General features: G+C 45.1%; 3 protein-coding genes and 1 long non-coding RNA gene across 32 annotated transcripts; 2 read left to right on the top strand and 2 right to left on the bottom strand.

The window, feature by feature from the left end:
- The first annotated feature begins 18,341 nt into the window (after positions 1-18,341).
- On the top strand, positions 18,342-39,904 carry LOC123164222 (uncharacterized). Of its 29 annotated transcripts, none has more exons than XR_006482232.1 (11): positions 18,342-19,238; positions 19,436-32,665; positions 32,752-32,828; positions 32,914-32,988; positions 33,816-33,912; positions 34,338-35,504; positions 38,151-38,211; positions 39,054-39,107; positions 39,272-39,412; positions 39,509-39,580; positions 39,663-39,904. It is a non-coding gene; the product is annotated as an uncharacterized lncRNA (long non-coding RNA). The 29 variants fall into 29 exon arrangements; XR_006482231.1 differs by having other exon boundaries at positions 18,357-19,238; positions 19,436-19,486; positions 32,578-32,647; positions 32,914-33,912; XR_006482229.1 differs by having other exon boundaries at positions 18,357-19,238; positions 19,436-19,486; positions 32,578-32,665; positions 32,914-33,912.
- A 3,210-nt stretch (positions 39,905-43,114) lies between these two features.
- LOC123164221 (nifU-like protein 3, chloroplastic) lies at positions 43,115-46,878 on the bottom strand. The gene is made up of 7 exons (XM_044581634.1): positions 46,685-46,878; positions 46,480-46,613; positions 45,480-45,725; positions 44,094-44,396; positions 43,916-44,000; positions 43,520-43,809; positions 43,115-43,353 (listed from the first exon to the last, which is right to left on the bottom strand). Exons 4-7 carry the CDS (start codon positions 44,175-44,177, stop codon positions 43,162-43,164), a joined length of 651 nt encoding a protein of 216 aa, XP_044437569.1. The 5' UTR covers positions 44,178-44,396; positions 45,480-45,725; positions 46,480-46,613; positions 46,685-46,878; the 3' UTR covers positions 43,115-43,161.
- A 242-nt stretch (positions 46,879-47,120) lies between these two features.
- LOC123164220 (uncharacterized) lies at positions 47,121-49,045 on the top strand. The gene is made up of 3 exons (XM_044581632.1): positions 47,121-47,515; positions 47,752-48,002; positions 48,328-49,045. Exons 1-3 carry the CDS (start codon positions 47,497-47,499, stop codon positions 48,781-48,783), a joined length of 726 nt encoding a protein of 241 aa, XP_044437567.1. The 5' UTR covers positions 47,121-47,496; the 3' UTR covers positions 48,784-49,045.
- Positions 49,046-49,252: 207 nt separating this feature from the next.
- Positions 49,253-51,636, bottom strand: LOC123164219 (pentatricopeptide repeat-containing protein At5g44230-like). Its single transcript, XM_044581631.1, has one exon. The coding sequence runs from the start codon at positions 51,462-51,464 to the stop codon at positions 49,509-49,511; it is 1,956 nt and encodes a 651-aa protein (XP_044437566.1). The 5' UTR covers positions 51,465-51,636; the 3' UTR covers positions 49,253-49,508.
- Positions 51,637-71,571: the final 19,935 nt, after the last annotated feature.

The raw sequence follows: 71,571 nt of genomic DNA, 5'->3' as shown, positions 1-71,571 counted from the left end.
ATGCCAAATTTGTTGGTTCTCCTCATGAGTATATTGAATGGTCTATTTGGGTTCCTAAGACCCTTGTTACTAACATCAAAGGACCCATTACAAAATGGGTACCTAAAACCAAGCATTGATCTCGTGTAGGTGTTTGCTTCCGGTGGGGGATCATGGTTGCTCGATAGTGGAGCTACAAATCATATGACCGGAAGCAAGGACTTGGTGGTGGACGTGCACAAGATTCCATCTATGCCCACCAATGTCAAGTGGGGTGATGCCTCGTCTTCTAAGGTATTGGGACTCGGCAAAGTTTTCATTTCTCATGATCTCATGATCGAGAAGGTCATGCTAGTTGAGTCCCTTGCATACAATTTACTTTCCGTTCGTCAACTTGCAATCATGGGCTTTGCCACTTTCTTTGATATTGATACCGTGGCCCTCTTGTGGAGCAAGACTCTTAAAGTAGCCTTTGTTGGGCATGTCGAAAACGGTCTCTATGTGATTAACTTTTCGGAGCGACCCACTAAGACCGCGACATGCCTAATGGCTAAAGTTGACGTGGGATGGCTTTGGCATCGCTGGTTAGCCCGTGTCAATATGAGATCTTTGCAAAGTCTTCTCAAGGGGGACCATGTCCATGGACTAACGAATGTTAGTTTTGCTAAAGATCGTGCTTGCAGTGCTTGTATCGAAGGAAAGCTACATGAGACGGCTCACCCTCCCACAACTATCCTTTACTCGAAGAGGCCTTTGGAGCTCCTTCATTTGGATCTCTTTGGGCCTCCATCCTTTGATAGTCTTGGGCGTAGGAAGTATTGCTTGGTGATTGTGGATGACTATTCAAGATACACTTGATTGTATTTCTTCAAGAGGAAGAGCGAGACCCAACAAACCGTCATTGACTTTGCGAATGAAGCCCAACGTCAACACAATACAAAGATCTTGACAATAAGAAGTGACAACGACACCGAGTTCAAGAACTACACCTTGGATGAGTTTCTTAGTGATGAGGGGATCAAGCTGTTGGGAATCGTAGCATAGTTTAAAATTTTCCTATGCTCACCAAGATGCATCTATGGAGTATACTAGCAATGAGGGGAAGGGAGTGCATCTACATACCCTTGTAGATCGCGAGCGGAAGCGTTCCAATGAACGTGGATGACGGAGTCGTACTCGCCGTGATCCAAATCACCGATGACCGAGTGCCGAACGGACGGCACCTCCGCGTTCAACACACGTACGGTGCAGCGACGTCTCCTCCTTCTTGATCCAGCAAGGGGGAAGGAGAGGTTGATGGAGATCCAACAGCACGACGGCGTGGTGGTGGATGTAGCGGGTCTCCGGCAGGGCTTCGCCAAGCTTCTGCGAGAGAGAGAGAGGTGTTGCAGGGGAGGAGGGAGGCGCCCAAGGCTGTAGGTTGCTGCCCTCCCTCCCCCCCTTTATATAGGCCCCCTTGGGAGGGGGGGCGGCCAAAACCCATCTAGGGTTGGGGGGCGGTGGCCAAGGGGTGGAAAGGGGTGCCTTGCCCCCCAAGGCAAGGGGGAAGCTCCCCCCCTAGGGTTCCCAACCCTAGGCGCATGGGGAAGGCCCAAGGGGGGCGCCCCAGCCCACTAAGGGCTGGTTCCCTTCCACTTTCAGCCCACGGGGCCCTCCGGGACAGGTGGCCCCACCCGGTGGACCCCCGGGACCCTTCCGGTGGTCCCGGTACAATACCGGTAACCCCCGAAACTTTCCCGGTGGCCGAAACTTGACTTCCTATATATAATTCTTCACCTCCGGACCATTCCGGAACCTCTCGTGACGTCCGGGATCTCATCCGGGACTCCGAACAACTTTTGGGTTTCCGCATACATATATGTCTACAACCCTAGCGTCACCGGACCATAAGTGTGTAGACCCTACGGGTTCGGGAGACATGCAGACATGACCGAGACGCCTCTCCGGTCAATAACCAACAGCGGGATCTGGATACCCATGTTGGCTCCCACATGTTCCACGATGATCTCATCGGATGAACCACGGTGTCGAGGATTCAATCAATCCGTATGCAATTCCCTTTGTCAATCGGTATGTTACTTGCCCGAGATTCGATCGTCGGTATCCCAATACCTTGTTCAATCTCGTTACCGGCAAGTCTCTTTACTCGTACCGCAATGCATGATCCCGTGACTAACGCCTTAGTCACATTGAGCTCATTATGATGATGCATTACCGAGTGGGCCCAGAGATACCTCTCCGTCATACGGAGTGACAAATCCCAGTCTCGATCCGTGCCAACCCAACAGACACTTTCGGAGATACCCGTAGTGCACCTTTATAGTCACCCAGTTACGTTGTGACGTTTGGCACACCCAAAGCACTCCTACGGTATCCGGGAGTTGCACGATCTCATGAGGAAAAGATACTTGACATTGGAAAAGCTCTAGCAAACGAAACTACACGATCTTTTATGCTATGCTTAGGATTGGGTCTTGTCCATCACATCATTCTCCTAATGATGTGATCCCGTTATCAATGACATCCAATGTCCATAGTCAGGAAACCATGACTATCTGTTGATCAACGAGCTAGTCAACTAGAGGCTTACTAGGGACACTTTGTGGTCTATGTATTCACACATGTATTACGATTTCCGGACAATACAATTATAGCATGAATAATAGACAATTACCATGAACAAAGAAATATAATAATAACCATTTATTATTGCCTCTAGGGCATATTTCCAACACAAGCATCAATATTCCGCACCTTACACCCCTCAACAAAACGGTGTTGCGGAGAGGAAGAACCGGACGTTGATGGATGCGGCAAGGACTATGATGGCGGAGTTCAAGTCTCATACAACTTTTGGGCCGAAGCCATCAACACCGCGTGTCATGCATCCAATCGGCTCTACCTCCGCAAGGGCTTGAACAAGACTCCATATGAGATACTCACCGGTAACAAGCCCAACCTCAAGTACTTTCGGGTGTTCGGGTGTAAGTGTTTCATTCTCAAGAAAGGTGTTCGGTTGTCTAAATTTGAGGCTAGAGCTTATGAGGGCATATTTGTTGGTTATGCTACAAACTCTCATGATTACCGTGTCCTCAATAAATCTACGGGACTTATTGAGGAGACGTGTAACGTGAGGTTTGATGAGAATAACGGCTCCCAAGTGGAGCAAAGTGGCACTTGTGATGTAGGTGATGAAATTCCTCCTCAAGCCATAAGAAGAATGGGTGTTGGTTTTATACTACCCATTGAGGAACCCCTTGTGGCCGAAGGAGAAGGACAATGCTCCACCCAAGTGGAGCCATCACCAACCCAAGGCCCACACGCTTCCAAAGAACAAAATGAAGACCCTCAACCTCATGAACAAGACCAAGGTCAAGATCATGCTCAAGACGGTGGTGACACACCAAGTGATGCCCAAGGTCAAGTTCTCTCCTCCGAGCAAGTTCAAGATCAAGAACAAGCTCAAGACGGCGCTCAAGATGATCAAGTGACCGCTCCTCGACTCACCACCGAGGAGGCATTGGAGCGTCGTGCCGCCAAGATTGCATCCAAGCTCTCCACCAAGGGTCATCTCATGAATAATGTGCTTGGAAGCATTCAAAGGGGGGTAAGCACTCGTAGACAATTGGCAAACTATTGTGAACATCACGCGTTTGTCTCTTGTGTTGAACCCCATAAGGTATATGAAGCACTTAAAGATCCAGATTGGCTTAATGCCATGCATGAAGAACTCAACAACTTCGAGTACAACAAGGTGTGGAGATTAGTGTCGAGGCCAACGGGGAACCACAATGTCATTGGAACCAAGTGGATATTCAAGAACAAGCAAGATGCTCATGGGACCATCATTCGCAACAAGGCACGATTGGTGGCATAAGGCTACTCCCAAGTCGAGGGTATCGACTACGGTGAAACCTTTGCTCCCGTTGCTCGCCTTGAATCTATTCGTTTGTTGATTGCTTATGCTTCTCATCACAACTTTCAGTTGCAACAAATGGATGTGAAGAGTGCTTTTCTTAATGGTCCCATTAATGAGTTGGTTTATGTCAAGCAACCCCCCGGGTTCGAGGATCCCTACTTTCTCGATCATGTGTATCAACTCGATAAGGCACTCTATGGCCTTAAACAAGCCCCACGTGCATGGTATGACCACCTTACCGAGTTGTTACAAGATCGTGGGTTTGAAGTTGGGCTAATCGACCCCACTCTTTTTACTAAGAAGGTCAAAGGGGAGTTGTTTGTATGCCAACTATATGTTGATGACATTATCTTTGGTTCCCCTAACAAAGCTTTCAATGAGGAATTTGCCGCACTCATGACCTCAAAGTTCAAGATGTCTTCCATGGGAGAGTTGAAGTTCTTTCTCGGTTTAGAAGTAAAGCAAAGAAGAGAAGGAACCTTCATCAACCAAGCCAAATACACTCAAGACATGCTCAAGAGATTCAAACTAAGTGATGTCAAGCCGGCGTCCACTCCAATGCCCACCAAGTGCCAACTTGACATCGATCCCAATGGTAAAGCGGTGGATCAAAAGGTATATCGCTCCATGATTGGTTCCTTGCTTTATCTTTGTGCATCTCGACCGGATATCATGTTGAGTGTGGGAATTTGTGCACGGTTTCAAGCCACACCTAAGGAAAGCCACTTTGTGGCGGTCAAGCGAATCTTTCGATATTTGGCTCATACCCCAAACTTTGGCTTATGGTACCCAAGAGGAGCAAACTTCAAGCTTGTAGGATATTCGGACTCCGATTGGGCGGGAGACAAAGTGGATAGGAATTCCACTTCCGGAGGGTGCCAATTCCTTGGTTGCTCTTTGGTAAGTTGGTCTTCTAAAAAGCAAAGTTGTGTGTCTCTCTCGTCCACCGAAGCGGAGTATGTGGCGGTCGGGAGTTGTTGTGCACAACTCTTATGGATGAGGCAAACTTTAAAGGATTACGGTGTCATTTGTGACAAAGTGCCTCTTTGGTGTGATAATGAAAGTGCCATCAAGATTTCTCTCAACCCCGTGCAACACTTCAAGACGAAGCATATTGAGATTCGGTATCACTTCATCCGAGATCACATTAGGCGAGGGGAGATCGAGCTCAACTACGTCAACACCCATGATAACCTTGCAGATATTTTCACGAAGCCTTTGGATGAAACAAGATTTCGCGAGTTAAGGCATGAGCTAAATATCATTGATTCGAGCAATGTTGCTTGACCCCTTGCACACCCCACCACACTCAACTTGTTGTCTAATCTAGGTGTAGGCATGGACATAGGGGGAGTGTTGTTCTCTCAATGAACTCTCCCTCCCCCCATTATGCGCAACACAGAGGTAGCAGAGGGCTCCAATGCCCCCCAACGCAGAACCAAGACCGCTGCCACTAAAGAGAAGGAACCCGCCAAGGGCATGGATGAGATACCGCTTGCTGAGTTCATCACAAGCAGGGCTATCGGTGGACCGAGTCTGAGGAGGATTCCGTCCCAGCTGCAGAGTCCGACGAGGAGCGTGCCAGTGACTACTCCGCTTGAGCCACCACTATTGCTGTAGGTGTCCTCTCTGCCTTTTTGGCGTCTCGATGCCAAAGGGGGAGAGAGTGTAGGATTTGCTGCGAGTTATGTCGTGTTTGGGTCAGTTGAACTTCGTTTATTTCGTTTGCTTTGGTTTGCTTTGGTTTGTGCTCGTGAGACCTTCTATCATATGGTGTAAGACATATGCACTCTATCGTACCGTAGTGAGCTTATTCTATCTTGTGCTTATTACATTTTGCTCCGGTCTATCTTGCTTAGCTTTAGCCTAATTGCAAGATTTGCCTTGTCTATAAAATATAGGGGGAGTGTTGATCCTAGTATGTGTGCCGTGCAGTCCAAAGCACTCATCGAGATAGCACACATCTAGGGGAGCCCGTCTATATTTTAGAGACTTGGGGTTTGCCCTTGCTCTTTAGCCCACCGGGATTCCGAGACTGATCGGGTCTTTCCGGGAGAAGGTTTATCCTTCGTTGACCGTGAGAGCTTATGATGGGCTAAGTTGGGACACCCCTGCAGGGTATTATCTTTCGAAAGCCGTGCCCGCGGTTATGAGGCAGATGGGAATTTGTTAATGTCCGGTTGTAGAGAACTTGTCACTTGACCCAGTTAAAATACATCAACCGTGTGTGTAGCCGTGATGGTCTCTTCTCGGCAGAGTCCGGGAAGTGAACACGGTTTGAGTTATGAATGACGTAAGTAGGAGTTCAGGATCACTTCTTGGTCATTACTAGATGACGACCGTTCCGTTGCTTCTCTTCTCGCTCTCTTTTGCGTATGTTAGCCACCATATATGCTTATTGCCTGCTGCAGCTCCACCTCATTACACCATCCTTTCCTATAAGCTTAAATAGTCTTGATCTCGCGGGTGTGAGATTGCTGAGTCCTCGTGACTCACAGATTCTACCAAAACAGTTGCAGGTGCCGACGATGCCAGTGCAGATGATGGGATCGATCTCAAGTGGGAGTTCAATGAGGAACGTGGTCGTTACTATGTGTCTTTCCCTGATGATCAGTAGTGGAGCCCAGTTAGGATGATCGGGGATCTAGCATTTGGGGTTATCTTATTTTCATTTGGATCTTGACCGTAGTCGGTCTATGTGTGTATTTTGGATGATGTATGGATTATATTTATGTATTGTGTGAAGTGGCGATTGTAAGCCAACTCTTTATCCCATTCTTGTTCATTACATGGGATTGTGTGAAGATGACCCTTCTTGCGACAATACCACAATGCGGTTATGCCTCTAAGTCGTGCCTCGACACGTGGGAGATATAGCCGCATCATGGGCGTTACACGTGTTGTCATCAATCCACCAAAAAGGGGGAGATTGTAAGGGCATTTTTATCCCTTAGTTGGTTTTGGTGATTGATGACAATGCTTTTGCGGACTAATCATGTGCATCAAATATTTCAGATATATTGACTAGGCACAAGATGATTGGGTTCCCCTCAAAGGCTATAGAAGACGGCGTTTCTCTTCGGTTCTTTTCGGTGGTATTGAGTCGTAGGGAAGCCGTACTATTAAGAGGGGGTCCGCTTTGGAAAGGTTGGGTGGATTCATAGTGTACACATCGTCCCTTGCACCTCCTTTCCTCTTGCCTTTGGAGCATCCTAAGTTTTCCTTGTCTATGCAATTATAGCTCTTTTCTGCCGAACTAGGAAGTGCGGTAGTACCGCTCGTCAGAGCGGTAGTACCGCCCGCTGGTGCGGTAGTACCGCAAGGCCCCACGGTAGTACCGCTTCTGGTAAGCAGTAGTACCGTGGTCCCTGCTTAGTTCCGCAACTACGTGGCTGCAAGGGGCGGATGTAATTTTTTACATCCGCACCTCGCGCGGTAGTACCGTGGCTGGCTTACGGTACTACCGCGTCGGGTTTTTGCATCGACTCCTACTCTGCGGAAGTAGCCACGGATGTAATTTTTATATCCGTGCCTTCCCATCCCTGGACAGCCCCTGCCTTGCGGTAGTACCGCAAGGGGGAGCGGTAGTACCGCGCCAGCAGTACTACCGCCCTCTGCCTTAGTGCATGTGTGGCTGTTCTGGTCTCTGCTGCGTGGGCGGTAGTACCGCGGGGCTCTGCGGTAGTACCGCGTACCCCTGCGGTAGTACCGCGCCTCAGGTGCAGTAGTACCGCGCTGCGCAGGCTAAGTTGGTGGATAACGGTTGGATTTGTTCTTCCACTATATAAGGGGTGTCTTCCTCCTCTAGTTGACCACCTCTTCCACCTCCAAGCTCCATTGTTGCTCTAAGCTCCATTTTCGCCCGATCTCCTTCCCTAGCCAATCAAACTTGTTGATTCTCTAGGGATTGGTTGAGGAGGCCCCAATCTACACTTCCACCAAGAGATATTTGAATCCCCCCACTAATCCCTTGTGGATCTTGTTACTCTTGGGTGTTGAGCACCCTAGACGATTGAGGTCACCGCGGAGCCGTAGTCCATTGTGCTGAAGCTTCGTGGTGTCGTTGGGAGCCTCCAATTAAGTTGTGGAGATTGCCCCAACCTTGTTTGTAAAGGTTTGGTCGCCGCCTTCAAGGGCACCAATAGTGGAATCACGGCATTTCGCATTGTGTGAGGGCGTGAGGAGAATACGGTGGCCCTAGTGGCTTCTTGGGGAGCATTGTGCCTCCACACCGCTCCAACGGAGACGTACTTCCTCTCAAAGGGAAGGAACTTCGGTAACACATCCTCGTCTTCACCGGCTCCACTCTTGGTTATCTCGTGCCTTTACTTGTGCAAGTTTATTTGTGCCTTATCTCTTGCTTGCGTGTATGCTTATTGTTGTTGCATCATATAGGTTGCTCACCTAGTTGCGTATCTAGACAACCTACTTTGATGCAAAGTTTAAATTGGTAAAGAAAAGTTAAAAATTGTTAGTTGCCTATTCACCCCCCTCTAGTCAACTATATCGATCCTTTCAAGGGTGCATCGCAATAGGCAATGTCAGCACACGTCTTGTTCCAACAACCGTGCACGCTCGTTATTACCATCGCACGCGCTTCTTTTAATTAGAATGTGTGTGCCCGTCTAGCGCACACACGTTGATCTATCTAACTGTTTCAGTTTGTTGTGGCTAATCCCAAACAGTTCATCCATGTGAAGTGTATGCCATCAATCGCAGACACTTTGATCTGGCTGACCCGTTTTTGCTCTGTTGCCTAATCGCAAATAGTTAATCCTTCTGAAGCGTATGCCCTCAATCACACACCTTGATCTGGCTGACCTTTTTTGTGTTGCCTAATCACAAACAGTTCATCTGAGTGAACCGGATGCTCTATATCGCACACGCCTTCATCAGGCTGCCCGTTTCTTTTGTTCCTCCTCATCGCAAACAGTTCATTGGACTGAACCGTATGCCTGGATCGCACACGCAACTAAAATCTGAACCGTGTTTGATGGCTCCGCCATCGCAGACGTTTTGCACCTTTTTACGGTTCTTTTACACCACCGTTTGCGATTATTGCATCGCACACAGTTTCGTCGAAGGGTCTCTGATCGTAGTGTCGCGTTAGCAGCATCCTGCAGTAGTGGAAGAACAAAAACTTCCCACTCGATACACGGCTGAAGCCTGCTTGTTATATAGGCGACACCAATCTGGACAAACCGACTAAAGCACCCAAGATAGATATGGACTCTATCTCCTATTCAAACTAACCAAGGATTTTAACTAATTAATTATCCGACCGCCTTAATCACCTAGGAGACTAAGATAACCACGTAACTAGTACTAGACCAAAGACTTGACTCACGTATACTGCACCTATACCAAACCGAATCAAACTTGACTTGTATATTTCCTACCACAACGTGTGTACAACACATGGAGTTCTAAATGTTGGCTTAACTTCATCCGGTGCAACAAGCTCAATAGGGATTCTTCCAACACAAATAATCTGCTTCTTGTTTGCATGATCAGATGAGCATGTAGTTGTTTTGGAACTCTCAGCTATGACACGGATGCCCACATCATCCCATCCTCCTTGGAACGAAGCCATCCTCGGCTGCATGGTGGTTTTAGAGACCTTCTTCTTTACTGAAAGAATATCATCCTCCTTAATAGCATTAGCAAACATCGGTTGTAGCAAATATTGTCTTCCGGCATTCCGAAAAGAATAAGTGTTGGACCTTTCGTCATGTGTGGCGTGATGATCATATTACCAAGGTCTCCCCAGCAACAAGTGACATGCATCCATCGGCAAAACATCACAAATCACTGTGTCGGTATAGTCACCAACGGAAAAAATTGAGACACACCTTATGAGTAATTTTTAGTCTGCCGGACTGATATAACCAGTCGATGCAGTGTGGCTGTGGGTGCTTCTATGCAGGTAACCCCAAAGCTTCGACCAATCCCTTGCTGACCGCATTGGTGTAGCTTCCTCCATCTATGATCAAGTTACAATTGGTGTCGTTGATTTGGCATTGGTTTGAAAAATATTCCAACGTTGGCCCTTATCCTCAATGCGATCCTCTTGCACTCGCTGCGCCATCAAAGACGGATATGATTCGGTAGCTTCAAAACTAGCAGTCACCTTTTCAGCATCTTCAAATTTTTCACGAAGTGTCGGAAACTGCCTCTTCATCACTCGCAGATGCATAGCCATCTCTTGTGAGCGATACTCTTTTCTCATTAGGACATTCACGCCTCATATGGCCCCTTCCTCCACACTTGAAACACTCTATGCCACTAGTACGTGTGGTCGACTACACACTAGAATTAACCCTCGACAGTCCTGAGCTTGAAGCATCCTTTTGCACAGAACCATGAGAGCGATTTGATGTTGTCGTCCTGGAGCTAGGACCGACATCCTCACTGTTATGCTGCGAGTGTCGCCATGTGTTCAAAGTGGTACTGGGAACTGTGCTGACTTGGCGTCGCTTAATTTGTTGTTCCGCATGCACAGCTTGGTGCACAAGATCTTGTATGTTGTAGTAGACCACCATCTCAACACGATCCTGCACCTCAATATTTAGCCCATTAAAGAAACGTGCCATAGTCGCCTCCGGATCCTCCGTTGTCCCTGTACGTATCATAAGCAATTCCATCTCCTTGTAATATTCATCTACACTCATATTACCTTGAGAGAGCCACTGCAACTTGCTGTACATATATCTCTTCTATAGTGCTTAGGAAAAAAATGTCGCCTCATGAATTCTTTCATCCCTCGCCAAGTCATCGGACAATGTCGCGACCGGCAAATTTGATTCCATCAAATTAGCGCGTAACCGGTGGACTCAATTCCAGCAAGTTGAACTTTCTTCTCCTTGCTATAATGATGGGCGTCAAAAATCTGATCAACACGCATATCCCACTCCAAATAGCCTTCTGGTTTGCACTTGCCAGAGAACGAAGGTATTGAGCCCAATTCCATCATCCAAAGGCACACACACACCTTGACCAACTCGGTCATGCACTCCGCCACGAACGGAAGTTTCAGGACGAGGCTCATAGTGTCGTGGTCTTGGCGTGTACCCCACCTGGTCAACGTCGTCATCGAGACCATCATCTCCAGCATGAGGTTGTGCCGCCAAATGGCGATCATGCACGCTGGCATGTCCGTCGCGAGCCGGTGGTGCATAATGCAGTGGAGCAGCCGGAACAGCCTGTGGTAGTGCAGAATTCGTCGCCGGCATATTGATGATGTCTGCCAAACCATCAAACCGAGCGATCAGGACATCTATCATTTTGCCAAGCGCATCATGACATTGCTTGATGTAGTTGCATGTGTGGTCAAAATCATCCCGAATATTTTGGAATATTATTCGCATACACTGGATGTACAACTTCCTTAGAATCAGCAGCAGCATCGCCATGCATCCTTGTTGACCAAGGTTGACATCTTGATCAACGCAGTACCGTGAACAACTTTTGCTCTGAATACCACTTGATGTAACACGAACTAGCGAGACACTAAATTGCGCGTGTCGCGGGCCGGTCTTTCACAGTACTGTAGTCTTCACGAAGTAGCAGGACAATCTATGATAACTAGAAAAGTACCGTACTCAAAGTAAATGATCAGGTAAAAAGAGATTTCAGCCCTTGCTATTATCTAACAAGAACAAAAACCAATCTGCGGCAAGATCACCAGCCTCAACGCAGCAGCAGTCGATCCCTCAAAAGGTCGCAGAAACGCAGTACATGGTGTCCCCCGACTGGGAACTTTTCTGGTTTATTTCAATCTCAGAAGAACAAAAACTTCCCACTCGATACACGGCCGAAGCCTGCCTGTTATATAGGCGACACCAATCTGACCAAACCGACTAAAGCACCCAAGTTAGATATAGACTCTATCTCCTATTCAAACTAACCAAGGATTTTAACTAATTAATTATCCGGCCGCCTTAATCACCTAGGAGACTAAGATAACCACGTAACTAGTACTAGACCAAAGACTTAACTCACGTATACTGCACCTATACCAAACCGGATCAAACTTGACTCGTATATTTCCTACCACAACGTGTGTACACCACATGGAGTTCTGAATGTTGGCTTAACTTCATCCAGTGCAACAAGCTCGATAGGGATTCTTCCAACACAAATAATCTGCTTCTTGTTTGCATGATCAGATGAGCATGTAGTTGTTTTGGAACTCTCAGCTATGACACGGATGCCCACATCAATATGAATGTCTCTGGCAGTGTATCAGGAGGTGCGATGATCTAGCATAAAAAGGATATAAAAAACCCGGACAAGCCATGGAAATATCATGTTGGATGTCTTACGATCATGCAAAGCAATATGACAATGAATGCTCAATTCATCAAAACGAAAGTGGTGGAAGTTGCAGGGCAATATATCTCAGAATGGCTATGGAAATGTCATAATAGGTAGGTATGGTGGATGTTTTGAGGAAGATATAATAAGGCTTATGTGTGATAGAGCATGGCATATCACGGGGTTTGGATGCACCTACGAAGTTTGCACTGACTCTCAAGGTGAGAAAGGGCAATGCACGGTACCATAGAGGCTAGCAGATTGAGGAAAGATAAGAGTGCGTATAATCTATGGACTCACATTAGTCATAAAGAACTCACATACTTATTGCGAAAGTTAATTAGCCCTCGAAGCAAAGTACTACTACGCATGCCCCTAGGGGGATAGATTGGTAGGAAAAGACCATCGCTCGTCCCCAACCGCCACTCATAAGGAAGACAATCAATGCTCCAACTTCATAGCATAATGAGAGACTATATGTGCATGCTTCGGGAATCACAAACCTTAACACCAATATTCCTACTAACCACAACCATTTACTAGTACCTCCCACATATTATCATCTCTATATCACAAAACTATTGTAAGGAATCAAACATATCATACTCAGTGATCCACAAGTTTTATGTAGGATTTCATGACTAACCATGCAAACGACCAATTCCTGTTGACTCTCTAAATAGATATAAGTGAAGCATGAGAGTTTAATTCTTTCTACAAAAGACCATGCCGTAATAAATTTAAGTGAAGCAAAAGAGCATTCTACAAATAACGGTTTTCTATGTGAAGAGAAACAGGCAATCCAAACTTCAAATGATATAAGTGAAGCACATGAAGCATTCTATAAAGACATACTCAAAAGATATAAGTGAAGTGCAATGAGCATTCTAAAAATCAACCATGGACTATCTCATACTAGCATGGTGCATAAAACAAAATGAAAACTAAACACAAAAGACGCTCCAAGATTTACGCATATCATATGAACGAAACAAAAACTGAAACATACTGATACTTGTTGAAGAAAGATGGGATGCCTTCCGGGGCATCCCCAAGCTTAGAGACTTGAGTCTCCTTGGATATTTACTTGGGGTGCCTTGGGCATCCTCAAGCTTGAACTTTTGCCTCTCCTCCTTCTCCTCATATCGAGACCTCCTCGATCTTTGAACACTTCACCCATACAAAACTTAACAGAAAACTCGGTGAGATCCGTTAGTATAATAAGGCAAGTTGCTACTTTAAGTACTGTTGAAAACCCATTCATATTTTGTTTTTGCATTGTAGCTATTGTATTATAACTTCTCCATGGCTTATACCACCGATACAATCGATAGTTTCATCAAAACAAGTAAAACAATGCATCAAAAACAGAATCTGTCAAAAACAGGACAGTTTGTAGTAATCTGAACTTTGACAATACTTCTATAACTCCAAAAATTCTAAAAAATTAGGAAAAAATAAACATTTTGCATAGCAATACTGTGTCAAAAATTCAGAAACTTTTGACGTTCCAGGAAAAAAATGAAAATTCACGCACTACAGCCAAAGTTTCTGTTTTTGCACCGCACATACCAACAAGCAATCTAATCATCCTAAAGGCAAATCTTGGCACATTATTTTTATGATACAATGATTTGTACAAGGGGATAATTATTTTTTGAGAAACTTTCATGAATTTTTTTGCATTGTTTCCATGAGCATGAACACAAGTGTTCAAGGTCGACCCTCACTTCTCCAATGCATATAACCTTCCAATCGCTTCTCTTTCTGAAAAAAGTTTAGTTCCCTTTATTTTTTTGTTTTTGAACTTTATAAAAGCACACAACAAAAGTAAAATGACTCTCTAAAACTTCCGGGTTGTCTCCCTAGCAGCGCTTTCTTTAAAGCCATTAAGCTAGGCATAAAGTGCTCAAGTAATTGATCCACCCGGATCCCAAGGTATATCAAAGCCAATTTTAATTAGCAATGATTTTGCAATCTAATAGTGAGCAGAAAGCAACATATATCATGCAATGATGAAGTCTAACTCTCTTCCTGTGCATCGGCATGTCATAAAAGAACAATTCGTGCACATCAAGTAAATGCTAATGCATAGCTAAGCAGTTTCTTGCAATTTTATCGTGTTGGAAACATAGAGAGGTTGAGATGTAGTTCCTCTCTCACAATGATTGCAAGTAGGAGCAGCAAGCACATGCATATTATATTCATCAAAATCATCAGGTGTAGTAGCAAAACGCAACCCATCAATATAATCCTTAATAAGAGCAAACTTCTCCGGTATAGTGTAGTTTGGAGAATTCAAAAAGATAATAGGACTATCATGTATGGGTGCAATAGCAACAATGTCATTCTTAACATAAGGACCTATAGCAAGTTCATCTCCATAAGCATAATTCATATTGGCATCATGACCACAAGCATAGCAAGCATCAATTTCATCAAAAAGGGATATTTCAAATGAATTAACAGGATCATAGCAATTATCATAGCATTCATCCTTCGGTAAGCATGGAGGGAAATTAAAGAATGTATGAGTTGAAGAGTCACTCTCATTAGAAGGTGGGCAGGGGTGATCAATCTGCTCTTCCTCCTTTGGTTCTTCACTCTCCTCCTCATCTTTTTCATCGAATGAGCTCACAGTTTCAGCAATTTCTTCTTCCATAGACTCCTACAAAATGTTAGTCTCTTCTTGGACAGCGGAGGAGTCTTCAATATATGGTTTAACAAAGCATTAGAAGCATAGTTTTCATAGCAATATTTAAGTATAGCAAATTTTTCATATTTGTAAAGAGTAGCATCATACTTTTCAATCAAATAAGCGATTTCATAAGCATCCTTAAAAGCAACAAATTTTCAATTTGTTCCAGGGCCGTCCAAGGGCCTGTGCGACCGCACAGGGCCCCCAAATTCTAGGGGCCCCCTGTTTTGGGCCAATGTTTGTATATGTTTTGATTTGGGCCCTTTTTCTGCAGCTAATCGCGGGCTCCCTCGAACTGGGCCTGCTCCAACATCTCCCGAACCGAGCCCTAGTTCCATCTACACACCTACCGATCCATCGATCAATCTATCGATCTTTCCCGAGACGAACTAACAGATGTGTGTCGTCGCCGTAGGGAGACCTGGGCTAGTGGTGTTGTCTCGTTTTTTGTTGCTTTGTTTCCTTTGTTTTTTTGCGAAAGTGATTCTTCATTTCCTGCCCGAAGACACAGCTCAGTTCATAGCCCTTCTCATATCAAGAACTAATTCCATGATTCATCTTGCCGCCGGTCGCTCGGAAAGTCGTAGCAAATCAAAACACACAAGTTGAAGCAGCAGGTAGCCAAGTGCGCAAGACCAAGGCAAGGGCATCATCGATCTGTCTAACAGGTGCGCTCAAATTAAATCCTTATTTAATTTAGACTATTTTGCGCTGTTGAATAATTATATTAGTGAGTATATTGTGTGCATATGCATCAATTCATCAATCAACTTTTTTACGGAATATATAAAGTAGGTTAGTTAATCAAGTTGACACACACGGAGATTTCCAAGATAGTTGCTTGTTTAACATTCAGGTCGTCTATTTTTGTTGTATTATCTCGACTAGCCTGTAATTTATGCAGTGTTTGAATTTATTTAAATTTCTTTTCTTAAAATCCAAGTATTCTAGAAATTTTAGGGCAACAATTTGTATTTGGCACAGGGGCCTCATATTTCTGGAGACGGCCCTGATTTGTTCAACATCACAGTATTTATAAACACCCTTGACATAAGAAGATAAGATTCCATTATTACTAAACTCACATTGGTAGGGATGGTGTTTCTTAAGGTCTTCATAACAACAAGGAAAATCATATATTTCGTATAAATTCAAAGCATACCAATACAAATTATTAATATGATGCCACAAAAGTTTTCCTTTTTGAGATAAGCGGTGTCGCACAAAATGAGCATGCTCATCTAATGATTTGCCCTCAACTAAGCTAGTTGGGGTTTTAGCACGAGCACAAAGGGATCGAAGATGATCCAAGTAGAAAGCTTCAACAGTATGATAGATTTTAGGTGGTTCTTCAACCATTGGTTTAACCGGTACAACTATTTTTTTGGTATTTTGCATTTCCTACCCATAACTAAAGATAAAAAACAAGAGCAAAAAATAAAAAATACTTAGTGATAAAGCAAACAAGCACACACGAGAACATTCACCACACGCTATTGCTCCCCGTCAACGGCGCCAGAAAAAGGTCTTGATAACCCACAAGTATAGGGGATCGTTTGTAGCCCTTTTCGATAAATAATAGTGTCGAACCCAACGAGGAGCTAAAGGTAAAACAAATATTCCCTCAAGTTATATCGACCACCGATACAACTCTACGCACGCTCAACGTTTGCTTTACCTAGAACAAGAATAAAATTAGAAGTACTTTGTAGGTGTGGTAGGATAGGTTTGCAAGATAATAAAGAACGTGAAAATAAAAGTTAGGCGCTGTTTAGATAAAGAAACAATTAACTTAGTATAACGAGTGTGGATTAGTAGTGGTAGGATTTGCGGAATTATCCCTTAGCAATTGACTATGTTACTAGACTGATAGCAAGTTTTTATGTGAGAGAGGCCACAGCTGGCATGTCATCCCTTACCTGGAACTCTATGCACTTATGATTAAAACTATTAGCAAGCGTCCGCAGCTACTAACATTCATTAAGGTAAAACCCAACCATAGTATTAATATATATATATATATATATATATATATATATATATATATATATATATATATATATATATATTGGTCCCCCTTCAATCCCGTATGCATCAATTTCTATGGTAGGAAGAAGCTTCTGTCATCCTTGCCCTCCAATGCATAGTCCTATCAACATACAACTACCCGGTCCTATGGTGTGATCCACACACACGCTCATATGATGGGCACCAAAGGACATCAATATAACCACAAGCAAATTAAACCAATCATAGCAATTCACCAATTACCGGTAGGACAACAAAAATCTACTCAAGCATCATAGGATGGCAACATATCATTGGATAATAATATGAAGTATAAAGCACCATGTTCAAGTAGAGGGTACAACGGGTTGCAGGAGATGGACCGCTGAATATAGATGGGGGGAGGTGATGAAGATATTGGTGAAGATGACGGAGTTGTTGGAGTAGATCGCCGTCACACGATGATTGCCCCGGCAGCGTTTCGGCGCCATCGGGAGAGAGGAGGAGAGAGCCCCTCCTTCTTTTTCCTTGGCCTCCCCCTAGATGGGAGGAAAGTTCCCCCTCTGGTCCATGGTTGCCATGGCGGCGGAGGGGGCAGGAGCCCCTCCTAGATTGGGTCTATCCATCTGTTCTCTTCTGTTTCGCGTTCATATTTTCTGGCCCTTCACCATTTCTTAAATCCCCGGAGATCCGTAACTCCGATCGCGCTGAAATTTTTACACGATTTTCCCCATAAATTATGTTTCTTGCGCCCGAAGAAGGGCCCCAACCGACTTACGGGGAGGCCACGAGACACATGGGCGCGCCCTAATGGGTGGTGGAGGCCGTGGGCCTCTGTTTGCATTGATTCCACCTCCTAAAAATCACATATATTCCAAAATAATTCTTCGTAAAATTTTATCGCGTTTGGACTTTGTTTGATATGGACATTCTGCGTAAAAAACATGCAATAAACAGGAACTGGCACTGGGCACTGGATCAATATGTTAGTCCAATAAAATCATATAAGTTGTTGCCAAAAGTATGTGAAAATTGTATAATATTGACATGAAACGATAAAAAAATTATAGATACGACGAAGGCGTATCACGCTTCTGCTCGGGGTCCTAGCCTCCGTCGGCGTCACAGCCAGAGCTCCACATCGCGCGCCACATGGTGGCGAATCTGTCTACGATAGCGGAGTGAGGCAGCGGATTTGGGTTGCCAGCAACGAGAAATCAAACGGGAAACAAAGGATTATGATGACGGGAAATAGGGTTTTGCCCCGTATAGCGGCAGTGGACCCATAGATATACTGCCAGGAGTTCTGGGCCTATACAGGGTCTGGTCTGATAAAAAAAAGTCAAATCCATATACTCGCCGGAATTATACAGGCCGGGCGTTTTTACAGCCAGCGTAGGCTAGAAATGCTATTAGGAAGAAAAATGTGTGCCGACCGGTTGCTACTCACGCGGCCCCTCTAGAAATGTGCCCCCTTCTCTTTCCCCACGACCCTGATCTCCACTGCCGTTCCTCCTTACCCATCCTGATTTACTGTCGTTCTCAACGCCGGCCGCTTTGCCTGCTTCCGGAGCCTACCATCGAGATGGTGTGGACCGCACCGGAGAGCGCTGCCGCCCGGAACTCCTCGGTCATCGCTAATCTAGGCGGCTTCGTCAGCTGAGGAGCGACGACTTGGCCTCTGCCGCTGCACGCCGCCGGCCGGGGCCGCGTTGGCAGCATGGAGGACGAGGTTGGGCCGACTCTAAGGTTGGCGGGGAAGGAGAGGCAGCAACGCTAGCTGCAGAACTCGGGGCCCGGCCGAACCGAGGGTGTCGTCGAGATTCTCGATGGTAATCTCTGACGGAGGATCCAGTGATGGTGAAATCCTACAGAGATGGTCTTACGACAAGCTCCATCCACCAGCGGCTAGACGGCGAGACCAGACTGCGACGGCGTGTCCACCCCGGTGCTAGGCGGAGCAAGGTGGACGCCCTCCTCCCCCCCTCCCCAGGTTCCCCTTCCCTGTTTCATCTGCCGCCTCCCCGTCTCTACTCTCCTTGCACCCCCTCGACGCCTTCTCCTTCTTCTTTTTTCAGCTCTTGAATTGGCGACCATGGGGAAGGAAGGACGGACAACCGCAGCAGGGTGTGGTAGGATTGCATCCTCAATCTCCCCCCTCTCCCTGCGCGCTGCGCCGGTCGCTCTCAGTGGAGGAAGCATCCAATTAGGTGGTGGTGGCTCCGACGGTTTGGGTACAACACGTCTGGTTGCAGAGAGGCAGGTGATTAGAGTAGAAGCCGGCAAGCGGCGTCCGGAGATTGCGCAATGACCAACAAGGTATTTGGTCAATTGACCAAACCGAGTCAAGTCTTCAGTTATTCACCTTTGAGTTGCTATATAATCAAGTCTAGAAGGTTATATGAGCTGCATTGGTATTATATCAGTAGTAAACTAATACATATCTGTTAGCAAGGATAAAAGAAGTAATGTTTGAGATCCAATACTAACACTCATGGCACATTTAACATTTTCAGTGGCTGATGCTTGCACATGGAATGCTCTCTCTGAAGTTGTTCAAGACAAAGGTATGACGATTGCTTCAGAGAGGAATGTTGAGTCGTATGATTTCTCTAAGCTGCCAATTGTTCTCTTTTACACTTCTGTTGGGTCACACCTTTTAAGAATCAATTAGCATAACTTCTTTCCTGGTATGTGGATCGGACTACTTAGTCTTCAGGCTAGAAAAATACTTTTTTTATCACCCGACATGATCTCCTGGTATGTCTAGTGGCTTATCACCGGTTAGCAAGTTCATAACCGTCTCTACGAGATCAGATATTGCTTCCTGTTAAGTAGAATACAATTTTGTTGACCACACACTGTTACGTGTCATAGCCATATGCGACAATTATGTCACACTGTTGACCACACACAATGAGCCTACACTTTTATGTGCTAGCATTGGTGCCTTTTTTCCTCTGAACACGATTTCTGCAGTGCAGAATGACTATTTCAAGTCTTCTCCGAAACAATGGTTAGTGTAAGCTTAGGGCATGTTTGGTTGGGAACCGCATTTTTGCCACAACTAAGTATAAGCGTGTGCCACACTTGTGGCGTGACTAACCTGTGGTAGAAATAAGGATGTTTGGTTGGTTGCCACATCTTAGTTGAGTTGTGGCAAATTGAGTGAGGCACCCGTTTTAGATGATTGCCATGTATTCTGCCACATGTGTGGCAAAAAAGTGTGGATGGTGTTTGTTTGATAGCCAAAGCTGATAGAGTCACCCCCCTTGAATGAAGTGGTGAGCTTTCCCTCTTATGCTCATGCATGTCAGACATCATTGATTATTGCCATGAAAAAAATACCCAGGTACAAAATAGAGCAATCAATCTAGCTTATCATAATCCATTAAACATCACATGCAATAGTTCATTACAGTAACCACTTGCACTGGTTCACACCAACCAGTATAGCAACAAAATATCACATGATCGATGCTATTATACATAAGCAACTAACAGTTCTTGCACCTAGGAACTACTTGCAAATCTACATAGTTGGTCATATTAGCAGTACTACACAAGCATCGGGTCGCTCTGCATAGTTCAACAATCTTCAGTAGCAACAAAAGTCAGAACAACACCCAAAAGCATTTTCACCAAGTTCATGCATAACAGCCATTAGCAGCAAAAGGAGGCCAAATAACACCAGAAGCATGTACTACCAGGAATCAATAGTAACTGCATACGATCTTCATGCTTGCAAATGAATTGGTATACCCAGGTCTCCAAAGTTTTGTCACTTCTGTAAGATAGGAAACTGCGCATACCCTCATTGTTTGGGCCTGCAAGACAGAGATATTCACCAATAAGGATCGTATCTTCATTACTAATATTTATCTCATCAATTCTTGACCGCAATGCAGCACTGGGGTCAATAAGTTGTGGCAATTGGGGCGCAGGAGGAGGATTAGCAAGAGTCTGCTGGATTGCTTTCATTATGGTGGTGATATGTTCAATAGCATTGGTGAAACTACTCTTAGGCTGCTTCATCGTCTTAGTGGGTGATTTCACATCTCTAGGTCGCTTCTTACCAGCCTGGTGTTTCTTAGATGAGCCAATTCCACCACTTGCTACCACTTTACTACTTGGAGGGGCTGGTATTGTATCAGAATCATTACCTTCAAGGTCAATACTTTGTGGATAAATGAACATGTCATTCAGCTATTCCGAGTCAGAGTCAGATGGTCCGCTTCCATCATCCAAGCCTGTTTCCGGATCCATGGCAAGGGAACCATCAGCATTCATGCCCGAGAAAAGTTCTTGCATCTCATGAAAGAATTTGATGGGCTTAGAGAGCAAGCGCCTGGCCCTATCCTGCAAGCACGTGCATAATAAATTAGTACCACAAAAATCTATAGGAATGTATTTTTAATTTTTTATATATAAACAAAGAATTAATACTCACACTAAGTTGCTCCTTTCCCGACTCTGAAATTGTTACTTTGCATTTTATTTTGTCAAAACCATTGCCACTCTTATTCATAGCTGTCTCAACTATCGTCCAATTCTCTTTGTAATGTCCGTAGTGACAATCATCTTGGTCAAGTGTACCCCCCCCCCCCCCCAATAGCAAACTCTTTGTTTAAAACATCAGCACACTTCATATGGTGTTGCTTCTTGAATACGAAGCCTGCATGCTGTTCTTTTCGGTACTCGATGTACCAATTCACCATGAACTTAGTTTGTTCATCATCCCAGCTCATGGTTCTCTGCCGGGAACCTTCATCACCATACTTTCCCTTTCCCTTTGCCATGGCTAATTCAATGAGAAAAAAGAATGATTTCTTAGGAAGTGATGGGATGTGCTATATTAATCCACACGATAACAAGCAGAACTAACACAGAAATTAGCAGAATTTAAATAATAATAATGAGCTTATATAGGTCACACAAGTAGAAATGAGTGCATGTGGGTACTGGGTAGCAACAAAAACAATGTAATGGAGCCACAACAGCATAGGACATCAATGAGTACAGGTTACAACACATAATAAAGTACTACACACCATTCTCGACGTTGTTGCCCTTGATGTTTTGATTGGCATCCGGTTGACCTACTTATCTTGCCACATACGACGTGCTAGCTGGTCCCTTTTAAGTGCCCAGCTCCGACTCATGCCTTATGCCACGGTGCACTCTACTGCTCCTTGGGAGGGCTCTATACCAAGAATCTTCATCATTTCTTTTTTGAGAATCACAGGGGGAAGGAGGGGGGGGAGCTCCCCCACCTGAATATATTACTCAAAGGGCTGCCGGGGCAGCAAGTACAGAATTACATAGGCACGGTGCAACGTGCAGAGAGGTAGGAACGCCACGAGAAGACGTCCTCCTTGTCTCGTGTTTCCACAAGACGGTGTGACCAAAGGTCTAAGTCAAAAATAAGGTTCCTAAGGGTTATTACAGAACATTGATCAACACTCCTAAACAACATATCATTACGTGCTGTCCATATCTTCCATAGTAGTGCCATGAGGACCAAGGACCATGCTTTTTTGGGGAGGTGATGAGGCAGAGAGGCGTCCCAAAGCTCATTGATGTCGTCGGTTTGTGGCAGTATCCCGATTCGTTGCCATATCCTGTTGGCAAGTGGGCATGTGATGAAGAGGTGCATGGAGTCTTCGGGTAACCTAGCACATCGGGGGCATAAATCAGAGGAGATTATATGCTTATGGGCAAGGTTGACCCTGGTATTGAGGCGGTCCTTGAAGAGTAGCCAGGCGAAGATTTTTAGCTTGCGAGGAGCCTTGGTGCCCCAGATGAGAGGGGCAATGAGATCGTTGTCTGGCCGGGCCATGAGGGCGCCGTACGCGTGCTTGGTGGAGAAGCCATGGCCTCGGTTTAGGAACCTTTGATCTTCCTCCGCCGAGGGCATGAAGTCCTGCAAAATAGCCAAAAGCGAAACAAGCTCTTGTTCTGCCGTAAGAGAGAGACGATTATTGAGGTTAGCTTCGGGACCGAAACGCAAAATATTAGCCACTTTAACCAGCTCTAAGTTGGAGTGTGAGAAGAGGTGGGGAAAGGTGGTAGCTAGGGGTTTTGGGGTCAACCAGGTGTCAAGCCAGAAATATGTATGTGAGCCGTTTTTTGGTAGCACAAATGAGATAGTCTGTAGGGTGGGGATTTGCTGTGCAATTGTGCGGCAAAGAAAGGAGGTTTGAGGAGACGAGGAGACTAGAGCGTTGGGGTGTTGAAGGTCTAGCCATTCTAGCCAAGGTGTCTGTGCAGAGGAGAGAGCTTTGGCTGCAAATTTCATGAGTAGACAATTATTTTGGACATGCAGGTTTTTAAGCCCTAAACCACCGATTTTTTTTTGGTAAGCAAACATTTTTCCATGCAATAAGGCATTGAGCTCCTGAATAAGCATCGTCCCCTGCCAAAAAAAAGCCCTTCTTAGAGAGTCAATGACTTTGAGGGTTTTCTTGGGAATGCGGAACACCGACATGAAGTAGGTAAGGAGGGAGTTCAGAACCGCGGAGATGAGAATGAGACGGTCGCCCTTGTCAAATAGTTTACCACGCCAGCCCGTCAGTAGGTTGCGAGATCGTTCTATCAACGGAGCGAAGGCATTGGTAGGAGGCATTGGTAGGAGGTTTAGTTGGGGCAAGGGGTAGGCCGAGATAAGTTTGAGGGAAGGGTGCGCGAGAGCAACCCATGGCAAGGGCAGTGGCAGTGGCCATGGTATCATCTATGTGGAGGGTGGCTAGAGTGGTTTTGGAGAAGTTGATGGTGAGGCCCGTAGCTTGCGCGAAATTGTTTAGGGTTACTTTGAGGGCTGCGGCGGCGACAGGGGAGGCGGCTGCAATGATGAGCGTATCATCGGCGTATTGGAGAACGGTGGGAGGCAAGTGGGAGAAGATGGGGTGGTGGGGAGCAGACTTAGAGCTCTGGAAGATGAGCTGTTGAAGCAGGTCGGCGACGATGAGGAAAAGGTAGGGGGAGGCCGGGTCGCCTTGCCGCAAGCCATTCTTGCATTGTATCCAGTTGCCTGGGACCCCATTCAGGAGAATGGCAGCTTTGCCCGTGTGAAGAATGTTTTGCATCCAGGTACGAAAGGTTTGAGAGAAGCCACGAACGGCCAGGATCCTGTCAAGGGCGGGCCAAGCCACGGAGTCGAAAGCTTTTCAGAAGTCGAGCTTAAAAACCATGGTTGGTCTTTTGCGAGAGTGGCAAGAGCTAATGAGGTCGGCTGCAAAAACGTAGTTCTCGCCGATATTCCTGCCGGAGATGAACCCAGTCTAATTGCCATGGACTAACATAGGAATGAGCGGTTTGAGACGAGAAGTGAGGACTTTAGCAACAGCTTTGATTGGGCAGTTCTGCAGAAAGATAGGCCTGAAAGCGTCGGGTGAGGTTGGCGTGTCCTTCTTTGGAAGGAGGACGATGTGAACACGGTTTATGCGTTCTGTATCTGACCCACCTTGGTGAAATTGGGAGAAGAAAGGTAGAACTACGTGTTTGACTAAGGGCCAGTAAGTTCTATAAAAGGACAGGTTGTGGATATATAGCGTTCAGATCAAAAGCCCATGTCGTAGTGGCTGTACCAATGAGGGAGACGAAGAAATCCCTAAGAATCTCCGCTTTGTGGTGGTGAGAGGTGAAATCATTACCATCGCGTGAGGGTAAATATTTTGTTTTTTCTAAGCCAGTGGGAGGCAGACATGTGGAAGAATTTTGTGTTATCCCTGCCGTGGATGGCTCGTGACACTTTAGCACGCCATCTCCAATAGGTCATTTTCTCTTGGATTGTGCATTTGAGGAGAAACAATAATTTTGCGAGTGAGAAGTTCTGGATGGGACAGAGCTCTAGATTCTTCAGCGTGATCTAACGCAGCGATTGTAGATTTGCAACTAGACTCGCGAAGGGGAGCAGGGATACGTGATCATGCCCATTTTTTTAGCCCGGCCTGAGATTTTTTGAGCATGGAGGCAAGAGCAGCGGCAGAGTTGACTGACGATGTGGGCTGAGATGGAGCCCAGATTCTCCTGATAATGTCTCCACATGGCTGGAAGTTGGCCCAGCCAGGCTTGAATTTAAAGAAATTGGACCGAGGAATCGTTGTGGTGACGTGGACGAGGAGGGGGACGTGATCGGACGTAAAACGCGTGAGTGAAGATAATGATGTGTTAGGGAAGGCGTCAGCCCAGCCTAAGTTAAAGGAAGCTCGATCGATCCGTTCTAAGGTGGGCGTATCTCTATTGTTCGACCAGGTGAACTGGCGATCAAGTAGCGGCAACTCTATGAGGGCTAGGTCGTCTAAGGTTTGGTTGAAAGCGTTGGCCTCAGATTGTCGGAAGGCATGATTGTTTTTGTCAGAGGGGAAGCGAAGGAGGTTGAAGTCTCCAGCAATAAGCCATGGGGAATCATCTGGTTGTGCGATAGTTAGGAGCTCGTTTAAGAAAGATTGTTTGAGTGCACGTGAAGAGGGGGCGTAGATATTAGTGATGGCAATGTTGCGGGCGCATGCCGTTGATTGCAAAATCAGGGTGGAGGAGAAGGTGAGGTGTGTGAAAGAGACAACTTGAAAATAAGTTGTGTTGACTGTAGAAATAGTGCCACCCTCCGTGCCCATGGTGGGTAACGAGAAAACTTGATCGAGTTGTCGTGGCAAGAAGGATCTTAGTTTGGGGTCGGAGTAAGTATCTAGTTTTGACTCAAGAGGGTAATGTGAGGTTTGATCGCAATCAATTCAGAGAGGACGTCAGAGCACTTGGCATCATCGCCTAAACCACGTACATTCCAGGAGCAAATGGAGAATGCGACATTACTCATTAAAAAGGTTCAAACACCGGTAGGCAGAGCAGAGGTACAACGGGTCTACAGGCGCAAAAGTTACAGAGAGGTACGACAACAGTACTAAAACTAACGACAGCGGGTACAACGACCAAAAGTATAACGACACACTTAGAACATGCGGTGTAACAGAAACGGGCGGGAGCGGCCAGTTGCGCCCTGACGGGCTGTGAATGCGTGGAGTGCTGATCATGGAGCATCGTGCTCACCGGAGGCAGAAGCCTCAGATCCAAGGATGGCGTCAAGATGGCCGTCGTCGGCACCACAGAGCAGCGCAATGGCAGCCAGGTCTTCAGCAGAGGCAGGAGGGGCATCAGCGACGTCAAGGCGGGCATCTTGGATGGCATGATCAATGGCAGTGCCCACGCCCGCGGCAGAGAGGCGAGAGGCGAGCGGCCTTGGCCTTGACGGCCTTGGCGAGCATAGGCAAGTACTTGGCCTCCTTGCCAGCAAGCCGCGCGCTACGGCGCAGCTTGTCCTTGGAGTAGGAGTGGTCACGAGCTGTCTTGCGGCGCTCCTTGCGGATGGTGCACTCATGAGTGTCCAGGTCCTCGAGAGGAAGAGCTGCGTCCATGTTGGCAGTGGTCAGCGCATTGGTAGCAGAGGATACAAGGTTTGATGGATTGAGCATAGGAGAGGTTGGGGGGTTACCATTTGCACATGACGATTCACCGGCAGAGAAAGTGAAGGTAGGGAGGGCGGCAGAGCCATCTGCGAACGGCACGAACATAGTGAAAGCGGACGCGTCGGACGGCATCAGCGGGCCATCAGGCAGAGCAGCAGCCGACAGGCGGGCGGGCGGATCTGGAGGCACAACAGATCCCACCCGGGGAGCCGGGCAGATGACAAGTGGGGACCGCACAGGCAGGGGGTGCATGCACCGTGTCCACGCCATGCAGGAGCAGGGCGTGCATGTCCTCAGAGCCAGGTGAGTCGTCGTCAGAGATGATGAGGGGTTGGCGCACAGTGCCAGGTGGTGGGAAAGGTGAGGACAGAGCAGATTCGCCCGTACCGTCGCCAGGAGAGGCAACAGGCACACGTGAACCGCCGCTGGCATGGCGGGCAACCTGTCTGGTGCCGCCGTAGGTGGGGTCCGCGCGCCAACCAGCTCTGACAGCAGAGATGACTGGAGCGAGGTGGTCTGGGGAGAGAGGACATGGGGAGCAACGTTGGGAGAGCGGGGCAGAGTCCCCATCGGAGGAATCGCCACCGAAGGGGTTGGCGCCTTCGCCATGATGCCAGTGGGAAACCTCTACAACTTTTGCTATTTTGATCTCATTGATGGGAGGGAGTTGGATGACAATGCCAGGAGGAGCTGGTTTGCCGGACTGGAGCAGCACAAGGGCGCGGACTGAGGTGTAATCTATGCCATGGAGGCAGAAATCATCGACGACACAGACATCGCCAAGGAAGGCCAGGGCGAAGCGGATGCCATCGCTCTGCCAGAGCTCGTGCGGAAACTCGGAGACCTCGATTTCCGCGAGGTCGGTGAAAACGGCAATGGCACGGTCAACATGCTCTACCGGCTCTATGGTGATCACATTGCCTTCAAAGTCTATGGGGCTACGGCGGACGACATCGTTGCGGGCAGCAGGAGTATGGAAGGTGAGGCAGGCCACCCCACGCCAGGACCTGCCCATAATGAAGGCAGGGTTGCCGCTAGTGTGCTGAATGGCGCGGCGGATGAGGGGGTGGGATTGGGGTTGGGGTTCTGTAGGTGCGCGAAAGTGAAGCGGCGCGGGTAGTGGACTAGGCAGGGTGGAGCGGCGACGAGCGGCATGTCTCCATAGGGAGGCAGTGGCCCAGCCTCATGGACTGGACGAGGCAGCTCGTCATCAGAGTCTGTTTCAGATACGTGCGAGGTGGCCCTCGTGTGTTGTGAGGCGATGAAAACGTCGGAGAGATGATCCACAGTTCTTGGGTGTCGAACGGGGATGTGGGCGTGTGATTGGTATCGTGGAGAGGAGTGGTGGGGGTGGGTGGAGGGGCTGAGGTGCGCGGTGGTGAGGGAGGGGGAAGGAGGGCTCCGTTTGCGCGACGGGAACGCCATGGAGGATGAAGGGAGATGGGACGCAGACGGCTGGGAAAGGCTCGGAGAGGATGATACGGACATCCGATCATGAGAGTGCGCGGGCCGCGTGCCGCCGCCGACGAGGAGCTACCAGAGTCCATGCTGCGAGGGCAGAAAGTTGGATCAGGGCTAGGAGGGAAAGAAAGGCCAGATCCGTTTGTACCTGCAGTCGCGGATGCGGTGGCCGTTCCGCCAACAGCGAGCGCAGCGGATGGGGTCGCGGCAGGCTTCGACACAGTGGTCTAAGGCGAGGCACTGGAAGCAGCGTCGCCTCCTTTTGGTGGATGGTGGTGGGTGAGAGTGAAGATGAAAGGGAAGGAGATGCCGATGTGGTAGGGGGGCGGGGCTGCGGGTGGCTGCGGCCGTGGGGGGAGGAGAGGAGAACATCTCTGTATGACCTTGTCGTGGCGCTGTTGGACCGCATGGGCAGCATATCTGCCGTCAGAGCGGCGTGATCTGTTGCGTGTGCCAGTGCGCGAGGCGACTGGGGCTTATGGCGTGGTGATCGAGCGGACGGATTAGGCTGCAGGGAGGTTTTAGGCGCGATGATGATGGCTAGATACCGTTTAGAGGTAGCTTGGGTGAGCTGCAAGGGCGGGTATACGCGTGACGGCTCGGCTTCGTCAGTTCCCGATACAAGATTCTCGCACGGTGAGGTCGCAGGGGCCGCGTGTGGGGGGGCAGGGGGCGGCGCGGCGGAGCCCGGATTAGACGCGGGGGGGGGGGGGGGGGGCGTCCATATTTGGCACAGACAGAGAGACAAGAGGGGATACCTGGGTTCGCGCGCCGTCCTTGCGCACATGCGCAGCAGCAGTCACCGCGTACGGATCTTTTGCAAGATTTGGTTTGTCTAGGGCCGCCGCACAGCCATCATTATGCATGGGGTGGGCCAGGGGTTCATGCAGGGCTGACCGGTCGTGCTCGCAGCACGTGACCGTGGGGGATGGCTGGTGCGGTGCATGGACAGGCAGGTGCTGCTGATCAAAAGGGCCAAGGATGGATGCAAATCGAGGGGGCTGGGGAGAGTAAGAAAAATTGTTATATAGATGGAGGAATGACTGCAGTGAGCAACGGCCGGTTCTAGTTGGTCAAAGAGGAAAAGACGAAACCCTTCAAAGTCAAGGGACCCATGCTTGAGAATTTGAAATTTGATTGAGCGGGAGATGCCAGACTTAAAAATAAGCTCATGAACCTTGACCGCAAGAAAATCTTGTTTGACCGAAAAACAGTGATTTAGGGCTGACTCGACTAGCATTTCATTAGGCCTAACACTAATTGGCATGAAAGTGATCCAGAATAAATGAGAGTGGTAAGTGTAATGCACGTGAGGGGGGAGCTGGCTAAAACGATTAACATTAAGCATGCGGTAAAAGAAGCTAATACCAGGCCGTTGTCGTCGCACCTTAGGCAGATCGAGAGTTGTTGAGGCTGGTGGGAAGGATGCAGAGACGACCGCCGACGGTGAGGATGACGTGGTGCCATACGACGGAGGCATGGCATCTCCAGGAATCGAGCCTCGGGCACCACCCAAGGGTGGTGGCCAGGGGAAACGGATCAGCATGCCCTTCTTGTGGAAGTCACCCATGGAGGCGATGAGCTTGGCGACTTCTTGCGAGGCGACGGTGAACGAGAAACATGAGTCACCGTCGTCCGTGACGTTGAAGCTGTGGTGGAAGCCGCCGAACAGACGAGCAAGGATGAGGGCCATTGAGGTGGCATTAAGGGCGAACGGGAACTGGATGACGCGCATACATGCGGCATCCGTGTGGCTGGTTGCATGGATCAACGGAGACTGGAGATCGGAGTTGTGACCATGCGACGCCTTCAAAGTGAAGACCCAGGTCATCTGGAATTTGAAGCAGGTGTGCAAGCGACATGCAAGACACAGCGGCCTGGGGTGGTGGTGGAAGCGGGGGCAGGGTTCTAGTGAAGAAGAAGGCGAAGTTGTGGTGGCGGACCCTGGTTTGGGCGAGGATGATCTCTGCGACACGCGATGAGGCAACATGGAGGCGGAAAACAAGAGGAGAGCCCATGGCCACGAAGAATTCAGCAGCACTGCCGCCAAGAACAGCTTGAAGCAGAGCAGCGACGACAATGGCGTCGAGGTGGCGGTTGGAGAAGTCGAAGACGATGTAGAGGGGTGATGCGAGGTGGAGTTCTGGGGTGGTGATGTCAAGGCGGTGGTAGTAACTGCAGTCGTCCTCAAACTCCAGGCCCATGGCGTTGCCGCACCCCAGGAAGCAGCGGAGAGCTACCTGGCCGGCTTTGACATAGGGCAGGTCAAAGAAAGGCGATGGAGGAGGCGCAACAGAGGGGAGGAGTGCGTCCAGAGGATTGGTGGCGAGGGCGAGGTCAGGTTGAGGGCCATCCGGGGGGTTTGTGGTGACTGGAGCGTGGCTGGAGGCCGGAGGTGGAGGTGGAGGAGGGGGAGGAGGAGGTGGGAGAGCGAGAGCGAGAGCCATCAACACCGTGGTGGTCCTGCGAAAAACATTTGGAGTGGATATCACCATTCTCTAGGACATACTCGTCAATACCATTCTCTAGGATCCAATTGTGAAGTGCACAACATGCAACCACAACCTTCACTTGCGTTTTCAAAGGGAAATATGGCTGACTTGAAAGGATATTGAAACGATTCTTCAAGGCCCCATATGCTCGTTCAACTGTTGTACCACATGAGGAGTGGCGGTGATTAAATAATTCCTTATAATCTGATGGATTTGTATCCCCTCTGTATTCTTTTAGGTGATAACGAACACCACGGTACAGCGGTAGTATTCCAGGTCTACTTGCATATCCAGCACCAGGTAAGAAGAATTTTCCTACAATAGAAAATGCCTCCTAAAGTTAGATATGAACTAATTTGATGTTTGATAACTTCACAATAGCTGCTAGGTGAAATCCTACCTTCTGGTATTTTTAATCTAGTGGGACGACTTAAAGCATCTTGAAGCACTAGAGAGTCATGGGCAGATCCCTCCCACCCAGCAAGCACATAGATGAATCGCAAGTCAAAATCAACAGCTGCTAGGACATTTTGAGGTGGGATGGACTTAAAGCCCCTAAATCTGTCTTGCATATGTAAAGGCACAAATGCCGGCATATGTGTACCATCCAAGGCCCCTACGCATCCCTAGGAAAAGGCATGATGTTCAACTAGTTGAGTATGTAGCTCACGTGTGCTTTAAAAAATTAGTGCAGTGATATATTTTATTTTTACCTTGAAGCAAGGATGAAACCTGCCTGGGTTACTTGTGATCTTTTCATGCATTTCAGTGCTTCTCATGTATATCGATTCTTTGGAAAGCTTGACGAGTGCATCTAAAACAGCATGGAAATACCTACTAACCGTCTCATTAGATCAGAAAACCCTGAAACCTATAGACCTGTTTGCCCACTCTTGTCCCACTGTAGGCATAAACATTGCAACTTGTTCTTCCACTGTGACAACAACTACAAATGGCTACTGCTCTAATAAATCCAGATCAAATGAGCAACTAATCATGAAGTAAGATAGAGAAATCAAATAGATAAAAAGGTGAAAGACCAGTGGCATGAGTGGCCATGAGTATTACAAGGATTACATGGAGAAGTGTCATAGATAAAGGAAGATTGATGGAAACACAATACCTTGAAGAGAGAGGTGGAGTAGAAGCTGCAATACGTGGGGTTGATTCCAGGCCAGAGCCCACACAGCGTGCACCTCCGCAACTATCACAAACCAGTGATGGTGCTCAAGAACTTGGATCTGGAAGGGGATTTCGAGTGGAATGAGTAGGGGCTTGGCAAATAAATAGAGGGGAATCTGGAGAGGTTTAGTAGGTAAAAATATTTTTCAAGGAGAGGGGATTTCAGATTTGGAGAAGAGAGCGATCTGGGGAGAGGAGGATCTGTGAGGAGAGATGCGTGAGAAGAGGAAAGTGCCATGGGAGAACGGGAGGAGGGGAAAAGACAACAGTTCGCGCGTTTTTTAGTCGAGAGCGGTGAGATGCTCCTGTTCGCACCCAAAAAAATCGTACGGGTGGCAGAGGAAACCCAACTTTTCCCTCCACCTGCAGCGTGCCGAAGATTTGGCGGACGAATCCGGCGCCACAAGTCGGGCGAAGAAAAGTGCAGCGAGATTCTGTGGCAACCCAACCTAAGGCAGAGAAACAAACGCTAGCCTAAGTGAGCACCTACCGTGAGGCATGGCTCCCAACCAAACATGCCCTTTGTTTGAGCTATACCTGATACTGTATCTGAGCATATAATCTCATGCGTTGATGTGGTTAATGCACCCCTTATTGTCTGGTAGGTACTGCCTAGAACATCTTATTTTGAATATCGTATTTTGTGGTATATAATATGATAGAGCGTTAGTTGGGCTTTTGTGGTACTCACTGATAGGCTTTCAGTTTAGGAGTTATTGTGGCATCTTGATCCGTGAGAGTATGTTCATGTTGAAGAAACTATAAGAATAAATAAGGAGGGAAGAGAAAAATATTTGTTATCTGGCTTGCTTGCCTAATGAAGCTCATGTGGACCATTTATAGTTTGTATTATTAGAGTTTGGTTGTAGTATTCATACAAAGAAGTATGAGCGCCACGTTGAAATATGGTTCTCGCGGTAAAAAGTGATCCTTGAAATTGCAAGTATCATGATAATGGTGTAATGTCTGCAAATCAGATTCTGTAGCCAGAATAATATATGTGCTACCTTCAGCTATATATGTACATCAATTGTTTAACTATTGTTCTTTGGATTGTTTCAGTGAACTGCTAAACAGTGGATGTAACTAGGTTGACATTGATTAAGAAGTGCTAAACAGTGGACGAAGCTAGGTTGACATTGATTAAGAAGTACTCACCCCGTAAAGAAATATAAGAGCGTTTAGATCACTACTTTAGTTTCTTAGTGATCTAAACGTTCTTATATTTTTTTACAGAGGGAGTACATAGTTTGTAGGTTGTTTGATCTACTATATCAGGCGGCACCTGGATTCTCATGGCTCTCCCGACAATGGTCAGTGTACATTTTACCTAGAGCTATGGTGATCAATACTGAAAAGCTTTCCTGCAGATTATTAACTGCTATAAATCATGCACAGTCCTCCCTAAAAGGAAAATCAGACACAAAATTGTATTTACTTCTCCAAGCATATATTTTACTGGAGCACATCTTTGTAAGACCAATATACCATATTATTTTATTGTTATTCACTTGTTCATTTTCACATTTGAGATGTAAACATTGATACCACATCATGCATGCTTCAGGCAATTATTTCTTTTCTTGCATTCTTCTGTGGAAATAACTAAATCCATATAGGTTGAACTGTTACTTTCTACTCCCTCCGTCCCATAATGTAAGACGTTTTTTAACACTAGTGTAGTGTCAAAAAACGTCTTACATTATGGGACGGAGGGAGTAATTCGCAAACCAGTATGGTAGCAATCATATGGGTTAATATTGCTAGACTAATTGTTTAGCTAGGTATTTATTTACTTTGTTCGATTCCTGCCTTTTATCATTACCACTTCATATTTTATTGGTGAAATAGCATAAAAGAGGATGGTATGTTTTTGTTTTTCCCATTGTCATCACAAAAGGAGCATATGAATAGCAATATATTTCGTTCAAGAAACTTTTTCAGCTTTAAGAGATAAGCACTATCATTTTAAATTCGGGCATGTTACTTACGTGATTGTTGAGTTACTTACTGTAGTTGATAGTATAGATGTACTTTCTGATGAGACGGTTGGTAAAATAGTAGTAGTAAATAATATAGATTCAGCTGTATTTACTTTGCCCTGCTCTCCCTGAAGTTATTAAGTGATTCATCTGTTCTTTGCTTCACATGTTATACCACTGTCCTCGATGGAGGCAATTGGGATCTAGCAAATTTGAATTTCCATCTTACATTCAGAGACATCTCAATTGCTTCAGTATGCCATTCTCTTCTCCTCTTTGACGATACACAGAACAAACTTTCTTTAACGTTTACTGCAGCATTTGGAAGTATTTTGCGCATCACGGTGTGTTGGAGAGAGTGAGGCCACTTCATAAAATGACCAGTTGCAGTGCCTTCAAACTTACCTAATTCCTGGTAAATACTGAACATATTTTCTCTTCTTTCTTTCGTCAAACGGAGCTGCATAGAAAGCTCTATTTATTAATTGTTGTATAATTAATTGTTGTATATGTCGTATTTGATTCTTGGGAAGGCAAGACATACCTTATCATTCATAACTTCTCATGGAGCATGTTGTAAGAATTAATTCGGTCTTTTTCTATCTATCGCAAAAGAAACAAATATATGCAGTGCCAGCCTTGATCCTTTGATAATAGTGAACTATGTGCATCCTCGGTGCCCATTGTTTTCTAGGACAGTAATAGAAGATGAGTCCTCGTTAAATTGCCTTGTCCTGCCTGTTTTAGTAGAAGAGCATACTGTAGATGCTGATATAGTGGTGAAAGAAATGTACATTTGCTTGAATATTCATCATCGTCACATATGCATGCAATCACCAGGCAGAAATCAAAACCAAAAGGCAGCAATCAGGTACATCAAACAGAGAAATAGTGAGACCGCGCGGCGGCATGGCTCAATGATGCATGGATGCGTCGAGCTTCTGGCCGATCACGCAATGAAGATTCATCTTCATTGCAAGAAACTATAAACAGTTTGTTGGAAGAAAATAGAAGCACAACATTTTTCAGACCTTTTTAGTGGGTAGTACCACCATAAGTTAGTATCATGTGCGTATATGATACGTATTAATGCATGATGTAGTCTTTACAGGATTATAGCGCATAATATCATAGATTGATATATTATATGGTCTCCCTTACAATTTTAGATGATTCATTTGAGTACCTCATTTATATGATACAATATCATTGCTTTGATACCGGTGTCATCTTTGTTTTTACTATTCCCTCCGTCCCATAATATAAGAGCTATGATACTAGTTTGGGTCTAGTGTGACCGCAAGCCTACGGGTCACTCATGGCATGTTCCCGTGGATTGGTGGTGTCCCGTTTGTGTCCCACCTGGTATCGGACCCACATGCTAGTTGCTTGGGGTTGGCTCCGTCTCGCGTGTAACTCGACGGCAAGATTCCGCGTTACGCTATTATGGCCATGCTACCACAGTTGTCGGCGTACGTAAACAGTCACGGAGATGAGGGCCCGCCGGTACGCCGTGTCCACATGTCAGTGTTACTTATTTCGCTAGGTGAGGTGACACGGAGACGCGCACCGCGCCGTGCTCACCTTTGCTTGTCGGAATTGTTGACCTTTAGCGGGCCCGGACGCGCAAAGCTACAATACAAATTCGTTCGGATCCTATTACGGTGGCTCGAGATCTGCAAGACGCAAACCGTACGCGTATTTTATAGCTGGAAAGAAATAAATCCTCCACCGCTCAACGAGGCTCTCCCCTCCCTCTCGTTGCCCCTCGACTCATCCTCTCATCGTGATCTCGTTCCCGTTCCCGTTCCCGGCGAAGAGAGAAAGGCATGGCGAAGAAGCCATCAGGAGATGCTCGTCGGGCGCTGCACCGGCCGTTTGTGCGCATCGCACGGCCGGTCAACCACGTCGTCGTAGATCGCGCGGTCTACCCGGCCAGGGGCGGCTGCTGATGGGGCGGATCCGCGGCCAGGCTCGACGGGGAGCACAGCACGGGCACGATGCAAGGTTTCCGTCTGTGTTCCCGTTCTTGTCTCCGTTTCTCAAGTTTTATTTATTGCTCGCTTGTTTTTTACCGAGGATTATTGGTCACTTTTGTCGACGCTGCCTGCGTTGCTATCATCCGCGCTTCTTCGCGTGAGTTACCGACTTTGAGTATCCATCCATGAATCAAATCAAACAACTACTCATTATTTTATTTATACCGTGGCGTCAATTTATTTTATCTGTTTGTATTAATGATTACCCAAAGCAACCTCCTGAATCCCTTTTTTTCAAGTTTTTTTCTAACAAAAGTGTTGGATCTTTAGCTTCTCTTGTTCATAGGCTTGTAACAACACTGGAAGAGGTGTCCTGGATGGATTAGGAAACCACATGAACTGATGCGAAAAAAAGAGGAGACCACATGAACTGATGCGAAAAAAAGAGGAGACCACATGAACTGATGCGAAAAAAAGAGGAGACCACATGAACTGATGCGAAAAAAAGAGGAGACCACATGAACTGATGCGAAAAAAAGAGGAAACCACATTAGTTTTTGTTAACGAGCAAACAATTTGTGCCAAGAGGTTTGAGTGGACGTCAAGTGTTGTTCAAAACAGTGCGGACCAATCCTTGGTGGCTGTTTGGGTAAAGGGAATTAACGCCTAGGTTTACCAAAAACATGTTTTAGTAGGATTTTTAAAAGGAACTAGTTTTACTAATAGTTTTGGTTAGGAACAAGTAGTACGCACAAAAACCTTGTGTTGGATGGTTAAACATGTTTAAGCATGATGGACTGGACCCGCGTAAGAGATGATCCCGTCGTACTCCCTAGGTGCGGCCCATCATTTGGTCGCACACGGAGATAGACAAACGAAGAAGATCGGAGACGGGGTTGGGCACAACCGAACGAGGCATATGGAAATTTTTCCTGAAGGAATAACTTTCATTTGTACTACATTAGATAGGGAATCTAGCATACACTGCAACCTCTTAAAAAAAACCTTTATTCTTCATATGACTCAAATCCTACCGCATTCCAGAAGGCATCACATTTTTACAGTTTTGCTAAAGCACATCTAGATATGCTCTACGAATTGCACATCTAAGTCCTATGTCATTCATTTTACGCTAAGTTTCGTGCAAGCATTTTCTTTCGTCCTTTTTTTCTTTTTCTTTCTAGTTTGATTGAGTCACTTAGATGTGCAATAACTAGGGCACATCTAGATGTGCCCTAGACAAACCCGACATTTTAATATGTGTTTTTTAGTTCCTACTTTTTTTACAATCCTACGAATCAACCAAGCACTTCAATTTTTCTAAGGATTTGAATCCCAACAATTCCTCCATAAATATTCCAACGGACCCGAATCCTTAAAGGTCCTACGCAAAATATGCGAATAAAAGGAAGTCTAAAAATATAGATATGGGGTAGAGTGGCGACGTCCAGAACCCATGGGCTTATGAACCCGCTTTTTAAAAATGCATTTTAAACGTGTTTTAAAATGTCAAAAAATTCATGTATACATCTTTGCATTATGTGTGCGTGGCACAAAGATTTATGAAAAATATCTCTTTTTATTTTGCATCCGCGATAAAAACAAATTTCAATGCTTTTAAATAGCGTTCGACGACATTATTATTATTATTATTGTCTTTTTTGCACAGGCCAAAGAACAAGTCGTTTTTCGGCGAAACTTTCTGCGCACATAGAATGTGAAGATGTATGCATGAAACTCTTTTCAGAATTTTTTGGCAGTTTGAAAAAAGTTTTCCAAAGTGGCTTCATATGCCCATGTATTCATCCGTGTACTTTCACCTTGGGCAGCCACTGAAACTCCAGCGATACATACATTTCGGCCCATTACAACCCGTTCCATTAGATCACACGCCCCCCCTCAATCGGACGGGCAGGGATGGCGAGGGATTAGGTTAATTCCCGTATAAATTGCCCACCCCACATTATCCCATCTCCTCCTCCCCTCCCCTCTCTCCGTCGACAGCCGCCACCGCGCTCCACTTTCCCCCTTGCGCTGCGCTCTTCTCGCGTGTGAAGTCCAGGACCAGGACAAAGGTGAGTCGCGATCCCCTTTCTCTGAGGTCGATGGCTAGTCTCAGCGTTTGAATCGGCGTGGAATAGCTAGATCTGGGTTAGTTCTGCCATTAGATTTGATGGGGTCGACGAGTCCCATGTGATTAGCGTCCGGGGTTCTGATTGAGTTCCTGATTCGCGTTTGCATCTAGGTTGAGTTCCTTCCGAATACCATTTGTAAACGCAGCATTGCTCTGTGATTCGCGTCCGGATCCAGTCTCTATTGATCATAGGTGATTAGCCTTTGAATTTAATTTAGTTGCCATGATTGCTTCCTTTGCTAGAGGTGGTTGTTCGGTATCAAATGGCTTTATGGTTCTGTTACATAGGACGGAGTAGAATATTTTTAGTATGTTGATTTCTGCAATGTAAGCAAGTAAGCCCACACATCAAAATCGTACAAAGAAATTTTACAACGATGCCAGACCACCATGATAGAGCAGGGTTCATGCGTCTGTCTGCTAGGGTTTGGATGTGTTCATATGGACGAGTTTCCATGTGATAAGTTTAGATCTAAGTCATGTGTCTCTTTTTAGTACTGGTTCATGCAGTGACTAACTTGTCCATTAAATCTGTTTTAGGAATGGCTTCAAACAAACACAAGGGGCAATAAAGAAAGGGCTACGGCCAGGGGTTCTGATGGTAAGATCATTTTCTCTACTGATCCCCTGCATATCATATATGCAATCATGACTGCAGTTGGCACCGAAACCATCATGTATTTCAATAGTTTGAGGCTGATATTCAAACGGTTTTACAGCTCAGCGCTGAAAAATAAACCTCTGCTAGATTTTAGGTTGCGCTGAAAAATAAAGGCTTGGGTAAATTACTGTAGTTCTGTACTAGCACAACAGGATCGCATAGCAGTATAGGAAAAACCATGTTTCAGCGCTTGCATAAATAGTGCATTAGTGTTATCTTATTGTTCCTAGCTTGAGTATCCGATAGTTTAAGAAGACTATCTAATCTGAAGCCAACTGCAGAACCTGTTCAATACATCACCTTATCAGAAAATGCTATTAAACAAAAGACATCCCATGCAAGTTTTCTATAATGATTTGGTACCTTGAGCTGTTCCTTGATTCAATGCATTCCCTAATGTTAGAATGGTCTGCATTATCTGCTGTAACTCCAGTGACTCTTTTCACCTGCCCAAAATGAAACAAACCAGTCAATGTGAGGAAGACAACGGACCTGTGTTGAGAATACAATTCTGAAAGCAAAAACTCTTAGTTTGGACTCGACGCGAGGAACTTTCATTAGCTCCAGGAAAAACTACAGCAAAGTTTAAATCCTCCATCAGTATATTCAAAGTGGTGCACCATATGTAACCAAAATATTAAACCAACCTGTTAACATTTTCCAAGCATTTCTTTATTGCCGTTGTAGTTCAGAGCTCATAGATGAAAAGGATAGCGATTTAGGACAAAACAACATCTTATGTTTGTCGATCATTGATGATGTGTTGTGCATTTTGTGTGCAGCTGATCTGTATGGAGGGGTGAACGCACTTGCTGGAGACGATTTGGAGAGCCAGTGTAATATATCTAGTGCTACATTCTTCTGTTTGAGTCTGTTCTTAATAATGAATAATCTGTTTGTTGATTTCTATTGCTTTATTTTCAGTAAGCTCCAATGTTAGCAAACTTATAAAAGCATATCAGAATTATGTTGCAATCTTATGGCTTGTTTGTTTACACAGTTTACTCAAAGGAGACGATTTGGAGAGCCAGTGTGAAGAAGGGTCCGAACAAGCTTCGCCCACACAAAGATGCCATGGCCAGGGCTGATGTCATTAAGAGTGGAAGCTATGGTGGCATGACAATTGTCCACCCATCACCAGGTATACTCTCATATTCACTTCTCTTCAGCTTTTTCATGGCATGAAATGCAAGGGCAGGCTCTTCTAAATACTGTGTGATTCCTGAATTATTTTCAGCTGTCACTAAAGATGTAGCACAGAAGTAGATCAGGAAGACCTCGGGGCCACTATGCACAATATTTTTATCAGGTTTGCTAGCCTACTGGTTTGATCAGTTTACATTCCTGCAGTTAATATTTCATTAGCCTGACAGTCTTAAGTAATTTGTCAGGTGTTGTTTCCAATGACATCTGAAGTTATTTGCTCCGGGGTTTCATCATCACGCCTGTTTGCACAGTTACCTAGTACCCCAGTTTTTGCACTAAATGTATGGTCTTCTGTGACCTGACTATCTGAAAGTGAAGTTTTTGTAATAGAACTATAATGATTCGTACGTATGGTCATCTATGACCTGACTATTGCTATATATGTGCTATGTATGACTACTGCTGAAAGTAATAATGTCTTTTACCATGGTGTTGTGCTGTTCATGTCGAATCTTTGATTGTGAGTTCTTGGATTTTGTATTGATATGATGGATTTTTTGAGAATCCAGTTGGTGGACAAAAATTGTCTAGCCAATGTTTTGCTAACCCTAATACTTGGCAATTTTGGATCAAACCAACTAACCCTTTTTTAAGATATGTGCCGTGTACTCTGCCACATCTGTTGAAGATATGCCCCTTCTGCCGATTATGTTGTTGAAGAAAAACCCGTTCTTTCGCAGCTGACTGAAAATACAATTTTTGACACAAGTTCCATTTCAAGGGAGGACGACGTACCATGATACTTTTCGATACCTAAGTTTTGTGAAGCCCTACTTTTCGAGACCAAAGTTTTGTGAAGCCCTGCTTTGGTCTCTGGTTTGATGGTTGTACGTGCTAAAAATCCGGTACATTCTCCCATCCTGAAATGATGGGTTCTGTTAAGCAAACAAATTGAGCACGCACAACTTCAATTCAATTTCATTCCAGTAAAAAATCAGTTCTTCGAGTGCAAAACAAACAAAAAATAGAGCGCAACACGACTCAAGCACCAAAAGCACACACAACAGCATTTCCGGTTTAAATCAGCTCATGGCATGGTAAAACAAATAGGAGCAGGGCCCAACTAGCGGCGCAGCGCCTGCTTCCTTTCCAGAGCCGGTGGCCATATGAGATGCACCGCTTCGCGTCCTCATGACAAGACCGCCGCGCAGCTTTGCTCGCCGTAGCCTCCCCGGTGACCCAGCTCACCTCGTCGTCGATGGGGGCGTTGAGGTGCGTGTCGTCGATGGGGGCGTTGAGGTGTGTGTCGAGCGAGGAGGCCGCCATCTCCTCCCGGACGACCTCTCCCCCGCACCGCCTGATGGAGACGAGGATAAGAGAGCGGGGAGGGGGAATCTACGGAGCAAGTGAGTGAGAGGGTACTTCAGCGCCCTCGTTCGCGTGGTTCTCGTTCAGAGCGAACGACTGCTCGATGCTTATGTGGCAGGAGACATGCGCCAAGATTCGTGCCACCAAATTCAAAGGTTCCCACATAGTCCGCTGGAAAATCGTTCCTGACGAACGTCAACCAGTTATCATTTCCATTTGTTAAATTCCTCCCCCGGAGCTCGGAGACCGGTGCGCCTCGCGGCCATGCCCAACCTGCTGCCGCCGCCGCGCGCCGCCCAGCGGCTCCTCGCCCCGACCGTCCCGCACCTCGCCCGCCTCCTCCTCACGCACGCGCCGGCGATCCCGCCGCTCCTCACCGCCATCCTGCCCTCCTCGCCTTCCCTCCTCACGCCGCTCCTCTCCCACCTCCTGCTCTCCCACTCCCCGCCCCTCCCGGCGCTCTCCCTGTTCCGCCGCTTGCTCGAGCTCCCCCACTTCCCAGTCCCGGAGAGCTCCCTCCCCGTTCTCCTCCGCCTGCTCGCGCGCTCCCGCCGCTACGCGCACCACTCCTTCCAGCTGCTCGAGTCGCTCCCGTCCACCCACCCCCACCTCCTCTCCGTGCCCGCCCTCTCCGTCGTCCTCTCCACCGCGCTCTGCGCCTCCGCCCCCGGCGCGTCCTTCGCGGCCGCCGTCAGCCGCTTCGAGTCCGCCGCCGCCGTCTGGGCGCGCGCGGGGCGCTCGTTCGGCGCCGCCGAGCTGAACGCGCTGCTCCGCGTCTTCTGCGCCCGCGGACGCGTCGCCGAGGCGCGCGCGCTGTTCCACCGGTACTGCGACGCGTACCCGCCCGACACCCGCACCTTCAACACGCTGCTGCTCGGGTTCAAGGAGGCCGGCCACGCGCAGGCGCTCGACCTCTTCTACCATGACGCCGTGCTGCGCGGCTTCGTCCCGGACGCCGTGTCCTACTGCGTGAGGATGGACGCCTACTGCAAGAAAGGCAGGTTTCTGGATGCCCTCCAGCTGCTCGACGAAATGCGCAAGAGGGAGAACTGCAAGCCGACGCTGCAGGTTTTCACCACGCTGATATACGGGGCCGGGATCGTGAGGGACGCGGCCCGTGCACGCCTCCTGTTCGACGAAATGGAGCAGTGCGGCGTGACTCCGGACCGTGGAGCTCACAATGCGCTCATGGGGGCCTATGTGAGGGCAAGGGATTTGCAGTCCGGGATGGCGCTCATGAGCGAGATGGAGCAGAAAGGTTTTGGTCTGGACGATGTCACCTACAACACGATGCTGTGTGGGTTCCAGAGGGCTGGTGATTTGGAGGGGATCTGGAAGATATACAGCAAGATGATTGGCTCAGGGTTCATGCCAAGAACCAGGACGACAATGCTGCTCATGAAGGTCTTTTGCGAGAATGGGCGACCGGATCTTGGCCTGGAGCTGTGGGATTATCTGATCGGGAAAGGATGTGTACCACATAGGCATGCGTTGGATGTTCTGGTTACTGGTTTATGCTGCAGAGATGTGGTTGGTGAAGCATATAGGTGCTTCCGGGAGCTGGTTGAGATGGGAATGGCACCTACGGAGCGTGCATTCAGGGTTTTGGAAGGGTTCTTGAAGAAGAAGCGGGAGTTTGGGAAGATTGACGAGATTAGGCAAATGATGAAGGCAACCCAGTTGGAGGAGCATCAAGCTGAAGAAGAAGCTGCGTGAAGCTATCAACCCTCTTGTGGTCCCTTTTGAAAAGAAACATATTTTATTTCTTGGACAATGTAAAATTTCCAAGCCTGCGTGGTTTAAGCAAAGGTCTCTGTTTATACCCTCTGATGTCGAGGGTGAACTGTTGGCTGTTGCAAAGAACAAACTTGCTTTTACTGGGGCAAACAGGGAATAAAGAGATAGGCTTGCAATGACCTAACTCGCTTTGACTGGGACAAACAGGGAATAAAGAGATGGCCCCAAGCCGCCAATTCGAGAGAAATATATGTAGATTGGAGAATCTTTGAGTTGATAAAGAGTTTGAGACACCGAGAAGGAATTTTTGTGGAGCCAGGTGCCACTAGAGAAACTGAAGATTCCAGGTCTGCAGAAAATGTTTGCATAGCCTTTGCCAAGGGAATGAATGCACTGGAAGTCTGAAAGTGTTGTCACTGTTGTAACAATGGTTGAAAGTTTTGTTGAATTATATCTTTCAGACTTAAAATGGCGACATGAGTTTTCTTCTCTCCCAGCCACATAATTCTTGTACATGACAACCGTATTAGTATGTTTAGTATTTCACTGCAGTGATTCAGAATTAAAAGACTGAAGTACTGACATGGAAACGTAATCACAAAGCTGAATTTTGTCTTCCTTCGATTGATGCACATGTTTCTACTCTGTCAACTGAACAGCCAGGATCGATGGTATTTTCTCTCTCAGCTTTTGTGTTACAGCTACACGTACTGTCATTACACCTGCTGCAGGTCCACTGATTTGAATCTTGACGACGAAACCGTCAATCTGAACAAGCTCAAGGCTTCCACCTCCGGTGCCGGAAAGGTACGGCCTGATCTCATCTAGCAGCTACAACATTGGACAAACTTCAGATTCACAGTTTGATCAATAAAAAATGCATTTTTGTTGAACTAACTGTCTAGGCTGTAAAAGAAATTTAGAGGCTCAGAAAAGAGACAAGTGGCATGCACAATGGAGCATTGATCAGTGAGTGAGCACGAAGCATCTGGCTGACCTTCTCGACGTTCTCTGTGTTGAGCTCAAGCCCGGTCTCGGTGTCGTGGATCTGCTCGACCTCGAGGATCTCGGGGATCTTGTCACGGAGGCGGGACTCGATTCCCATCTTGAGCGTCATGGTGGAGCTGGGGCAGGAGCCGCAGGCGCCCTGGAGCATGAGCACGACGACGAGGCCGTCGATCTCGTGCAGGGCGACGTTGCCTCCGTCCCGCATCAGGCTCGGCCGCACCTCGTCCAGCACCCTCTCCACGTTCTCCTCCGTCAGGGGAAGCACCCGCACCGCCCACCCTTGAGGTATCAATCAATCAACACATGTTCAGTCCTACAATTCTGGAAAGAACTATACTTGTCTTGCATGATGTAGCTGTGATTTCTCTTATTTTCGCTCATGCACCTGCTCTCTTGGCGCGGTGGTTCGGTGTCTGCAGCAACGTGTGGCCGAAGCTGAGACGGCCATGGATAAGGGAGCTCGAAGAACTCTGCGCACAACAGCACAAGTTGGATCGGTCAGTGCAGCAAGGGACGATGAAATGGTTGGAAAATAAAAGGCTGCCACGAGTGGAAGTGCGCACCTTGCCGAGAGCTGCTGCAAGGGGGGCGCTGGTGGCGCCGGCGCCGGCAGCGGCTTGCCGGAGATTCGGCGAGTACGGCCTCATCTGAAGCCGATTTTGCTTGCTAGCCGCGAGGGTTTGCGGGGGGAGTGTGTCGTGGATGTCGAGCCAGCCGTAGGCAGGCTCACCCGTTCGTGATTCCTTTTCGCTTCTGGATGTGGTTCACCTTTCACCAAGGTGAAGGTTCGTTGGGCCTAATGTGGCCCATCGACTCCAGGGCCTAGGGCCCATGATCGAACTGAAAAGCCTACTGCAAAGAGGCGTCTGATTCTCAAAAAAAGAAAAAGAAAAAGGTAAGAAAAGAGGCGTCTAGACTCTGCAAAACAAATCCCTAAAAAACTGCATCATGCCTTTGCACAAAAGCAGTTTTTCACTGTGCAGTATGTGTAAAGCGCAAAAAATGGTGGAACCCAGTCCATCTCAAACTAGACCAAATCATTGATGCGCTTACAGTTTTTTTTTGTCTGCAGAAAGGTTGAGCACTCATTCTCAGAGTAGAGAGTTAAAGGGAACCATCAAGCATAGCATGACGACGGTCACAGATAAGATACCCATATCACCACGCCCTGGACACCACTTTGCGATCCACTCCAAGGGGGAGGAGCTAGCAGAAAATTAGGCCGGGAAAGGTCCAAAAGGGCACCAATAATCTATGTCCAAACCCGGGGGCATCCAAGGACCAAAGCTGGTAGTACGTATGTGAACACCGACCGGGACAGGGTTGCCACGGGGTGGTGGTGTGGTGTACGTGGTGTGGTCCATGTGATCCGTCCGTCCGGCCAGTTTGATGTTGTTTGTGCTGGCCACCAAGCGCGCGCACACGCAGTAATAAACTCATTAAGAGATTGCCCGGACGACGAAGACAGCGAGGAAAGGGATCGGCGGCAGGTAGCCTGTCGGGCGGGGCTCGGGGGCGAGCGCGACAGTCGCCTCGCCATTATTTGGCCGCTGCCCGCTGGTGCTGCTCCTTATTTGGTGTCCTCCCCAAACCCCCCCCCTCTCTCTCTCCCACTCCTGATTCTCCACATCTCCAAACTCTCCCACCAACAGGTGCATCAGTCACATGGTCAATTCCGCCCATGAGCATCTGGCTTTTGTTTTTCGAGAACACGCAGGAGATCAGCTGCGCGCCACGGGCGGACACATGGGCTGGCTAGAGAATTTTTTCCTTTTCTCTTTCAAGAAAAGGAAATGAGCCGCCGCGTTTCAATGCGTCGACGGAGAAAATGCGGTTACCGACGGCCCACGGAAGCGCATCGTAGCATCACAGATGATATGTGTGTGTGCGTTAGAGGAATTGTCAAGGAAATTGAGCATTTAATAAATAAATATGCTTGTTTTTTGTACCTTTATCATGTGCAAGTTGGCCACCCGTGCCTAGTCTCTCGTGAAAGGAAAGGAACCATCGAATATCTTGTCTGGGACTGGGAGCGCAACAAGAGCCAGTAGATTTGTTCTCCAAGTTATCCAGAGTTGATGCTGCTTGTCTGACCCTGAGTGGTACGTGGATGGCCGTGAGTCCATGACGTTGCGGAGTTCCTTTCCATGTTAGATATTTGCTTGTCTGATATTGGGCATATGGCATGGAGGCTCCTGCACAGAAATGTCTGTTAGATTCCCACCTCATGTCATAGTACAGTAGAATGTCAAATCCTAACTCCATTCTACGGACGCAATCACACAAATTAAGACCAGTGGCGCGTATGATTGAGAACCTAACCAGCAAGATTGGGCTCATCAATGAACACGAACTGGAAAACACGAGACAGGGTCAGCAGTTTGATCATGCCGTATATTATATATCCAAGTGCAAATCCTTTTCGGAACAGTGACAGTCTGATATCCAGAATCCCTTCTTTGGTGGAAAAAGGGTGCACGAGAAAAGAATGCAGTTTGGGGTTAGCGTGGATAGAAAGTAACATGGCCGGCCCCGGCATTAAGTTGTGGTGAGTTGTCGACATAGGATTCTCGGACAGCCGAGTAGTGATGGGCAGCGCAATCTTATCCTACGTTGTACTGTGCTACCGTCCTATGTATGCGTGTACCACTAGCATATCTGAAGAAAGAAAAACATATTAAAACTCCAGATCAAGCCGTTCCGAAAGAAATCTTGGTGCTTAGCTCGGGATACTGTTCAACAGTTCAAGTGTTCGTATCATATATGATCGAGACTGCCTTAAATCAAGGCGTGGATCCATCAAGGCGAGGGCACAGAAATAACAAAGAAAAGTCAAACCATATGGAATCTGGACCCCAAATCAAATCACGAACTGATCATTGAACAGCCTAGCTACTGTTAAGTCAACCCAGACGCAATTTGGATGAACAGGAGAGGTTAGTTTAGTACCTTGTCGGTGCAATCATGGGATTAACAAAGGCCTGGTTTGAGATACGGGCGTCCTAGAATCCTGGGAAGGCAGGGATCGAACATGGCGAAGCAACAGCAGCACTGCAGCAGCAACAACAACAACCTGTCCAGGGCTAAAAAAACGCAAAGTTAGGAAGAGGTTTGCAACTCACATCACATGGAAGAAGCTCAAACGGAGGTTTACTTTTCTTCAGAGGCTGTTGTACTGGTGGGCAGGCCCCAGGGCCGGGGCTGTGACGACGACTACCAGTACCAACCAAGGACAGCAGCAGCAGCAGCCCAGGATAACTCCTTGCCGCGGGCCCACGGTATCTGCAGATCTACTACAAACTGCAAACATGTGAAGATATGTCTGGCCTCGCTTATCCTATATCAGAGTGGGGGTGGGGGGGTGGCGATTTGAAAACACCTTGGTATCTTTAGTCCCGGCAAGCCCTGCGTGAAATATCTACTCCACATGCATGTAGGTTGGCCTCCTTGTTTCATTAAACCAGCGAGATTTGGCCGTCCCATTGGCCGCCGCGCTTCCCTGATCCTTCCTTCCTTGAGCTGAGCCTCCCCTGTTTGTTATAAACAAATACCTGTGCCTCCTGCCAACGATCTCAAATCCTCAGCTTTTGCCTCGTTGCATCCTGCTCCTGCTCCTGCTTAGCCATCGCACAGCCTGTCTCGAGCCTTTGCATTGCTGCCTTTCCTCCCCTTTTGGTTGGCTCGCCTATTGTTATTCCTACAAAAGGATGCGGTCTGCTCCATGAGCATGAGGAGGAGAGGGAGCCTTGCTGCTGCTACTGCTGCTGCATCCAGATTCCAGAGCTTCTTCTTCCTCGCAATTCTCCCATGCTCGGCCGCCATCCGCTGCTGCGAAATGAGTAATGGGTGCTGAGGAGAGCTTGCGCCCGTCGTTCGTGCCCTTGCCGGTGTATGGAGGTTCCCAGTGCTCATGAGCTATAACCGAAGTCCAGAGGAGAGTGAAGATGCGAGATAAGCAGCCGCAGCATGAGTCGCCGATTTTCAGGTGAGTGAATCTTCATGTGAATTGCTGCTCTACGTTTGATTTCGCGACGCTGTGTTGGCCCAGCATCCAGCATCGGCTGATTTCCCTCTATCCCTGCAGTCAAGCATATGATAATTACTCTACCTAGCAAATCGTAGAATTAAACTCTGGCTGCAGTTTAAAACTTCATGTGATAATTCACTTACCATGCAGACAATACTGGTGACGAGCCTGACCTTTCCCTCTGACTGTTTCAGGAATGGCTACTGATTTGTTTCGTACTCATAGAATCCTCTTTGCCCTGTTGGAGAAAGGAGGAATAACCATCATTAGAGAGCTAGAAAGTAGAGGTTCTGTTCAGAAACTAGCCAAAATATTGCTGAAAGCTAGTGGGGGAGGGCTTTTGAACGACATCTTGGCAGATATAATGGACAGGTATTCCAAACACGACAGCAAGGAATCACTTCGGAGAACAATCATGGAACATGATGAGGTCTTCAGACAACAGGTAACAAGTAGTTTTGTTATTCATAATTCATCTCATAAAGCACCAGATTTACAAGACATCTATATAGCATTGAGATTGGGAAAGATTAAAAGTGGGGAACTCAAAGTTCAAATACCAGAATAGGTCTTTGGATTCTTGAATTTGCAATACAGGTTTGCAGTCATCAACGAGAATAGTTAACATGTGTTTACCTTCATGATATAATGCAGTGCATGGTGCTGTTAACCTGCACAGTCATTCATCTGAAAATCAACTACTACTGTTCTGTGATTGTCTTTGTCATTCTGCAACTCAGAGTTTTACATTCCTCCTTTTCTTGCGTCAGGTGCATGAATTGCATCGGCTATACAGGGTACAGAAAGCACTGATGGCTGAATTACGTGGTGAGAAGCACAGTTTCCAACTCAGAACAGAAGATACTCGAGAAATGGTGCAGGGCCACAGGCCAAACCTCAAGAATAGCTCTTGTACGTCAGAGACTAGCCAATCTGCTTGTCTTGGAAACGCACAGTACTCTGATACTAGGCAAGTACCCGAACAGTCGTTTCTTCAAGAATGCAAGCCAGTGTCATGCTTAAACCTCTTCGACGAAGAAACTTCAAGAAACCAAGAAAGAAGACCAGAAAGCAGTAAATCAGTTGAAGGTGAAAGTTGGAGTGTTTCTATGGAAGGTGATCTCGATCTCAAATTAAGCATTGCCCCCAGTTCAAATGCAACAAAAGCACCACACTGGCTCTTCTCCGACAGCAGGGAAAGAAACCCTTCTGGTCAGCATCGATGACAAGTTGACAACCAATTGGCATCCCAGATCAGTTGGTTTCATGGTGCAAGAAGCAAATGTTAACATTTCCAAGCTATCTCATAGCATATCATATCTCCTTGACATGCTGGCCCCAAATTTTGGTCTGAATTATACCTCAGTCATGGTGAGTAATTTGTATGCGGAATTCTAGAGCTTCTCAGGCTGTCAAGCACAAGGACTTGCTAGGAGCACATTAATGTAACACCAAGATAGCAAAGTATTGGCAGCTATTCATTTCTTATTTGTCCTCCCCCATAATCCAGAATGAAAGAGACATTAGCAAGTAGGAAATGACCTGACTTCTGTCCTCCTGCAATAGTTATGTCCACCAATGCTCTAAAAGGAATTCTTGCTAACATACACCGTGGGCAGTGTTTCGCCATTTGCATTTCCTTTGTTTATCTGCATCATCCAATGTAAGTTAAAGTAGCATTCTGCAAAATGAATATGGGACCTTTTGTGATCATTTATAACCCAAACATTGCCAGCTTAGGTCTGCATCATGTAACAAATTGTAGCAAATTAGCCAAGCCAAAACTGCTCTCAAACCAGATGTTGCACACTGAAGTTAGCTTATCCTGCTATTTAATATTGAGTGCCAATGCTCAAAAAATAAGCCAAATAAACAATTTATTACATGCAGCATTAATCAATCAAGTTCCTGTTCTGCCATATTTTGTTGAAGTATTGTTGCTTTTCTGCTTTCACCAGAATCCACCACATGAGCATTCTCCATCTTTGAAATGATGGAATCTCATATTGTCCCTGACTATAATCTCAGCCTGCTCAATTCTTGAGGCAAGTCGCATAAACAAATGGCAATCCTCGCAGATCCTTAGATTTTTTACTATTCGAATTGTGCATCTAGATCCAAGAGTCAGCAATCCAAACGACAGAGCAAGTTTCTCACTGTGACCCATTAACAGCCTTTCTTTCTCTCCATCACTCACATCATAAACAATAGAAGTCAGGATTGGCACATAACCAGCATGCTTCAATTTCGCAGCTAGCTCTAATAATGCCTTCTTTATTTCATTGGTCTTTGGATGAGAATTGTCACCAGCAAAGAACTGATGGACCAAACCATCTCTGCCTTCAAACGAGCTGACAGCAGGATCCTTTTTCAGCCCCCGGGTTCTCATTAGTTTCCGAACTTTTGAGACTTCATCCCACTTTCCTGCCGATGCAAGTGTATTCGATAACAGCACATAGTTCCCTATACCCTCTGGCTCAAGCTTAAATAGATGTTCAGCTGCAACCTTGGCAACATCAGTATTCCCATGGATCCGACAAGCCCCAAGCAGCGCTCCCCACACCCCGCCATGAGGCTCCACGATCATTGACCTCACAAGATCCAGAGCTTCGTCCACCAATCCAGCCCGACCAAGCAAATCCACCATACAAGTATAGTGATCTGCAGATGGCAATATCCCATATTTGTCCTTCATCTGTGCAAAGTAGAAGCGCCCATCTCTGACCATCCCTGCATGGCTGCAAGCTGTCAATAACCCTATAAAGGTCACATGGTTGGGCACCACATCGGCCCTCCTAACCATGTCCTTGAACAAAGCAATTGCCTCTTTAGCCCTCCCATGAGAGGCGAGGCCAACAATCATTGAGCTATATGTGTAAACATTCTTCTCCTGCATCCCATCAAAAACACTGCGTGCTTCATCGATTAGTCCGCACTTGGCATACATATCCACCAACCCTGACCCGACAACCACATTCTGCCCAAAGCCATTCCTCTCTGCAATCTCCTGAACCCAAGCAGCACGCCTCACCGCGCCAAGCTGAGCACAAGCTGAGATTGCACCCGTCAATGAGACCTCGTCAATGCCCATGCCAATGGTGGCCATCCGATCAAACACTTCCAATGCCTTCGCCGGCATGGAATTTTGAGCGTAACCAGTTAGCATGGCTGTCCATGCCACCATGTCCTTCACCGGGCACTGCGCAAACACCTCCTCGGCGCAACCCATATCGCCGCTCTTGGAGTATGCCACCACAATACTCGTCCAGGAAATGACATCCTTGACCACCATTTCATCAAACACCTTCCGTGCGGCACCGACGTCACCACAGGCGACGTAAGCGCCGATGAGCGAGTTCTCAACGAACCGGTGCTTATCAAAGCCGCCGAGGAGGATCGAGACCGCGTGGGCGGCCTGGGCGGCCGGGAGGGAGCGCGCGGCCGCGGCGGACTTGGCGAGCGGGGAGAAGGCGAACGGGAGGAAGGGGAGCTCGCCGCGGGGGGTGTGGAGGAGGCGGGAGAAGAGGCGGAAGGGGCTCAGCGGCGGCTGCGTGAGGAGCGCGAAGCGGAGGAGCGCGGCGGCGAGGAACGGGTCCGGGGGAGAGTGCGCGGAGAAGACGGAGAGCGCGTATGGCAGCGGGGCGTGCGGGGGCGGGAGGGCGGCGAGTCGGCGGAGGAGGCGGGAGAGGAGGTAGGGGAGGGAGTGGGCAGGGAGCGGCAGGCGGACGAGGAGCCCTTGGAGGCTGCGGAGGTGCCGGAGGGACGGGGAGGAGTCGACGGCCGCGAGGAGGAGCGAGGAGAGCGCGGGAGGAGGGAGGAGGGGCAGGGGCAGCGCGGCGGGGAGCGGCGGCCGCGACGCGTGGAGGAGCAGCGCGGGCGGGGGACGCGGCCTGGCGAGGTGCACCATGCCGGCATCGCCCGTGCGGCACGGCGTGTGGCGAGCGGTGTTCTGGGAGACGGCGCCCGGCGAGATGCGCGCTTCGCGGCACGCCGTGGTTCGACGGTGGCTAGTTTCGGAAACGCGCGGTGTTTCGCGGGAGCCGGCACAGCGGCGCGAGGCAAACTATTGAAACGCCGGAGCAGAGCCGCGCTGCCGCTTTTTCCCTGGCTACACCGGAGAAGGGTACTTTGGGCCTCCTCACTCGCGGTCTGCCTGTATATGGGCTGGTCACAGACAAATTGGGCTGCCTTCGTCCGGTCTTTCTTTTGGTGTGTTTCTTTGGAGCCCAATCCAATCTCATCAAAAGTTGGCCGGGACTGACTATGTGTAAGTTGACTGATTTTTGTTTTTAGGCAAGTCGCCTGAACAAATTTTTGGGTCAGTCACTTTGTTACCACCGCGCTCACGTAGTCACGTACACAAGCGGCATGCATGCTCACAAACACAAGCCCACCACCGAGACCCTGGTTGCATGCGCATGCATGCTCACGTACACAAGCCCAACACCGGGACCTAGGCTGCATGCATGCTGCACGCTGCACGCCTATGAATGCAAGTTTTGCATGCTGGGTGATTCATGATTATACTTTTTAAGCTTGGTTAGAAATGATTTTAGTTTCAATTACATAATTAAATAGTGTCACATGATCGTACCAAAGGTAAAAAATTAAAGGATTACAACTATTTGATAGCACTTGATTCTTTTTTCTAAAAAGTAATGGATTAGGGAGATCGGTATTATCCTTACAAAAGAAAACAAAATGAAAATTAAATACAAAAAACGAAATAAAAACTATAAAAATATCAAAAATGAAGTTTTTTTTATGGAAGAATGAATTCGAGGCATTGGTATTACCCTTTCAGAAGAAAGAAAATAAAAAAACAAAACAAAATCAAATAATGAAGTTTTCTAAGAAAGAATGAAACCCTTTATGCAGAAAGAAAATGAAAAAAAAATTCAAAACTTGCACACAACTTGCACTGAAATTGCACTTTCCAAATACTGAAAGAATAAGCATATAATAGTGCGATATTCACATTCTACTATAATTTACACACATATTATTTAGTACTTGCATTTATACTTACACAAAAAAAATCTAAAAAAACAATAAAAACAAAAATGAAGTGTTTTCTAAAAAGTAATGGATTAGTGAGATTGGTATTATCCTTACAAAAAAGAAAATGAAAACTAAAACAAAATAAAAGAATAAAATAAAACCTAAAAAATGAAGTTTTCTATGAAAGAATGAATTTGTGGCATTGGTATTACCATTTCAGGAAGAAAATAAAAACAATCAAAATAGTGAATTTTTCTATGAAAGAATGAAACCCTTTAAGAAAAAAGAAAATGAAAATGAAAAACCTTTCCAAATTTCACACAACTTGCACTAAAATTGCACCTTTTCAAATATGCAAAGAATAACCATATAATAGTGCAATTTTCGCATTCTACTATAATTTACACACATATTATTTTCTACTTGCATTTATAATTATACACAAACAAAAATATAAAACAAACAATAACAAAATGTGCACAAAATATACACACAAATTGCACTTTTTTCAAATGTGCAAGAATAAGCATACAATAGTGAAATTTTCTAAAAAAAGTTTCCATAGGAAGAATGAATTAGTGACATTTTTATTAACTTAACGAAGAATAAGACAATAACTAAAAAAATCAAAATAATGAAGTTTTATAGGGAAGATGGATTAGTGACATTGGTATTACCCTTTAAAAAGAAAGAAAATTGAAAAAAAAATTGCACAACATTTTGCAGTGAAATTGCACATTCTGCAGTATGCAAAGAATAATTAGTCGCTTTTTAGGGTAGCACATTATCATATAATTGTATAATTTTCACACACATTGCATAATATTTATGTGTATACATTTACACTCATCTGTCATCCCAAAAATACCTAACAACAACAACAACAACAACAACAACAACAACAAAGCCTTTAGTCCCAAACAAGTTGGGGTAGGCTAGAGCTGAAACCCATAAGATCTCGCGACCAACTCATGGCTCTGGCACATGGATAGCAAGCTTCCACGCACCCCTGTCCATAGCTAGTTCTTTGATGAATCTCCAATCCTTGAGGTCTCTCTTAACAGACTCCTTCCATGTCAAATTTGGTCTACCATCCCAAAAATACCCACTAAAGAAAAATAAAACCGAACTAACAAAGAAAAAAATAGCAAAAACACATAAAAACATAAATAACATCAAACAAACAAAGGAACAGATGAGGGCCGGATCGCATAGTTAATAGGCTTTGGCATAGTAGAAAATCGACATACCCAAATATAGGGTTGATACGTCTCCAACGTATCTACTTTTCCTAACGCTTTTCTTCTTGTTTTGGACTCTAATTTGCATGATTTGAATTAAACTAACCCCGGACTGACGCTGTTTTCAGCAGAACTACCATGACATTGTTTTTGTGCAGAAATAAAAGTTCTCGGAATGGAACGAAACTTTGCGAGGATTTTTTATATCAATAATAAGAATTTCTGGAGCCAAGACCTGCCGGAGAGGGGCACCTGGGTGGGGATAACCCACCAGGGCGTGCCCCCCCTCTCCTGGCGCGCCCAGGTGGGTTGTCCCCACCTGGTGGCCCCGCAGACCCTGATTCTGACGCTATAAAATCATATTATTCCAGAAAAAAATCAGGGAGAAAGAATTATCGTGTTCCACGAGACGGAGCCGCCGCCCAGCCCTGTTTTTCCTCGAAAGGGCAGATCTGGAGTCCGTTTGGGGCTCTGGAGAGGGGGATCTTTGTTCTTCGTCATCACCAACCTTCTCCATCGCCAATTCCATGATGCTCCACACCGGGAGCGAGTAATTCCTTCGTAGGCTCGCTGGTCGGTGAGGAGTTGGATGAGATTCATCATGTAATCGAGTTAGTTTTGTTAAGGGTTGATCCCTAGTATCCACTATGTTCTTAGATTGATGTTGCTATGACTTTGCTATGCTTAATGCTTGTCACTTTGGGCCCGGGTGCCATGAACTCAGATCTGAACCGTTTATGTTATCATTATTATATCCATGTTTTAGATCTGATCTTGCAAGTTATAGTCACCTACTACGTGTTATGATCCGGCAACCCCGGAGTGACAACAACCGGGCCCACTCCCGGTGATGACCGTAGTTTGAGGAGTTCATGTATTCACTATGTGTTAATGCTTTTTTCCGGTTCTTTATTAAAAGGATGCCTTAATATCCCTTAGTTTCCAATATGGACCCCACTGCCACGGGAGGGTAGAACAAAAGATGTTGATACGTCCATTTTGCATCATGCTTTTATATCGATATTTATTGCATTATGGGCTGTTATTACACATTGTGCCACAATACTTATGCCTATTCTCTCTTATTTTACAAGGTTTACATGAAGAGGGAGAATGCCGGCAGCTGGAATTCTGGGCTGGAAAAGGAGCAAATATTAGAGACCTATTCTGCACAGCTCCAAATGTCCTGAAACTTCACGGAAGTCATTTTTGGAATTTATAAAAAATATTGAGCGAAGAAAATACCAGAGGGGGCCCACACCCTGGCCACGAGGGTGGGGGCGCGCCCTACCCCCCTGGGCGCGCCCCCTGCCTCGTGGGCCCCCTGGCAGGCCTCCGATGCCCATCTTTGGCTATATGGTGTCTTCTACCCTGAAAAAAAATCATAAGCAAGCTTTCGGGAAGAAACTCCGCCGCCACGAGGCGGAACCTTGGCGGAACCAATCTAGGGCTCCGGCAGAGCGGTTCTGCCGGGGAACTTCCCTCTAGGAGGGGGAAATCATCGCCATTGTCGTCACCAACGATCCTCTCATCGGGAGGGGGTCAATCTCCATCAACATCTTCACCAGCACCATCTCCTCTCAAACCCTAGTTCATCTCTTGTATCCAATCTTTGTCCCAAAGCGCCTGTGGGTTGCTAGTAGTGTTGATTACTCCTTGTAGTTGATGCTAGTTGGTTTATTTGGTGGAAGATCATATGTTCAGATCCATATGCATATTAATACCCCTCTGATTATGAACATGAATATGATTTGTGAGTAGTTACGTTTGTTCCTGAGGACATGGGAGAAGTCTTGCTATTAGTAGTCATGTGAATTTGGTATTCGTTCGATATTTTGATGAGATGTATGTTGTCTTTCCTCTAGTGGTGTTATGTGAACGTCGACTACATGACACTTCACCATTGTTTGGGCCTAGAGGAAGGCATTGGGAAGTAATAAGTGGATGATGGGTTGCTAGAGTGACAGAAGCTTAAACCCTAGTTTATGAGTTGCTTCGTAAGGGGCTGATTTGGATCCATATGTTTCATGCTATGGTTAGGTTTACCTTAATACTTCTTTTGTAGCTGCAGATGCTTGCAATAGGGGTTAATCATAAGTGGGATGCTTGTCCAAGAAAGGACAGTACCCAAGCACCGGTCCACCCACATACCAAATTATCAAAGTAACGAGCACGAATCATATGAGCGTGATGAAAACTAGCTTGATGATAATTCCCATGTGTCCTCGGGAGCACTTTTCTCTATATAAGAGTTTGTCCAGGCTTGTCCTTTGCTACAAAAAGGATTGGGCCACCTTGCTGCACTTTATTTACACTTGTTACTTGTTACTCGTTACAAATTACCTTATCACAAAACTATCTGTTACCGATAATTTCAGTGCTTGCAGAGAATACCTTACTGAACACCGCTTGTCATTTCCTTCTGCTCCTCATTGGGTTCAACACTCTTACTTATCGAAAGGACTACGATAGACCCCCTATACTTGTGGGTCATCAAGGCTATTTTCTGGCGCCGTTGCCGGGGAGTGAAGCGCCTTTGGTAGGTGGAATTTGGTAAGGAAAAATTTATATAGTGTGCTGAAATTTACTGTCACTTGTTACTATGGAAAACAATCCTTTGAGGGGTTTGTTCGGGGTATCTTCACCCCGTCCGGAACCACAATTAGCTACCCCTCAACCTACTGAACCTACTGAAAATGTTTACTTTGAAATTCCTTCGGGTATGATGGAGAAACTGCTAGCTAATCCTTTTGCAGGAGATGGAACATTGCATCCCGATTTACACTTAATCTATGTGGATGAAGTTTGTGGATTATTTAAGCTTGCAGGTATGCCCGAGGATGTCATCAAGAAGAAGGTTTTCCCTTTATCTTTGAAGGGAGATGCATTGACATGGTTTAGGCTATGTGATGATATGGGATCATGGAGCTACAAACGATTGAAATTGGAATTTCATCAGAAGTTTTATCCTATGCATCTTGTTCATCGTGATCGTAATTATATATATAATTTTTGGCCTCGCGAAGGAGAAAGCAACGCTCAAGCTTGGGGGAGGCTTAAGTCAATGTTATATTCATGCCCCAATCATGAGCTCTCAAGAGAAATGATTATTCAAAAATTTTATGCTCGGCTTTCTCTCAATAATCGCTCCATGCTCGATACTTCTTGTACTGACTCTTTTATGATGAAGACTATTGAATTCAAATGGGATTTATTGGAAAGAATTAAACGCAACTCTAAAGATTGGGATCTCGACGAAGGTAAGGAGTCAGGTATAACACCTAAGTTTGATTGTGTTAAATCTTTTATGGATACCGATGCTTTCCGTGAATTTAGCACTAAATATGGACTTGACTCTGAGATAGTAGCTTCTTTTTGTGAATCATTTGCTACTCATGTTGATCTCCTTAAGGAGAAGTGGTTTAAATATAATCCTCCCATTGAAGTAAGAGTAGTTGCACCTATTAAAGTTGAAGAAAAGACTATCACTTATAATGATCCTATTGTTCCTACTGCTTATGTTGAGAAACCACCTTTCCCTGTTAGAATAAAGGATCATGCTAAAGCTTCAATTGTAGTCAACAAAAGTAATATTAGGACACACAAACCCCCTGAGCAAGTTAAAGTTGAACCTAAAATTGCTATGGTTAAAGATCTATTGGCTGATAATATCGATGGGCATGTTATTTACTTCTGTGATGAGACTGCTAGAATTGCTAAACCTGGTGCTAAAGATAAACATAGACATGTGGTAGGCATGCCTGTTATTTCTGTTAAAATAGGAGGTCATTGTTATCATGGCTTATGTGATATGGGTGCTAGTGCTAGTGCAATACCTCATTCTTTATACGAAGAAATTATGCATGATATTGCACCTGCTGAGATAGAAGATATCGATGTTACCATTAAGCTTGCCAATAGAGATACTATTTCACCGATTGGGATTGTTAGAGATGTTGAAGTCTTGTGTGGGAAGGTTAAATATCCTGCTGATTTTCTTGTTCTTGGTTCCCCACAAGATAGCTTTTGTCCCATTATATTTGGTAGACCCTTCTTGAACACTGTTAATGCTAGGATAGACTGCGAAAAGGATGTTGTTACTATTGGTTTGGGTGATATGTCTCATGAGTTTAATTTTGCTAAATTTAGTAGACAACACCGTGATGAGGAATTGCCTAGTAAAGATGAAATTATTGGTCTTGCTTCTATTGCTGTGCCTCCTAATGATCCTTTAGAACAATATTTTCTCGACCATGAAAATGATATGTTTATGAATGAAAGAAGGAAAATAGTTGAAGTATTCTTTAAACAGGGACCTATTTTGAAACAGAACTTGCCTATTGAAATTCTAGGGGATCCTCCTCCACCCAAGGGTGATCCCGTGTTTGAGCTTAAACCATTACCTGATACTCTTAAATATGCTTATCTTGATGAAAAGAAGATATATCCTGTTATTATCAGTGCTAACCTTTCGGAGAAGGAGGAAGAGAAATTATTGAAAACTCTGAAGAAGCACCGTGCTGCTATTGGATATACTCTTGATGATCTTAAGGGCATTAGTCCCACTCTATGTCAACACAAAATAAATTTGGAGAAAGATGCCAAACCAGTTATTGATCACGAATGACAGCTAAATCCTAAGATGAAAGAAGTGGTAAGAAAGGAAATATTAAAGCTCCTCGAGGCAGGTATAATTTATCTTGTTGCTGATAGTCAGTGCGTAAGTCCTGTCCATTGTGTCCCTAAGAAGGGAGGTATTACTGTTGTCCCTAATGATAAAGATGAATTGACCCCACAAAGAATTGTTACAGGTTATAGGATGGTAATTGATTTCCGCAAATTAAATAAAGCTACTAAAAAAGATCATTACCCTTTGCCTTTTATTGATCAAATGCTAGAAAGATTATGCAAACATACACATTTTTGCTTTCTAGATGGTTACTCTGGTTTCTCTCAAATACCTGTGTCAGCTGAGGATCAAGAAAAGACCACTTTTACTTGCCCTTTTGGTACTTTTGCTTATAGACGTATGCCGTTTGGTTTATGTAATGCACCCGCTACCTTTCAAAGATGCATGATGGCTATATTCTCTGACTTTTGTGAAAAGATTTGTGAGGTTTTCATGGATGATTTCTCCGTTTATGGATCTTCTTTTGATGATTGCTTGAGCAACCTTGATCGAGTTTTGCAGAGATGTGAAGAAACTAATCTCGTCTTGAATTGGGAGAAATGCCACTTTATGGTTAATGAAGGCATTGTCTTGGGGCATACAATTTCTGAAAGAGGCATTGAAGTTGATAAAGCTAAAGTTGATGCTATTGAAAAGATGCCGTGTCCTAAGGACATCAAAGGTATAAGAAGTTTTCTGGGTCATGTCGGTTTTTATAGGAGGTTCATTATGGACTTCTCAAAAATTTCTTGGCCTCTGACTAATCTATTACAAAAAGATATTCCTTTTGTCTTTGATGATGATTGTGTAGAGGCATTTGAAATACTTAAGAAAGCTTTGATTTCTGCACCTATTGTTCAACCACCTGATTGGAATTTACCTTTTGAAATTATGTGTGATGCTAGTGATTATGTTGTAGGTGCTGTTCTAGGACAAAGAGTTGATAAGAAATTAAATGTTATTCAATATGCTAGTAAAACTCTAGACAATGCCCAGAGAAATTATGCTACCACTGAAAAAGAATTTTTAGCAGTTGTTTTTGCTTGTGATAAGTTTAGACCTTATATTGTTGATTCTAAAGTAACTATTCACACTGATCATGCTGCTATTAAATACCTTATGAAAAAGAAAGATGCTAAGCCTAGACTTCTTAGATGGGTTCTCTTGCTACAAGAATTTGATTTGCATATTATTGATAGAAAGGGAGCTGAGAACCCCGTTGCAGACAACTTGTCTAGGTTAGAGAATGTTCTTGATGACCCACTACCCATTGATGATAGCTTTCCTGATGAACAATTGGCTGTCATAAATGCTTCTCGAACTGCTCCATGGTATGCTGATTATGCTAATTACATTGTTGCTAAATTTATACCACCTAGTTTCACATACCAGCAAAAGAAAAAGTTTTTCTATGACTTGAGACATTACTTTTGGGATGACCCACATCTTTATAAAGAAGGAGTAGATGGTGTTATTAGACGTTGTGTACCTGAGCATGAACAGGAACAAATCCTACGCAAGTTCCACTCCGAGGCTTATGGAGGGCACCACGCTGGAGATAGAACTGCACATAAGGTATTGCAATCCGGTTTTTATTGGCCTACTCTCTTCAAGGATGCCCGTAAGTTTGTCTTGTCTTGTGATGAATGTCAAAGAATTGGTAATATTAGTAGACGTCAAGAAATGCCTATGAATTATTCACTTGTTGTTGAACCATTTGATGTTTGGGGCTTTGATTGCATGGGACTGTTTCCTTCCTCTAATGGGTATACACATATTTTAGTTGCTATTGATTACATTACTAAGTGTGTACAGGCTATTCCAACTATTAGTGCTGATCATAACACTTCTATTAAGATGCTTAAAGAAGTTATTTTTCCGAGGTTTGGAGTCCCTAGATATTTAATGACTGATGGTGGTTCACATTTTATTCATGGTGCCTTTCATAAAATGCTTGCTAAATATGATGTTAATCATAGAATTGCATCTCCGTATCACCCGCAGTCCAGTGGTCAAGTAGAATTGAGCAATAGAGAGCTCAAATTAATTTTGCAAAAGACTGTTAATAGATCTAGAAAGAATTGGTCCAAGAAACTTGATGATGCATTATGGGCCTATAGAACTGCATATAAAAATCCTATGGGTATGTCTCCGTATAAGATGGTTTATGGAAAAGCATGTCACTTGCCTCTCGAACTAGAACATAAGGCATATTGGGCTATTAAAGAGCTCAACTATGATTTCAACTTGCCGGTGAAAAGAGGCTATTTGACATTAGCTCACTTGATGAATGGAGAACCCAGGCCTATGAGAATGCCAAACTTTCAAGGAAAAGGTTAAAAGATGGCATGACAAAAGGATACAAAAGCGTGAGTTTAATGTAGGTGATTATGTGCTGCTATACAACTCTCGTTTAAGATTTTTTGCAGGAAAACTTCTCTGTAAATGGGAAGGTCCTTACGTTATCGAGGAGGTCTATCGTTCCGGTGCTATAAAAATCAACAACTTCGAAGGCACAAATCCAAAGGTGGTGAACGGTCAAAGAATCAAACATTATATCTCAGGTAATCCTATACATGTTGAAACTAATGTTATTGAAACCGTAACCCCGGAGGAATACATAAGATACACTTTCCAGCACGCTTCAGACTCCGAAAAGGAATAGGTACGTGGTACGGTAAGTAAACCGACTCCAAAACAGTTCTAATGGCAATTTTTCTCCGTTTTGGAATATTTAAGAAAATAGGAAAATAAGAAGTAGTCCGGGAAGGACACGAGGCTTCCACAAGGGTGGGAGGCGCGCCCTACCCCCTGGGTGCGCCCCCTGCCTCGTGGGCACCTCGTGTGCTCTCCGGACTCCATTTTCTTGCACGATACTTCTTTTGGTCGGTAAAAATTCATTATATAATCTCCCGAAGGTTTTGACCAACGTATCACGCAAATATCCTCTGTTTTCGTTTCGAGCTGTTTTTCTGACAGATCTAGGTCACCATGACGTCTCCAAGCGCCCCCAAGGACAAGTTCGTCGAGAAGGTCATCAACCCCTACCTCGCGGAAGTGTTGCAACACCCTCAAACCATTGAGATGCATGATGGGTTGCTGCACATCCGCGATGTTGAGGGACCAAGGAGGACCGGAAGCATGGAGACAAGGCTTGAAGCAATGGAGCAACAAGTCTTCAAGTGTCAGGAGATGGTGGAGTGTGGACTCGACACCAATCACATAATGATCACGGAGTTCAGCAACAACCACAAGCTGGACGCCAAGGACATTGGGGAGGCCATCTTCAAGCTTCACGAGAAAATCGAGCACCTCCAAGCCCAGATCTATCACCTGCAAAACCAAAACTGTGAGTATGAATATAGATTCAAGAGGATGAGTTTGGCTGCAGATTTGAGGATTCCGGAGACTCGATCATCTTTCTATGATGGTGAGCCTATGCCTTGGAAGATGGACGACAAGCCTACATCATCAACAACTCCATCATCACCACCCCCGAGGAAAGAGATATAATCACATGGGTATGGGCACTCCCCTTGGCAACTGCCAAGCTTGGGGGAGGTGCCCCGGTATCGTATCACCATCACACTCCTATCTTTACCGTTTTTCTTAGTTCGATCCTTTTAGTAATATCTTGATCTAGTAGAATAAAGTTTTAGTATGATTTAGTTTTGAGTTTTGCTTTATGATCCCTCTATGTAATCGAGTCCGTGAGCTATATATAATAAAGATTAGTGTTGAGTCAAGGGCTTGATTATCTTGCTATGATCTCGAGGGAATTAAAGAAAAGAGAAAGAATAAAAAGAAAACAAAGAGATCATATTGATCTTATGGAGAGTAATGACTTCACATATAAAGAGTATGATGAATAAAAGTTGTTGAGAGTTGACAAACATAGTTTTGGTCATCGTTGCAATTAATAGGAAGTAATAAAGAAAGAGAGGTTTTCACATATAAATATACTATCTTGGACATCTTTTATGATTGTGAGCACTCATTAAAATATGACATGTTAAAGAGTTGATGTTGGACAAGGAAGACAACGTAATGGGTTATGTTTTCTTATATCTGAAATAAAGTATATTCTCATGGATCATCCAACATGTTGAGCTTGCCTTTCCCTCTCATGCTAGCCAAATTCTTTGCACCAAGTAGAGATACTACTTGTGCTTCCGAATACCCTTAAAACCAATTTTGCCATGAGTGTCCACCATATCTACCTATGGATTGAGTAAGATCCTTCAAGTAAGTTGTCATCGGTGCAAGCAATAAAAATTGCTCTCTAAATATGTATGATTTATTAGTGTGGAGAAAATAAGCTTTATACGATCTTGTGATGTGGAAGAAATAAAAGCGACGGACTGCATAATAAAGGTCCATATCACAAGTGGCAATATAAAGTGACGTTCTTTTGCATTAAGATTTCGTGCATCTAACCATGAAAGCGCATGACAACCTCTGCTTCCCTCTGTGAAGGGCCTATCTTTTACTTTTATCTTTTACCCTTATGCAAGAGTCATGGTGATCTTCACCTTTCCTTTTTACATTTTATCCTTTGGCAAGCACCTTGTGTTGGAAAGATCCTGATACATATATCCAATTGGATGTAAGTTAGCATGAACTATTATTGTTGACATTACCCTTGAGGTAAAAGGTTGGGAGGCAACACTATAAGCTCCTATCTTTCTCTGTGTCCGATTAAAACTCCATACTCATAAGTATTGCGTGAGTGTTAGCAATTGTGAAAGACTAAATGATAGTTGAGTATGTGGACTTGCTGAAAAGCTCTTACATTGACTCTTTCCGATGTTATGATAAATTGCAATTGCTTCAATGACCGAGATTATAGTTTGTTAGTTTCTCAATAAAGTTTCTGATTCATACTTTACATTGTGAATAGATGATACGTCTCCAACGTATCTATAATTTTTGATTGCTTCATGCTATATTATATTCTGTTTTGGATGATTTATGGGCTTCGTTATACACTTTTATATTATTTTTGGGACTAACCTATTAACCGGAGGACCAGCCCAAATTGCTGTTTTTTTGCCTATTTCAGAGTTTCGCAGAAAAAGAATATCAAACGGAGTCCAAACGGAATGAAACCTTCCGGAACGTGATTTTCGGAGCAAACGTGATCCAGAGGACTTGGAGTCTACGTCAAGAAATCAACCAGGAGAGCACGAGGTAGGGGGCGCGCCCTCCCCCTGGGCGCGCCCTCCACCCTCGTGGGGCCCACGTTGCTCCACCGACGTACTTCTTCCTCCTATATATACCTACGTACCCCCAAACCAACAGAGGCATCCACGAAAACCTAATTCCACTGACGCAACCTTCTGTACCCATGAGATCCCATCTTGGGGCCATTTCCGGCGTCCTGCCGGAGGGGGCATTGATCACGGAGGGCTTCTACATCAACACCATAGCCTCTCCGATGATGTGTGAGTAGTTTACCTCAGACCTTCGGGTCCATAGTTATTAGCTAGATGGCTTCTTATCTCTTTTTGGATCTCAATACAAAGTTCTCCATGATTCTCGTGGAGATCTATTCGATGTAATCTTCTTTTGCGGTGTGTTTGTTGAGACCGATGAATTGTGGGTTTATGATCAAGTTTATCTATGAACAATATTTGAATCTCCTCTGAATTCTTTTATGTATGATTGGTTATCTTTGCAAGTCTCTTCGAATTATCAGTTTGGTTTGGCCTACTAGATTGATCTTTCTTGCAATGGGAGAAGTGCTTAGCTTTGGGTTCAATCTTGCGGCGTCCTTTCCCAGTGACAGCAGGGGTAGCAAGGCACGTATTTTATTGTTGCCATCGAGGATAACAAGATGGGGTTTATATCATATTGCATGAGTTTATCCCTCTACATCATGTCATCTTACTTAAAGCGTTACTCTGTTCTTTTGAACTTAATACTCTAGATGCATGCTGGATAGCGGTCGATGTGTGGAGTAATAGTAGTAGATGCAGGCAGGAGTCGGTCTACTTGTCACGGACGTGATGCCTATATACATGATCATACCTAGATATTCTCATAACTATGCTCATTTCTATCAATTGCTCGACAGTAATTTGTTCACCCACCGTAATACTTATGCTCTTGAGAGAAGCCACTAGTGAAACCTATGGCCCCGGGTCTATTTTCCATCATATTAATCTTCCAACACTTAGCTATTTTTATTGCCTTTTATTTTACTTTGCATCTTTATTATAAAAATACCAAAAATACTATCTTATCATATCTATCAGACCTCACTTCCGTAAGTGACCGTGAAGGGATTGACAACCCCTTTATTGCGTTGGTTGCGAGGTTTTTATTTGTTTGTGTAGGTACGAGCGACTTGAGCGTGGCCTCCTACTGGATTGATACCTTGGTTCTCAAAAACTGAGGGAAATACTTACGCTACTTTACTGCATCACCCTTTCCTCTTCAAGGGAAAACCAACGCAGTGCTCAAGAGGTAGCAAGAAGGATTTCTGGCGCCGTTGCCGGGGAGTCTACGCAAAAGTCAACATACCAAGTACCCATCACAAACTCTTATCTCCCGCATTACATTATTTGTCATTTGCCTCTCATTTTCCTCTCCCCCACTTCACCCTTGCCGTTTTATTCGCCCTCTCTCCGTTCGCCTCTTTTTCGCTCGCTTCTTGTTTGCTCGTGTGTTGGATTGCTTGCTTGTCAAGATGGCTCTACCTAGATTTTGTGATCTTCACCTTAAAAGGTTGGAAGAGATCGAAAGCAACGTTAGGAGTTTTATGCCTTTACAATTTGAGCATAATAATTTCTTTAGGAACGAGCTTAAGGAACAAAAAAGCTTTATGGGTTATATGAATAAAGAGCTCGATGATATGTCTAAAGAATTTTATGGTTTGAAATCTCAGATTGCTCATCTCGAAAAATTAATAGCTGAAGTTTCGGATAAGCAGGCCACCTTAGTTAATAAGATGGCCGCTAAGCCGGATTTTTTTTTGTGAGAATAAAGATGAAGATCTGAAAGTTATTGATGTGTCCCCTATTAAATCTTTGTTTTCCAATATGAATCTTGATAATGATGGGACTGAATATGAGCTACCTTTACCTAGAAGGCGTTCCAAAAATTCAGAGTTGTTAGATCTTGATGCTAAAATTGGTAAAAGTGAGATTGAAGAGATCAAAACTCTAGATATTAATGAACCCACTATTTTGGATTTCAATGAATTTAATTATGATAATTTCTCTTTGATAGATTGTATTTCCTTGTTGCAATCCGTGCTAAATTCTCCTCATGCTTATAGTCAACATAAAGCTTTTACTAAACATATCTTTGATGCTTTGATGCAATCTTATGAAGAAAAACTTGAGTTGGAAGTTTATATCCCTAGAAAACTTTATGATGAGTGGGAACCTACTATTAAAATTAAAATTAAAGATCATGAATGCTATGCTTTGTGTGATTTGGGTGCTAGTGTTTCCACGATTCCAAAAACTTTGTGTGATTTGCTAGGTTTCCGTGAATTTGATGATTGTTCTTTGAACTTGCACCTTGCGGATTCCACCATTAAGAAACCTATGGGGAGAATTAATGATGTTCTTATTGTTGCAAATAGGAACTATGTGCCCGTAGATTTTATTGTTCTTGACATAGATTGCAATCCTTCATGTCCTATTATTCTTGGTAGACCTTTCCTTAGAACGATTGGTGCAATTATTGATATGAAGGAAGGAAATATTAGATTCCAATTTCCGTTAAAGAAAGGCATGGAACACTTCCCTAGAAAGAAAATAAAATTACCTTATGAATCTATTATGAGAGCCACTTATGGATTGCCTACCAAAGATGGCAATACCTAGATCTATCCTTGCTTTTATGCCTAGCTAGGGGCGTTAAACGATAGCGCTTGTTGGGAGGCAATCCAAATTTTTTTTAGTTTTTTTTTGCTTTTTTGCTTCTGTTTAGGAATAAATCTTTGATCTAGCCTCTGGTTAGATTTGTTTTTATGTTTTAATTAGTGTTTGTGCCAAGTTAAACCTATAGGATCTTCTTGGATGATAGTTATTTGATCTTGCTGAAAATTCCAGAAACTTTCTGTTCACGAAAACAATTGTCAAAAATCACCAGAACGTGATAAAATATTGATTCCAATTGCTGCTGATCAATAAAAAATTGTCTAGGTCTTCCTATTTTGGCTGAGTTTTTGGAGTTCCAGAAGTTTGCGTTAGTTACAGATTACTATAGACTGTTTTGTTTTTGACAGATTCTGTTTTCCGTGTGTTGTTTGCTTATTTTGATGAATCTATGGCTAGTAAAATAGTTTATAAACCATAGATAAGTTGGAATACAGTAGGTTTAACACCCATATAAATAAAGAGTGAGTTCATTACAGTACCTTGAAGTGGTGTTTTGTTTTCTTTCGCTAATGGAGCTCATGAGATTTTCTGTTAAGTTTTGTGTTGTGAAGTTTTCAAGTTTTGGGTAAAAGATTTAATGGATTATGGAACAAGGAGTGGCAAGAGCCTAAGCTTTGGGATGCCCATGGCACCCCAAGATAATCTAAGGACACCAAAAAGCCAAAGCTTGGGGATGCCCCGGAAGGCATCCCCTCTTTCGTCTACTTCCATCGGTAACTTTACTTGGAGCTATATTTTATTCACCACATGATATGTGTTTTGCTTGGAGCGTCTTGTATGATTTGAGTCTTTGCTTTTTAGTTTACCGCAATCATCTTTGCTGTACACACCTTTTGAGAGAGACACACATGATTCAGAATTTATTAGAATACTCTATGCGCTTCGCTTATATCTTTTGAGCTATATAGTTTTTGCTCTAGTGCTTCACTTATATCTTTTAGAGCACGGCGGTGGTTTTGTTTTATAGAAACTATTATTCTCTCATGCTTCCCTTATATTATTTTGAGAGTCTTAAACAGCATGGCAATTTTCTTAAATAGGAAAATTAATCCTAATATGCTAAGTATTCAAGACTAGTAAAAACTTTCTTATGAGTGTGCTGAATACTAAGAGAAGTTTGATGCTTGATGATTGTTTTGAGGTATGGAGGTAGTGATATTAAAGTTGTGCTAGTTGAGTAGTTGTGAAATTGAGAAATACTTGTGTTGAAGTTTGCAAGTCCCGTAGCATGCACGTATGGTAAACGTTATGTAACAAATTTGAAACATGAGGTGTTCTTTGATTGTCTTCCTTATGAGTGGCGGTCGGGGACGAGCGATGGTCTTTTCCTACCAATCTATCCCCCTAGGAGCATGCGCGTAGTGCTTGGTTTTTGATGACTTGTAGATTTTTGCAATAAGTATGTGAGTTCTTTATGACTAATGTTGATTCCATGGATTATACGCACTCTTACCCTTCCATCATTGCTAGCCTCTTCGGTACTGTGCATTGCCCTTTCTCACATTGAGAGTTGGTGCAAACTTCGCCGGTGCATCCAAACCGCGCGATATGATACGCTCTGTCACACATAAACCTCCTTATATCTTCCTCAAAACAGCCACCATACCTATCTATTATGGCATTTCCATAGCCATTCCGAGATATATTGCCATGCAACTTTCCACCGTTCCGTTTATCATGACATGTTCATCATTGTCATATTGCTTTGCATGATCATGTAGTTGACATCGTATTTGTGGCAAAACCACCGTTCATAATTTTTCATACATGTCACTCTTGATTCATTGCCTATCCCGGTATACCGCCGGAGGCATTCATATAGAGTCATACCTTGTTCTAGTATCGAGTTGTAATCATTGAGTTGTAAATAAATAGAAGTGTGATGATCATCATTCATAGAGCATTGTCCCAATAAAAAAAGAAGAAAGGCCAAATAAAAAAAAGAAAAAAAGGAAGGCCCAAAAAAAATAAAAATAAAAAGGGACAATGCTACTATCCTTTTTTCCACACTTGTGCTTCAAAGTAGCACCATGATCTTCATGATAGAGAGTCTCTTGTTTTGTCACTTTCATATACTAGTGGGAACTTTTCATTATAGAACTTGGCTTGTATATTCCAACAATGGGCTTCCTCAAATGCCCTAGGTCTTCGTGAGCAAGCAAGTTGGACGCACACCCACTTAGATTCTTTTGTCGAGCTTTCATGCATTGATAGCTCCAGTGCATCCATTGCATGGCAATCCCTACTCCTTGCATTAACATCAATCGATGGGCATCTCCATAGCCCGTTGATTAGCCGCGTTGATGTGAGACTTTCCCTTTTTTTGCCTTCTCCACATAACCCCCATCATTATATTCTATTCCACCCATAGTGTTATATCCATGGCTCACGCTCATGTATTGCGTGAAGGTTGAAAAAGTTTGAGATTACTAAAGTATGAAACAATTGCTTGGCTTGTCATCGGGGTTTTGCATGATGAGAGCATTCTTGTGTGACGAAAATGGAGCATGACTAAACTATATGATTTTGTAGGGATGAACTTTCTTTGGCCATGTTATTTTGAGAAGACATAATTGCTTAGTTAGTATCCTTGAAGTATTATTTCTTTTATGTCAACATTAAACTTTTATCTTGAATCTTTCAGATCTGAATATTCATACCACAATTAAGAGGGTTACATTAAAAAATTATGCCAAGTAGCATTCCGCATCAAAAATTCTGTTTTTATCATTTACCTACTCGAGGACGAGCAGGAATTAAGCTTGGGGATGCTTGATACGTCTCCAACGTATCTATAATTTTTGATTGCTTCATGCTATATTATATTCTGTTTGGGATGATTAATGGGCTTTGTTATACACTTTTATATTATTTTTGGGACTAACCTATTAACCGGAGGCCCAGTCTAAATTGCTGTTTTTTCGCCTATTTCAGAGTTTCGCAGAAAAAGAATATCAAACGGAGTCCAAACGGAATGAAACCTTCGGGAACGTGATTTTCAGAGAAAACGTGATCCAGAGGACTTGGAGTCTACGTCGAGAAATCAACCAGGAGAGCACGAGGCAGGGGGCGCGCCCTCCACCCTCATGGGGCCCACGTTGCTCCACCGACGTACTTCTTCCTCCTATATATACCTACATACCCCCAAAACAACAGAGGCATCCACGAAAACCTAATTCCACCGCCGCAACCTTCTGTACCCGTGAGATCCCATCTTGGGGTCTTTTCCGGCGTCCTGCCGGAGGGGGCATTGATCACGGAGGGCTTCTACATCAACACCATAGCCTCTCCGATGATGTGTGAGTTGTTTACCTCAGACCTTCGGGTCCATAGTTATTAGCTAGATGGCTTCTTCTCTCTTTTTGGATCTCAATACAAAGTTCTCCACGATTCTCGTGGAGATCTATTCGATGTAATCTTCTTTTGCGGTGTGTTTGTTGAGACCGATGAATTGTGGGTTTGATCAAGTTTATCTATGAACAATATTTGAATCTCCTCTGAATTCTTTTATGTATGATTGGTTATCTTTGCAAGTCTCTTCGAATTAACAGTTTGGTTTGGCCTACTAGATTGATCTTTCTTGCAATGGGAGAAGTGCTTAGCTTTGGGTTCAATCTTGCGGTGTCCTTTCCCAGTGACAACAGGGGCAGCAAGGCACGTATTGTATTGTTGCCATCGAGGATAACAAGATGGGGTTTATATCATATTGCATGAGTTTATCCCTCTACATCATGTCATCTTACTTAAAGCGTTACTCTGTTCTTTTGAACTTAATACTCTAGATGCATGCTGGATAGCGGTCGATGTGTGGAGTAATAGTAGTAGATGCAGGCAGGAGTCGGTCTACTTGTCACGGACGTGATGCCTATATACATGATCATACCTAGATATTCTCATAACTATACTCAATTCTATCAATTGCTCAACAGTAATTTGTTCACCCACTGTAATACTTATACTCTTGAGAGAAGCCACTAGTGAAACCTATGGCCCCCGGGTCTATTTTCCATCATATTAATCTTCCAACACTTAGCTATTTTTATTGCCTTTTATTTTACTTTGCATCTTTATTATAAAAATACCAAAAATATTATCTTATCATATCTATCAGATCTCACTTCCGTAAGTGACTGTGAAGGGATTGACAACCCCTTTATTGCGTTGGTTGCGAGGTTTTTATTTTTTTGTGTAGGTACGAGGGACTTGAGTGTGGCCTCCTACTGGATTGATACCTTGGTTCTCAAAAACTGAGGGAAATACTTACACTACTTTACTGCATCACCCTTTCCTCTTCAAGGGAAAACCAACGCAATGCTCAAGAGGTAGCAAGAAGGATTTCTGGCGCCGTTGCCGGGGAGTCTACGCAAAAGTCAACATACCAAGTACCCATCACAAACTCTTATCTTCCGCATTACATTATTTGCCATTTGCCTCTCGTTTTCCTCTCCCCCACTTCACCCTTGCCGTTTTATTCGCCCTCTCTCCGTTGCCTCTTTTTCGCTCGCTTCTTGTTTGCCCGTGTGTTGGATTGCTTGCTTGTTAAGATGGCTCTACCTAGATTTGGTGATCTTCACCTTAAAAGGTTGGAAGAGATCGAAAGCAACGTCAGGAGTTTTATGACTTTACAATTTGAGCATAATAATTTCTTTAGGAAAGACCTTAAGGAACAAAAAAGCTTTATGGGTTATATGAATAAAGAGCTCGATCATATCTCTAAAGAATTTTATGGTTTGAAATCTTAGATTGCTCATCTCAAAAAATTAATAGCTAAAGTTTCGGATAAGCAGGCCACCTTAGTTAATAAGATGGCCGCTAAGCCGGAATTTTTTTGTAGGAATAAAGATGAAGATCTAAAAGTTATTGATGTGTCCCCTATTAAATCTTTGTTTTCCAATATGAATCTTGATAATGATGGGACTGAATATGAGCTACCTTTACCTAGAAGGCAGCTCGCCGCGCAGGCGACCTCCGCGCCACGCAGCGTGTCGGTGCAGACGCCGTCTGGCGTGCCGGGCTGGCTGCGCTCGCCAAGAAGGAACAGGGTTCCCGTCCAGAACAGGTCTCCGGGAGACGGTGCACCTCGCCCCACGGTGGGCGCCAAATGTCAGGGGTGTTGGAAATATGCCCTAGAGGCAATAATAAAATGGTTATTATTGTATTTCCTTGTTCATGATAATTGTCTATTGTTCATGCTATAATTGTATTAAC

Source organism: Triticum aestivum, chromosome 7D (genome assembly GCF_018294505.1).
Source record: "Triticum aestivum cultivar Chinese Spring chromosome 7D, IWGSC CS RefSeq v2.1, whole genome shotgun sequence".
Taxonomy (NCBI): domain Eukaryota; kingdom Viridiplantae; phylum Streptophyta; class Magnoliopsida; order Poales; family Poaceae; genus Triticum; species Triticum aestivum.
The sequence above is the reverse complement of the archived record's forward strand: the minus strand, read 5'-3'. Positions and strand labels throughout refer to the sequence as shown.

Coding starts and splice junctions, on each gene's coding strand:
- LOC123164221 (XM_044581634.1), bottom strand. CDS start 44,177: ATGAGGCCGTACTCGCCGAATCTCCGGCAAGCCGCTGCCGGCGCCGGC. Junction 44,001..44,093: donor TTGCAGCAGCTCTCGGCAAG/GTGCGCACTTCC, acceptor TGTTGTGCGCAG/AGTTCTTCGAGCTCCCTTAT. Junction 43,354..43,519: donor ACACAGAGAACGTCGAGAAG/GTCAGCCAGATG, acceptor CCAATGTTGTAG/CTGCTAGATGAGATCAGGCC.
- LOC123164220 (XM_044581632.1), top strand. Junction 48,003..48,327: donor ATGAGGTCTTCAGACAACAG/GTAACAAGTAGT, acceptor TTCTTGCGTCAG/GTGCATGAATTGCATCGGCT.
- LOC123164219 (XM_044581631.1), bottom strand. CDS start 51,464: ATGGTGCACCTCGCCAGGCCGCGTCCCCCGCCCGCGCTGCTCCTCCAC.